The sequence below is a fragment of the Brienomyrus brachyistius genome, chromosome 22 (assembly GCF_023856365.1).
Source record: "Brienomyrus brachyistius isolate T26 chromosome 22, BBRACH_0.4, whole genome shotgun sequence".
Lineage (NCBI taxonomy): Eukaryota > Metazoa > Chordata > Actinopteri > Osteoglossiformes > Mormyridae > Brienomyrus > Brienomyrus brachyistius.
Window position 1 is genome coordinate 14799818 of NC_064554.1, and position 70458 is coordinate 14870275.

The 70458-nt window shown below is 46.5% G+C and overlaps 3 protein-coding genes and 1 long non-coding RNA gene across 7 annotated transcripts; 1 reads left to right on the forward strand and 3 right to left on the reverse strand.

Moving 5' to 3' along the window:
• Window positions 1–3039: 3039 nt before the first annotated feature.
• On the reverse strand, window positions 3040–7432 carry LOC125718522 (uncharacterized). 2 transcript variants are annotated; one of them, XR_007384837.1, is made up of 4 exons: window positions 7285–7432; window positions 6836–6880; window positions 5173–5384; window positions 3040–3563 (listed from the first exon to the last, which is right to left on the reverse strand). It is a non-coding gene; the product is annotated as an uncharacterized LOC125718522 (long non-coding RNA). The 2 variants fall into 2 exon arrangements; XR_007384836.1 differs by lacking the exon at window positions 3040–3563 and having other exon boundaries at window positions 4267–5384.
• A 5729-nt stretch (window positions 7433–13161) lies between these two features.
• On the forward strand, window positions 13162–39358 carry LOC125718249 (myosin light chain kinase, smooth muscle-like). 3 transcript variants are annotated; one of them, XM_048991941.1, is made up of 25 exons: window positions 13162–13685; window positions 13817–13929; window positions 15275–15412; window positions 17131–17341; window positions 17486–17519; window positions 18188–18323; window positions 24128–24293; window positions 24672–24717; window positions 27541–27665; window positions 29559–29705; window positions 31052–31204; window positions 31717–31890; window positions 32198–32233; window positions 32976–33103; window positions 33192–33345; window positions 33891–34202; window positions 34653–34749; window positions 35093–35296; window positions 35568–35785; window positions 35882–36005; window positions 36797–36949; window positions 37039–37168; window positions 37783–37873; window positions 38421–38561; window positions 39056–39358. In XM_048991941.1, the coding sequence occupies exons 3-25, from the start codon at window positions 15281–15283 to the stop codon at window positions 39259–39261; spliced, it is 3318 nt and encodes a 1105-aa protein (XP_048847898.1). In that variant the 5' UTR covers window positions 13162–13685; window positions 13817–13929; window positions 15275–15280; the 3' UTR covers window positions 39262–39358. The 3 variants fall into 3 exon arrangements, with proteins under 3 accessions (XP_048847898.1, XP_048847899.1, XP_048847897.1); XM_048991942.1 differs by having other exon boundaries at window positions 13162–13673; XM_048991940.1 differs by having other exon boundaries at window positions 13162–13929.
• An 866-nt stretch (window positions 39359–40224) lies between these two features.
• si:ch73-141c7.1 (coenzyme Q-binding protein COQ10 homolog, mitochondrial) lies at window positions 40225–43905 on the reverse strand. Its single transcript, XM_048991943.1, has 5 exons — window positions 43745–43905; window positions 42540–42695; window positions 41755–41947; window positions 41455–41556; window positions 40225–40700 (listed from the first exon to the last, which is right to left on the reverse strand). Exons 1-5 carry the CDS (start codon window positions 43882–43884, stop codon window positions 40503–40505), a joined length of 789 nt encoding a protein of 262 aa, XP_048847900.1. The 5' UTR covers window positions 43885–43905; the 3' UTR covers window positions 40225–40502.
• Window positions 43906–47318: 3413 nt separating this feature from the next.
• Window positions 47319–51654, reverse strand: hsd17b1 (hydroxysteroid (17-beta) dehydrogenase 1). The gene is made up of 6 exons (XM_048991415.1): window positions 51493–51654; window positions 50893–51054; window positions 49560–49739; window positions 49377–49470; window positions 48219–48402; window positions 47319–47715 (listed from the first exon to the last, which is right to left on the reverse strand). Exons 1-6 carry the CDS (start codon window positions 51587–51589, stop codon window positions 47551–47553), a joined length of 882 nt encoding a protein of 293 aa, XP_048847372.1. The 5' UTR covers window positions 51590–51654; the 3' UTR covers window positions 47319–47550.
• Between the last annotated feature and the right edge of the window lie 18804 nt (window positions 51655–70458).

Below are 70458 nucleotides of genomic sequence, written 5' to 3' on the forward strand. Positions count from 1 at the left end.
GTGAGGCCTGGAAGACACCGAGTCGACGAATGATCGGCTCCCGTCGATTGTGAAAATCTGCGCTGGAGCACACCGGTGTGACTACCCTAACCTCCGATGAGAAAGCTCAATTTGACCCACAAGCTCCAATGTCGACTGAGCATGCTAAATCGGCCAAATCAGTGCAGACAATGACCAGCTGTGTCCGACCACGCCGTGCGCACTGGCCCGACAGGCAGTCACCGACTCTCCCCGACAGCCGAATGGCTCCTGACTGCCGACAATTGGCTTGGCGTGTCCAGGCTAATAGACACAGGTATCATCTGCGTGAGATTATGGGTTTTGGCAAGGGCATCCAGGCAGTCTGCATGCATCTGCACAGGCCCTAGCCATAACTCCCAGTGATTTGGAGATGTGGGAGTGACAGGGACCAGATGGCCTCCATCATCTTGCTTACTATTGCCCACTTCTGGTCACAGCTTGTTTGGAAGGCTGTTCCCCCCCCCCCCACCCCTCCCCCCCTGCCTGCATGCCATCTTATTGACTATTGACCCAGCTGCTGCTCTTGCATCTACGGTTCGCCATCTACTACCTATCGCCTTCAGGTTTCCTCTGCCTTCTGGTCTGGGTGGCTGGTGCTGCTCGTCCACTGTTATTTTAGCTCCGGTTGTTCCCTTCCAGACTGAAGAGCCCTTCCTCAAGCAAATAGCAGCGGTCGCGTCGCTCAGAGCTGTGGGTCTGGGCACCTTCCCTCCACTCAGCGTTTAAAAGGCCCGAGGCCTGCTTTTATTTGGCTGCATGTGCACTACTTAGTCCCCGGAAGAGTATGACATTCAAAGTGTTTCAGCTTAGCCATTCAAAACAAATCACGCCGGCATTCGCATCAATAGAAAACGACTGGTGTTAACTTGAAATGTAGTATGGATTTCGCGAGGCTTTGCCGCAAAAAGACACGTCGGATGACCGTCGGATAGAACTCGTCAGCTAAGGATTTCAGGATCATTTCTCGGTGGAGAATCAGTTGTTGTACCCTTGACTTGGGGAACTAAAATCTGAACAGGAAACCAAACAGGTCTATGAATGGATACATTTGGAGGTTTCTTTGTCAAAGCAGTACTAGCTAAGCAACTTGGGTAATAAACAGATGAACCATTTCGATGATAAATGAGTTCTTTTCCTGAGGGCTTCACGCTTCAGACTGAGGAGGTGAAGTTAACTGCCACGGCTCCTTTTTTGGGCACTCGGCACTCTCCACCCCCGTTTTTCCTTCTTAATTATTCCTTTAGAGGAATTTACAACTCTGGCCCGAACCATTCCTTCGTGAAATGGGTGGGACGACTGCGATGGCACGGTAGCCCCTCGTGTTAGCATGTTCTAGCTTTGGGAACAGCAGTGGGAATGGTACTGCCCGTAGCAGGGGTGGTGGCAAGGGTATTGGAGATGGTGTGGCGGCAGCAGGATCTTTTTGAAGGGGGAGGGGGGGAAGTTTGGAAGGTTCCTCCCCTGGGCTGTGTAATCACCTCCATCTGGACCTCATGAGAGAATATGAGTGAATAGGCCTCCATGTGGAGGCAAGTGATACAGAAGCAAACCCATCCCCCCCCAGCAGCGATAAAGTAGGTCGACCCTAACTCTCTCAAAAGTTCTTGCTGCTTCTAATTTATTATTCAATAATAGCACACTGATCCAAACTTAATCAAATACTCGACTACAGTCCTCTGATGGATTTAAGTTACGTGAAACATGTGCTACACAGCAAACCATCATTGGTCTGACATGGTATAGTGATTTGGATGGAGTCTCCACCATATTTTCTAGTACTGTGTCAAAAGTCTTGGGGCCAACAGACAGAACCCCCCTGATAATTAGGCACAGCTGCGCGCATGATAGCCTCTGAGACCGGCAATTGAGACATTTCTGTTAGGCACGTGGAACTAATTTAGCCGCAACAATCGTTTCTGCCAGGAAGTCACAGAGGGGACGCGCACCATAGCATTGCGGTTTGAACAGTATCGCTGCCCTCTTCGACAGCTGGGCGGGGAGCTTTAAAGAGTAAAGGACTTCTAATTTTAAAAGTGGAGTCGGCATGGAGCGAGGCTAGTTTTTATTGACCGTGCCGGGCTGCCTGCTCTACTGAATGCTTATTTCTGGTAAGTGACCACATGTCATGTAGTGATATGACCTCTCGTAGGGCATCAGGCATAAATAGAAAACTCAGAGAGGTGAGATTTGGCAGGAAGCTTAGTCGATTGGGGCTTGGAGGGTGAGATCTTGCACTACAAATGCAGGGCTTCCATTACAGTGGAGATACGACAATCTAGAGGTAGCTGAGTAATTTTGTTTTGGGGAAAAAAAGACAAGGCATGAATATACAGAGTAAGGGGCTGTTAAACAGTGGTCAGATACTGCAGATAGTGGACCAACTATCATAAAAGATTAGAAACAGATCCAAATAAATCCATATCCAATAAGTCTACAAATGCATCTCCCTTCAAGTAAACCTCCAATAAAAAGCATACCGGCAGACTTTAGCTTCATGAGTATGATGCCCCCTGCTGGGGAACTAGACTCATTAACTAGCTGACATCATCCCTTAAACGGCAACAGTCGTGTTAATTCAAGAAGTTACAATGAATGCAACGGGTTGCACTACAGAGAGGGATTTTGTCAGACTTCTCTCAAAAGCCAGATAGTTACGTTTCGAACATATGATTGTGATTCTAGGGCCAGAAGTCACAGACCACAATGCTGTCCAGCTGGTTTTAGACGCGAACCTTTCATTTCTGTGGACCTGTTTTGGATAAGGGAGAGGCGTGTAGTGATCGATGCCGAAGATTGATAGGATCTCACACTTCCTGTTGCCTGAACCCCTAATTACAACAAAATGCCGACTTATTTGATATCTGGCTCTAGCCTTCCAGAAACAGGTAATTAAAGACCATATGTCCAGCAGCAGGGCGGCGGTTCTGCAAGACCAGTGACCGATGTTCACAGGCCTCTGACTAAACACCCAGCTAAGTCGTACCAAAAGCCAGACGCATTCCTGCTCCGATGACCCGCTCCAAAAAAAAGCAACATTTTTATTTCCACCAGCTCTAATTATACCTAATCCAAGACTTAAAATCACAAGGTGATTTGCCAAATGGGATATTTAGTTCTACATCAAAGGTAATGAGGGTTTTTGCAGCAGCCCATGCCTGGCGCCATGTCAAGCACAATATGGAAAAAGTTACTACATCATTAAGTCGGTGCGGCATTAGCTCAGACTGAACAGAAATGGTTGGGAAATAGACTTTACCCCTTTGTATTCGCATCAGTTCTGTTCAACCTCTGATATCATACCTGGAAAGTAATGGTAAGGATTTTCTACATGGCGCTGGGCAGTAAGGAGGCTGTTAGGAGATAATGTTCAAGGAGACCAAGCACGGCCCTGGGCAGGCTGATGGAAAGGTTGCTGGAAAACCCTCTTCTTTTCCGAGAGGACCAGGCCCAGCATCTGCCCTGGGCAGGCTGGGATCGGAGCCAGCGATCTGGGAGAGGTTAGAGGTCACCGTCCAGCTGACGTGCTGCATTCGTCCCGGCGCCTAGTCAGAGCAAAGGGGGGAGGGGGGGCAAAGGAAGGTTTGTTTATCTTTTTTTTAAAAAAACAACAACTACACCATAAGGGGACGGGCGACTCCGCATGGCCCGGCCGTCTAGCAACAGCAAGCCCCCCCCCGCAAGCCCCCTGGGGTGAAAAGAAGCAAATGGCTCCAGCAAACAATAGAGAAGTAGCAGCACCAGCATCCCAGTTTAACGCATGGTGGTGGATTTGAAGACCAACTGGGAAATCTGGAGTGTGATAAACAGCACTTAAAAAAAAAACGCGATTAAAGATTTGTGACCGTGTTTAATTAATTATCAACCTCTCGCCTCCTGAAAATACAGGGATTAAATATTGTGGAGAAAGAGTTTACAAGATCAATGGAAAACTCCCTGTAATAAACATAAACATGTGAAAATGCAGAGTGTAAGAAAACCTTGAATGTCCAGGTCATTTCTTTCCTGCTGCGTGTTCTTGAAAATACACCCCCCCAGAACAGCTCCCAGGAGCTGTAGATGGGACTGGGAGATGAGTCTACAGATGGATTTATAAACACCAATCTGGGTTATTATTTATAATGCTGCAACTGTAAATTGTCATAAGTCAAGTATGGGGCAAGGTGGAAACACAGAAGATTGCTTGTATAATTTAGTATAAGATGGCATGAATTTTGGGCGTGTATAAAGATGCCACGTGTATAATCATTTTCCCAGGATCATCAATTTTAATAGTGCTTATGGGACACAAAATTAAACAACATTGTTTTTGCGGAGGATCGTTATAGCATGAGTGACGATGTTTGCGGTGTTCAGAATGCAAATTTGCTACTCCTTGAAATACTAAACATCTCTTTGTTATAACTTTGTTATAAATGTGTAAGGACTAATATACGTGGAAATCACTATTATTCCGTTGATTACATGTGACTTGTGAGTGCTTTTCACGGCATTCATTTGACCAGAGATATTCCTGTTTTAACATTCTGCAAAATCAAAATTTTGTGAATTACAGTGCAGATCACGTCGACAGTTTATTTAACCTCCACCATAATGACATCAATCACATTTCCCAGACTGTTTGGTTTAGTCTAGGGCTATAGAGGCACTGCTGTGTGAGTTCTGCTGTTTTATTTATGTACGACTGCTATATTACCCTAAGGGCATGTTCACGTCCCAACTAAAGAGCTTTTGTCATTGATTAAAGACGTTTGCTTTCGTTAAATTCATGGATATTCATGAGCAGCACAAGCAGGATGTCTTCGGGTTCAGACAGCGTGACTATAAAACCTGTTAAACTGCCCATGAATATTTATAACGATACAGCACTTCTAGGCCAGCCTCTTCCTTCCACCAACACCAGGCTAACGCAGGCGACTCCTATCGCGAGGGAGCTGTCCTGTAAATACATCTTGATTGCAAGCGCAAAGTCCTGCAGAGTCAGCGGAGAATTGGTGGAGTCGCGGTGCTATTTATCAAAGGACAAAGTCTGTCACGTCACATATGGTCCTAGAAGGCATGTCTGTCCACAGAGGGCCACTCTCTGCCACTTAGCAAGCCTAATTATCCTGCTAATTAGCAGTAATTAGCTCCCCTTTCCTGTGCTGGAAGTACCTAATGCCCACCAGGTACAAAAAAACAGGAACTTCGGTGCCAGGGTAGAACTCCAATGCGTGGGTGTCTCTGCAGGAAAGTCTTGCCTTGCAGTAAATACTCCGGGCCGAGGCATCCAGCCCGCAGGCTGAGGGTCGGATCCTGCAGCAGGACTCTGGCACAGTGCTGCTCTTTCCCAGTTTCGTGTAGTTTTCTGCTCCACAGCAGTGGAACTAGAAGACATCACACCAAAGTATACAAACACTCAGCCAAAGTGAGAGAATGTGCAAGACGCTTAGTGGACTTCAAGACTATATTTTAGCATTTCTGCTTGTGCCAAACACACATACAAAACATATTTATAACTGGAATTCACAGTGAAACATTAATTCAATACGGTATCTTATACACATTAAGAAAATAATGCATAAACAGTTATAGAAGATGGATGGAGGAATGAAAATGTAATCATCTAATAGTTCATATTCAAAGGAAATTTAATTGTAGAATTAATACACTGGCTCTATACCTTCTCACCGGTGTTCTTATTAAGCTTTGCACTTTATCGTAACACCTAATATTTTGTTTAAAATTCACTTTCTTATTACCTTCCTCTGAAGTTCATCAGTGGAAGATCTGTCTGTAAAGTTATACTGATTAGTTACTGCTGTGGCCTTCGGGGTTAATTTATGCTCCAACTGACAGAAAACAGGAACACATGTCTGCACAATTAGTCACCTTAAGATGATGTCACCCAGCTATTCACGCTTAGGGGCCACTTTATTAGGTACATGAAGTGAGTACCAGGTAGGACTAGGGTTGCAAAATTCTGTTAATTCCCATGGAAAGTTTCCAAAATTTCCCAGCCCTTTGCAATGTGATGGAGTTGTGTGTTCATGGAAGGCTTTCTCCTCGCTACTGTCAAGCTGAGCTGTTGTTTTTTGCGATTGTGTTCTTCTACTTAGCTTGACTTGCTCTGGGCATTCTCATTAACGAGGAGCTTTCTGTCACCGAAATGCCATTGGCTGGATGTCTTTCGTTTATCACACCATTCCCAGTAAACCTCTAAAGTCGGAGCTGTGACAAAGTGATCTATGAATGTCTTTTGCTACTCAACGTAATGGGTAAACAACTCCAAGAAGAACCTCTTGGAATAGGTGGAGATAGGATGATCAGTCCCCTTCTCAGTAGTCCCCAAAAAGCATGTGGCTCAACAGACTAAGTTTTTGTGGCTGTCATCAGAAGGTTGCTGGTTCAAGTCCAGCCTTAGCACGTCTGTGGGTCCTTGAGCAAGGCCCTTAACCCCCAGCTCCCTGGGTACTGCTGTAGGTGGCTCACCTCCAGAGAGCAAGTTGGGGGAGGCGTAAAGAGAATTTCCCCACCAGGATTAATAAAGTATTTATTATAATTATTAAAAGGACTGCTCCAACCCGTGAATCACTAGCTGTGATGCGAAAATCTCAGGATGGTGGCAGTTTCTGAGATGCTAGAAACACCAATCCATGTTCAGAATTGCTCAGATCAGACGTCTTGCTTAGTTAAACGGTCAGTGAGTCTGCGCACCCTGTCTGCATGCTTCATGCATTCAGCTGCAGCCACATGATTTGCTGTTTTGAGGAATAGGCTGTTTGCCTTAGCAAGCAGGTGTGTTTAGTTTGCTACTGGAGACAGAGAGGAGAATTACCGTTACAGCCTCCACAATGACCAGCAAAATGAGGAATCCTGTGAACTACACAATAAAAGCAAGGTCACGTACCACTCCTTCAAACTGGGAAATGTCAAATGGGACGACTCATACCCTAGTGATCTAAGGGGGTATAACAGCTTAGTGACATAACTTCGTATACCATTCAAAAAAATTAGATAGCTATTTTTACTTTATTTTTTGCAGGAAAGGGTATTGTAGGTCTACAAATCAATATGAGGGTGGTGAGAAGCTGTTTTCCAGCAATTTTCATGAAATTATGGAGCATACATGGCTTATAAAATGTATGATAATCTCACTTGGGGTGGACAGAAGGAGTGACCTTTTACGTTTAATTATTAATACAACTGTAATCGCGCTTGTAATAAACTTCTTACTCTTTAACTAGTTGCAACTAAAGTTCTATCCCTTCGCCCACTTTGACTTACCAGTCCGCGATGCTCCCGTTAAATGCGATCAGGGGGATCGCTGAGACCACCACGGAAAACACGGTGGGAACATGGGAGGTCATCCTCCCAGTCACAGCTTCTGCAGTCTCAGTGGAGGCGGTGTGAAATAGCGCAGCAACTGTGGTAAGTGACAAGCCGGACACCTGCTAGGGTCACATGACACACGAGGTTTCCAGCGATGATGTATCACATGACCAAACACGACACTCAGATATGCATGTTAGCAGCTGCCGTCTTACTCTATAACGAGCCTGGCAAACTGCATGCCTGTTTGTTCTATACTAACCCATAAAATAGCACAGAACATAATAAAAAATCCTTTAATGAAGGCAGTTCTGCCCATCTTCTTGAAACTATTAAATATTTCTCATTTCGTGCATTAATTGTCATTCAAAACATAGCTTTGGTCAAGATCTTTTGTGCATCTGAGTAATTTTTCAGTGCTTTAAGTATTTTCTTTTGTATTTATCATCTATAGCAGGGGTAGGGAACCTGATCCATGGAGAGCCGGTGCGGGTTTTTGGGATGGCCTCTCAATCAGCCAATAACAGTGGATTCCAAGGACTGGAGTTGAGAATTGCTGCTTTATTATTGGCTGACTGAGAGGTCATGCCAAAAACCCGCACCGGCTCTCCATGGATCAGGTTCCCTACCCCTGATCTATAGTATAGCAATTAGCCAGTTTGTTCATCTATATTTCGAAATTGACCATGTTGAGAAATTGCCTAGAAAAGACTGCAAACAACTAAAACTATATGCAGCGATTAGATAATCACAGCTGTAAGGAATAAGGACACGCTGTCACATTTAAAACCCGCACTTCTCCAGTAAGGTTCCGTATCCATCATACTACTCCAAAGACCCCTAATGCAAGGCGAACTCATTTTCAGCATCCTGAATTCTCAATGACAGCTGGTGGCATGTGCAGCTTATAAGCACTGAAACCCAGTTACTGAGAGCTGAAACTACATTAGTAAAATCCGTTAGCTCTGTGTATTGGTTACAGTCGTGTTTAATAAGAAGCCTACACGGTCCAAGGTTATTGGCATCATTTCCATTTAAGATCAGGCGCCCTCTAGAGGTCCTCTGGCGAATTTCAGAGGTCTTCGTAAATGGCAAGTGGGCTATCAAGCTCGTATTACACAAGAGGGCAGTCCTCTGTCGGGTCAGGCCTATCAGCAGAGCTCGGAAGCAGGGGAACTGCAGCTATCAATGCTGATAGGACAGACCAGCAAGGCCGATCCAATCTGAAGGTTAGTGGTACTAGGCAAGCCATGAAGTTGCAGCCAAGAACTGCCCTAATAGTTAGCATGAACACATTGGTATATTGACCACAAATAAACAAAAAAGTCACCGATAAACATTTTAAATCCTCCTTAGAAATGGTGTCTGTAATTCAGAGAATTGTCTGAAATATTTAATAAATGAAAGGTTTCTAAAATATGGCCTGTTTTCTTCCAGGAAACAAACAATTTATGATGTTGTTCTATATTACATGAGATTTATTTTGTGGCTGGTGTCTTGCATAGACTGATTTCCAGATCCCACTCTCAACATCCTGAATGTCAGAAAAACTTCATTGAAATGACTCCTAACTGTATCAGTCCTCTGGGGTCATTGCAAATTCATTAATATTCGTTTATATTTTGAACATCTCTTTACATCTGGAAAATTCTAGCATCTGCAACAGGTTAGCCCCCCGTCTTGGGTTGTTCCCTGCCTTGCACCCATAGCCTCCGGGATAGGCTCCGGACCCCCCGTGACCCTGAATAAGGGAAGTGGTTGCAGGCACCGGCGGGCAGGATAGATGGAATTCTGGCATTTTCTCATAAAACCTTTTCTCATTTGAGTACATTGATGCAGAAAGCAGAAGATTTGCTGTACATACATACAAGGCTAAGGACATTCAGTTAAGGTGAACTGGAGACGTACCAGTCGTCATGCACTGTGCATTTGTCATGTGATTGTCTTGGAATGTGGTCTTCTGAGTGCATGTCAGTGGCCCACAAAGAAGCAGGCTTCTGTCCATGCTGTATCCCAGCAGATGCCAGCTCTGGCTCACCGTAGCCGTGACATGAATAAGCACTTAACGAGAACGACTGGACAAAGGGGTAGCAAAATGAGGCCTAAAGTTGCTTGACGGAAACCATACTGTCACGCTGACGTAAATATGGTGCGACTTCTTGTGTTCTGCTTCTGCGGCCTTCAAGGCTTCCAGCAGGTCACGGAAAACTAGCGGGGTCACATCGGTGCCGATGGTCTGTCATCCGCGATGGATGGGATGGGAATTCAGGTTAGCCCCCACTGGCTTGAGGGGGCCTTAAAGAGGGCAGACTATGATAGTAAGTGATTTATGCAGTGATTTATGCAACAGCAGATAAAACTTTGAGAATCAGCTGAGATAGACAGCTGTCCCTAGAGAAGGGCCTGCTTAACATATTGGGCTGCATCTGGTGTGGGGATCAATGTCACGCAGAGTGACTTTAGATTTTGGAACAAATATTCAAATATCAATATGAAGCAGATTATGTTTGAATGTCTCACTTTTGCTTCAAATTCCTCTGTCTAGGACCAGAACACTGTCTGACAATATTAATGTTTGGTTGTTGTGATGTTTTGATCACTTGGTCTCCACGGAGAACTGAGGTCTTTGTCAGTTGGCCTTAATCGTTAAAACTTCACATTTGGAGGGGACAGATTAGTGAAATTTCAAAACTTCCTGTCAGTCATAACGGACAGCCAGACGTTCTAAAACGGTTTGAAATGTAACTCGGGAAGAACACTATGTGGTCTCCATCAGATTGTGGGAGTTTTACTTACACAAAAATGGTCTGACGGCAGAAGGAAAAATGATTGGTTCAGAGAGATAACCAATCAGGCTGTAAAGGAGGTGGGTCTAAGCAAGTAGAGGAGGCGGGACCAAGACATCTGATTGGTTGGTCTGCCTCCTCTAGTTGCTTGGACCCACCTCTCTCAACTAATCATTTTTCCTTCTGCCTTCAGAACATTTTTGTGTTAGTAAAACTCCCATGAGTTCTCCATCATCACGCCAAAGACACCAAGGAGAAATAGAACTTCATGCAGACAAGTGATGAGAGCTTCTCACTTTAGTGAAAAACCTTTGGATGCTACATATAGAGTTTCCTGTCTCGCTTGTGAGCCCATTGGGGCTTTGATGTACTGGCTGGAAGGTACAGTACCCCAGACACATTATATGCTTTCAGTCTCTGTTTACTCCACCTCTCCTCGGGGGAGAACGATGACCCATCGCGGACTACAGAGGCATTGGGGATGGTTTTCTATAAAGCCTTGATGCATATAATGAATGCGGGATCCCTCTCCAGCCTCACAAAGGGGATGTCATCCAGTACGACCAACTGTTCCTTTGAACTTAGGTTGCTTTGGTGTTTTTAGTTCCACCTTGTCATTCTTGAACCATGTCCAGTTCTATACTATAGCAGGCGTTGCCCAGATGTCCTGTGCTGCTTATATATCATATGCAGAATGGACTCTCCTCCAGTCGATCGCTATAAAAGTGATTTGAAACATTACAGATCCCACAACACGGCACATTTGCTTTGGCAGCAATAGAATTGTGAAATAAAACATCCAAAATCAATAAGTATTTCCATCATTAAGAATCTGTCACCAGCAATATAACTACCCTGGTAAAAGTATTCAACACAAACATGCTGGGTGTGAATGTATTTATATAACGATGGAGAACCAGCCTAATACAATTAGTGTACGACTCAAAAACGACAGTTAGACAAACAATGCAATAGATGGCCGCCCTTTACAATCTGGCTGAATAAGCATAGGCTACCCATGGCTATAAAACAAGAAATAAATACAATGAAACCTAAAGTAATCATTAACTGATCGCATCTGTGTGTTGGTGCGGCCCAGCGTTGCCCAATGCTTCATTCCTCTTACCTTAGATGCTCCCCCTATTGCAAATCAGACCAGTTAACAATATTCACCAGATAGTCCTGCCAGTTTAAACAGCCGGGGTAAACGGTCACTGTGCTGGAATCATGCTGCGGCATTTTGGGGAGGTCTCTCTCTGTGGGGGTAGTCGGAGGGGCACATTGACCACCAGAGGCAGTTCCATGCTCTGACTTATTTATCATGGAATCCAGATTCCATGGAGCACCACTGGAAAATGCCTTTTATTTAGAGAAACAAATTACTACCCTCTGTTCCACCGCATACCCTCTCCCTAGGCGGTTCAGTACTCTGACTCTTCCATGGCGGACAGGTCATGTGCTTCTTAGGTGGTTTTTATACGTATCACGTTACAATAGTACTACCGGAGAAAGACTCCGTGGCTGATCACTGGAACAGCATGGTCAGATGACGTCTGCACATGCTGCAACGAGGAGGCCCGCCTGATTGGGCGGGCAGCAGTCAGCTGATGAAATGCATCAGGGATCTTGGTGAGAGCCTGCCTTTTATGCACATGGGAGTTTCACTTACACAAAAATGTTCTGAGGGCAGAAGGATAAATGATTGGTTCAGGGCGATAACCAATCAGATTGTAGAGGAGGAGGGTCCAAGCAACTGGAGGAGGCAGAACCAAGGCATCTGATTGGTTGGTCCTGCCTCCTGTAATTGCTTGCATCCACCTCCTCTACAATCTGATCCGTCTTTACAGCTGATGAGTTCATGCTAATGTCCCCTTCTCTCATTCAGAGCGATGTGACGGGAACTTGTGCTCAAAGGTCCTTAGCCTGAAACCAACTCCACTGGTCCAGACAAGGTCAGCAAAGTCAAGTCCACAAAGAGCCAGATGACAGTGGAGATTAAAGATCACATCTGACAAGTAATGGGAGACTTGGGTGTCACCTCTGCCTTCCGGCTATCAGTCAAGCACCCCAGAAAAGAAACTGAAGAGATGATCACCCCAGTGAACGTCAAGGAGAAGATCACAAAGACAGAGAAGGATTTACTGCCATATGATGACATTGACCAGATTCACCCGAAGGTATTTTAAGATACTGAAAAACAGATGTTTTGTGCATATTTATATTTTTCGGATAATCCAAACATGTACACTCACTGTTAAAGGTGTGCTTGATAATATTAAAACACTTATCTATAGCAGTGTTTTCCAATCCAGTCCACAGGGACCCACAGACAGCCCTTGGGAGCAAAAATGTGGACTGTCTGGCAGGGAGCTCGGAGGGAGCAAAAATGTGGACTGTCTGGCAGGGAGCTGAGAGGGAGCAAGAACATGGACTGACTGTGGGTCCCTGAGGACCGGATTGGAAAACATTGAATTCCATGAGTTTAGACGTTCTGAGGAATTCTCAGAGCACAATGATGCTCTGGAGGGGATGCAATTGCTCTTGATTATTTTATTTAGGATTTTTTTTGGTCTACCAGAATACACTTGCGGAGCACAAGTAGCATCACTCCTGGGCATCCCTGCAGCCGAAACTGTCCTCCATGGCCGCAAGTACTTCCCCATGATCTTCTCCTCCTTCTACTGGCGGTAGACCAGCTGCTTCTACATGGTGCAGCCCCAGAACCCAGCTGAGTGACCCCCTGCCCTCAGCTGACCTCAGGGTATGACCCGGTCCCTGCTGATGTCAGGAATTGCCCCCTCAGCTGAACCCCCTTTCAATCCTCCCCCTTTCTGGGCTGATGAAGATCTCAGACCAAGTCTGTTACTGTTGAAATGGAAGCGTGTTGTTGCTGAAAGCAAATAATCCATCATTTGTTTCTCATTTTGAACTGCAATCAGTCCAGTTATTTTCCAGTTAGCAGCAAGTGGGACGCGGCAAACAGCAACTGTGAATAGCCCGTATTTAATTTTTAAAAAGTAACCAAGAGATAATAAACTCTGTGTACAAGTTAGCAGAAGAGCTAGCCATAACTGTACAGTGGGTGGACCCACTTGGCTACCTTCCAGCACATGTGAAGAGGTCAACTATGAGGTCACTCTTTTGTAAAATGAGGTCACGCCTTTGATGAGGCGAGAGAGAGGGAGGCCGTCTTCCTGAAACCCAATCGCCGAGGGAGCAACTCCAGACAGCCACCCAGACACACACAAAGCCATAGAATCGGCCATACAAAAGCAGCACACACACCTAGGTATGCACGCGTGTGTGACTGAATTAAGAGGCACTCTCGGTCATGTGCGCGCACAGAAAGCCATTCATGGCCAGAAAACAAGGATGGCAGTCCGATCAGAGCCTCGATTGTATCACAATGCAAACAAAAAAAGGCAGAGACAATAAGGATTGTTTGTGCACCATTATTGATTGTCCGTGCCTTGTGTCATTGTGTGTTCTGGTGTGTGTGTGTGTCCATGTGTATGTGTTCAATGCTGTAGACCTCGCCTATTGCATTCTGAAATGCAGGTGGGTCCCAAGGTAAAGGTTCATCTCGGGTCGGAACTGCCAATTCTATCCTCTACTTGGTCCGGCTGGCCTTTATAGTGCCTCAGCATTGTGACATCTGCTACCCAAGCGACCATTTTTACAACCGCTTCTTCATTCTGAAGGACTGACCGGCGAGGTCGTTACCGGCTCTAAACAGGCTGAAGGTCACGGAACTGGAGTACTGGATGTAGGCATCGCATGTCTCTTATTAACTGAAGAAACAGCATTTAAATCTGTAAGTCTCAAATGAAACACACACATCTGGGCAAACTGTATGTCGTGATTCTGAAATGGCCAAGTAATTTATGTAGCCACTCAAGAGATTATGTCTGAAAACTAAACTAGTGGAACAAATTTAACGCTTATTCTTAGGTTTGGATGTAATTTTAGTTTTTAATTCATAGCTGATTTTCTTTTTTATATAAAGCGTAATATAAATGTAGTTCCGTGATTATGGTAGACATATTTTCTGAGTGTACCTGGCATCATATGAATAACTCCTTTCTTCCTGGTGGCGTTTTTCTGTTTTTCAAAGAAGCAGAGGTTCTGGTTATGCTGATCACTGCGTGTAGCCATGCTTGTGCTGTGCACTGCGTTGTCTCTGTGTTAGTTCATAGACTGTGCCAGTTGATTGATGCTTGTCTGGTTGTGACTCACTGGACACAGGTGCAGCATAACAAAAGTCTAGCATGTACCCACATTGAAACGTATCCCACACAAGAGAAGAATGTGAAGCTCTGCTGTTTGGTGTCAGCTCCACAGTCGTCAAATAGGAAATGTTCATATCTTTTAGATCCTTCTTATATTTCCCTTAGTGATTCAAACTAATTTTATTATTTTACTGCAATTTTCCCATTTACCTTTCTGAAAGAGGTTTCTAGGTATGCATCTTTTTAAATGTTAATTACAGTCTGCACATAATAAAGATTTCATTATTCCACTCTCATGGAGTCCATGAGAAAGTAATTAGCTGGGATAACAAGAGCCTGTCTGAATCCATCATGCCAACTGCACTAACCTTTACTTTTTCTCCCTCCTTGGCTGAAATGGCGTTTGTGACTTGGCTCTAGTCTGCCTCAGATTTTCTGACTGCTCTTTTGTTTATCTAGTCCAGGAGCCCTAAAACCTGATTCCTAGCAGCGTTCGTGTGCACGTGTGTTTGCTCCGACCTCCTTCTATGTAATTACCTCCATATTTTTTTAATAGTTTTTTTTTTCTCAATGGTGAAATATTTTTTGCAGTTTTCATGCCACATGCTTCAGAAAAGGGCTATTTTAATGCCATACTTTGAGGGGAAATCTTTGATATAAATAGCTTCTAATTGCTACAGGGGTAGGTAGGTTAGGAACCAACACAAAAAGTATCTATTAAATAGTCTGCTTCAGTGGGCAATGTTGTGTACTGGGTTTTATCTCCCCAAATCTGCACTTTATACGTCCGGATGCAGAAACTCACTAGTAAAATGTTGCTGTCTGTGCGGTCTAGGCAAGAGCTGAAACATGATAGGCTAGAGAACTTTCCAGAGAAACTTTTGAGAGGATTCCTGTCCGGTACTGGGTAAGCTGCCTCCTCTGGTGCAGGGTCCCATGTTCCTGAAGAAGGTGTCTTGGCCCAGAAGACCCCGGAGTCCCATCGTTGTACCGGAGGTGCCGTATTTTCTGCTCCCGCCCCGCAATGCCGCGGTCCGCCGGGGGGACAAAGCGACCTTCTACATCAAGGTGAGGTGGATTCCAGCCTGTGCGACATTCGGTGTGAGTGTGAATCGCTTCCATCCATCGTTCCCAACATCACTGCCCCAGACTGCAACAGTTAAGGTAACAATAATGAAAATGAATAGTGACTAGAAGCCACATCGCTACGCGCAGTTTCACAGAGCCTCTGTCAAGCAGGAAATTCACGAATACTAACCATAATGGTGTTTCTTTGAATCGGTTATGGAAATGGGAAAGCAGCGTTTGTCTTCCTTAACGTACGGGCCTGACAGCTAACTGAAGTAGGCGTCGTGGCATTAGTCTGAATGCATTTTCCTCACGGGTCAATTGCAGTAGGAGCATGTTAGTTGCCTCAGTCTGATGATCCTAAGATGTTGCTGTGATTCTGTAAGGGGGGGCTTTGAGAAGACAGTGCGGAGGGGAAAGATGAAGATACATTGTCTTTTTTGGGCTGATTGATGTAAGAATGCTTTCATGCTGCGGAAGGTTCCAGACATCGCTTTCAGTCGCAGTGGGTTCCCCTGTCTTAGGCCCTTTTCCAGTCACTCGCAGTATTAAGATTGGTGGCGTCCCATAATGCCTTTCTCATTTTCCATTGCTGGTTTTGGGTGGCCTGTGAGAAAAGGGGAACCGGCTCGTCCGCACGGTCAAGGCTGATTCACCCCGGAAGACGTCCCAGTCACCCCGACCGCAGGGATTAGGCTCACGGATGAGTTGGGGGTCCCGAGGAGGTCGGTGCTGGCCGATCACACCAGGGATGCGGGGTGTTAGCGCTGCCTGCTTCTCGTTAAGCGCATGACGCAGGGAGGGAAAACCGCTGCGATGCAGACAGCTTAACGCGCAGTGGAGGAGCAGCCAACTTAAAACGAGGACCTCATTATACAAATGGAGAAGCAGCCCAGCAGATCAGCCCTGCTCTAAACCAGATGTTTGGCTCATAAGCATTTTTCCTGAGGTGAAACTCTTTGGAGTCGGGACTACATTTTCTGGAAGAAAAAAAAAAGCAGAACAAATGTAATTCTATTTCCAGGTGAGTGCTGCTCCAGTTTGTACTGAAAGAGGTTATTTTAAGATTTACAGCTTGTCTTCACTAGGCCTTTTGATTCTCTTCCTTTAGAACTTGTGCAGCATAGTTGTATCCACTAGGGGGCACATGTGTGTCACTTCCTGTTCAGCTGCAGGGTCTCCAAAGTTCCTTAACCACCAGGCATCCACTGCGACTGTATTTTAGGGCAAAATATGCACGTTAACTCTCAGCTCGATTACTGCATGAGTAAACAAGAAAGATAAGGTTAGCGTTTTTGCCCTTACAAAGTATAAGCCTAATTAAACTGTTGCCAACAATTCCTCATCACTACAACTGGTGTCATTGTATTCTGAACTATGAGATGAGCTCTTTTGGTTGTTTGCTTGATTTTTTTTCCAAAGAAAACCATTGCAAACACGGTTATGAAGCTAATTTGTAGGGGGTCTGATAGTGAATTTCGATGGGCCAATAACACTGAAATCTGAACAGTCATGATTGCTGGTTAACTTATGACATGGAGGTCATGTTTTGAACTGGTGTTTATTCTAACCCTCTCCTAACCCCAATTTATCCAAATTCTTCTCCAAACTGAATTATCCATCATCAACTTTTCAATGCTAATGGACGCATGTTACCAGCCAACCAGCCAGTTAAGTTAGCTATGCTAATGGCTAAGCACATCATTGCCGGGATACAGGTGCAGGGCAACCCGGAACCTTCCGTGAGGTTCTTCCATGATGGGGCGCCGGTGGACTCCGAGGCCCCCCCTTTCAGCCTCTGCCGCCTTGGGTGGGGCGTTCACGTGTTCAATGTCGCCAACGCCAGCCGGACTGTGGCGGGTCGCTATACATGCGAGGTCACCAACTCCGCCGGCGGGGCCAAGATCAGCTTCCGGCTGGAGCTGAAAGGTGAGCGAGGAACCTCTTCTTCCTGTTATTTAAGGTGGATCATTAAGCCTTAACGATGGACATTAACGATGAAGTTAACCATTATGATCACTGGGGCTGGCTTATACCATACCACTGTATTTACGTAGTTCTGGTGTCTTTCAGATCACGTGAATAAGCCTGTAGAATGTTCTTTGAGGTAAGCTGGGATGTAGGGACCGAATTTACTCTGCTTGTTGTTACTTTTATTCCGTTAACATGGCTACTAAAATGGCCGCCGCTAACGGAAAAAAAAATGAACGGCCAATGGTTTTCATTTTTGGTCACACCTTAGACAGGAAGGATTCTGTCTGGTTAAACGAAACATGGATTTTATTATCCTAAACCTAAGCATAACCCTTGGGCGAGGGCCCCCTCCATTATCTTCATTCTCCAAGGAAATCCCCGCCATTAGCAAGAGCAGCCAATCTGTGGATTAGTGACGCTGCCCCTACAGTTAGGTTGGTGGGAACGTGGTGAAGCAGACATATGACGTATAACTGCACGTTTGTGCTCCCATTTTCTAAACTCTATTATCATCATTACATGCTTTCTTTCAAGCTCATGCAAAGGTGAACATTTGTAGCGCACTAGAGGCAGGATGTTTTTGGTCTATGTTTTAAATAGAAATTGCTTCAGATCCTGCCAAAGGAGCAGCGTTGGTTAGTAGTTGGGTCTTGCTGCGTTCCCCTAAACTTCACATCATCTTGTTCTTTTGTGTTCTTTCATCACCTTTTTTCTTCTTCATCCCTGCTTCCTTTCTCTTCTCATACCTACTCTCTCTCTCTCTCTCTCTCTCTCTCTCTTTCTGTGCCATTCTCTCTGTAGGCGGTACCATAGCTGGGGGGAGAGTCACCCCCGTTTTGTGACCAAGCCACGTAGCATGACGGTAAAAGAGGGAGAAAGGGTGGAGTTCAAGGCTCGGATCACTGGGAGGCCCCCTCCATCCGTCAGCTGGCTGAAGGTGTGTCCTCACTTAGCCGAACGTTAATGACGTTGCCACATTTGAAGCATCTGTTTTGAGTCGTGCTTAACGGACCAATCTTACTATTATACACATACAAGTACAAAGCTCTTCCCTTTTCGACATTTCTGCACCAGGGCAAGGAGTAGAAATCAAATCAGTGAAAACAATCAGTAAGTTACAAAAAAATAGTGTAGTTCTCTGTAGTGGTGATTGGTGATGATCAGGCACATAGCCAGGTAGTAAAATTATGTGTTTGAACCCCTGTCTGTCCACTGGAGGGCACCCCTCCCCATCCCAGATCTACTGAGAGTGACCTACACCCACCCTAGCCCCCCCCCCACCCAAGTTGGCAAAATCTACATAGAGAGTAAATCCTCGCACAAAATGTATTTCTGTCTACGGGATGAAGCGGAGATACAGCAGAGAGATGCAGTGAGTTTGTTACTGCTGCAAACATTCATACAAAATGCACTTAAGACATTAATTCATATTCAAAAAATATTTCATTGTTTTCCTGATATTTGCAGATGCACGATATTGTGCAGGAGTGACGGAATCTATGCACAGACATCCCAAATAACGCCAGGTGAAGGTCGCTGAGTTCAGGGTTAACCCATTAGCGTTAGCTACAGAGCAGTGCTCTATATTTATGGCTGAATTCCTCTTAGTAGTACACAGGGGGGGGTAACATTTTACTTAATGGTCTAACATTTCTCATGGGTAGAGTTTGTATCGATGTACATTAATATATCATCACAGTCATTTTCCCTGTGAAGTTTCTTATTTTATGTTCATGCATGGACTGCGCTGGTCAAAACTATAAGCCTCAAGACAAATCAGTCAAACATCTGAGCTGAGTAACTGCATCAGTTTAACTGTTTCAGGCCTCGTTCGGGGGGGGGTCCATCTCCATCTTGGTCCTGCCTCGATGATTAGAGCATATTTGTGACGCCCGCTCCGTCCGCTCCTCGTGTGTGCCACGCCCCCTAATTACCCACGTGTGATTTCCTGATCGTGCCCAGTCGTGTCTTGTTTCCTGCTGCCTTGTTTCATGTATTTAAGTTCCTGATTTGTACTAACCCGTGTCTGTCATTGATGTTAGTCACGTCAGATGTTCCCTGCTACCCGTTCCCCCGATTCCCTTATTAAAACCCCCGTTTGCCCCGTAATTCGCCTGTCTGCCTGCTTCCTGACTGCTCGCCTGCCTGTTCGCCTTACCGGCTTCCAGCGTCCCGTGACAGAATGACAGACCGAACCAAGGAGGCGCGGCAGCAGACCGAGGAGCAGCATCTCGGTCTGCTGCAAGAGACCTATTATTGGTTGAACCAGCCAGAGGTCCAGGAGGATCCTCTGGCTTTGGAGTTCGCCAATCGCGGCGCTGATCTCCTGATGGAGAGGCCTCCACCGGAGAGCGAGCACCTCCTGGAGGAGGTACGTGCTTGCCTCCAGCAGCTAGCCCAGCGTCTCATGGAGCGGAGACTTGGGCTAGCTGTACCACAAGGCACGGAAGCTGGGTCCCCGTCGTCCGTCCTAACGGAGAGGGTGCAGCCTCCTGCCAGCACCAAAACCCGGCGGAAAAAGAAAAGGACGAAGTCGCCAGCGGTCGCCCCGTCTATAAACCTGGGAGCGTGCGCGCTCGTCCCCGCTGCCCTTGCGACCAGGGAACTGGAGGACAGCCCGGTCAATCTTCCCTTCACCGGCGCTGCACCGCTGCTAGCGCAGCCGGCTTTCCCCGTCCGGAGAGAGCAGCCCACCGCTACAGACCTACCCCCGCCTCTCGAGCGGTATTTCTTCCGGCCCGAACGACTGGCCAATAAGGGGGCCAGCGCGGTGCGAGATGTCATCCCGCGAATACCCCGACGATTTAAAGGGGCCACGCTCGTCTTGCCCGCGCAGGACTTGCCAGTCCCGCCACCGCCTCTGACTGAGCAGGCAACCCCTGTGCCTGCAGCCCGTGCTCAGGCCGAGCAGGCAACCCCTGTGCCTGCAGCCCGTGCTCAGGCCGAGCAGGCAACCCCTGTGCCTGCAGCCCGTGCTCGGGCCGAGCAGGCAACCCCTGTGCCTGCAGCCCGTGCTCGGGCCGAGCAGGCAACCCCTGTGCCTGCAGCCCCTGCTCGGGCCGAGCAGGCAACCCCTGTGCCTGCAGCCCCTGCTCGGGCCGAGCAGCCGCCTTCGTTACCGCCATTGCCGGCGGACCCCGCTGCCGTGCAGCCGCCGCCGCCTGCGCAGCCGCCTTCGCTGCCTGCACAGCTCCCTCCGCCTGCTGCAGCTCCCGGGCAGGCGCCCCCACTGCAGCAACCTGCTGCAGCTCCCGGGCAGGCGCCCCCACTGCAGCAAGCTCCTGTTCCTGACCGCGCTCCTGTTCCTGTCCCGGCGCCCCCTTCGCCTGCTGCAGCTCCCGGGCAGGCGCCCCCACTGCAGCAACCTGCAGCTCCCGGGCAGGCGCCCCCACTGCAGCAACCTGCAGCTCCCGGGCAGGCGCCCCCACTGCAGCAACCTGCAGCTCCCGGGCAGGCGCCCCCACTGCAGCAAGCTCCTGTTCCTGCAGAGGCGCCCCCTCTGCAGCCGCCTGCTGCCGCTCCCGGGCAGGCGCCCCCTCTGCAGCCGCCTGCTGCAGCTCCCGGGCAGGCGCCCCCACTGCAGCCGCCTGCTGCAGCTCCCGGGCAGGCGCCCCCACTGCAGCCACCTGCTGCAGCTCCCGGGCAGGCGCCCCCACTGCAGCTAGCTCCTGTTCCTGACCGTGCTCCTGTTCCTGCAGAGGCGCCCCCTCTGCAACCGCCTGCTGCAGCTCCCGGGCAGGCGCCCCCTCTGCAGCCGCCTGCTGCAGCTCCCGGGCAGGCGCCCCCACTGCAGCCGCCTGCTGCAGCTCCCGGGCAGGCGCCCCCACTGCAGCCGCCTGCTGCAGCTCCCGGGCAGGCGTCCCCACTGCAGCCAGCTCCTGTTCCTGACCGTGCTCCTGTTCCTGCAGAGGCGCCCCCTCTGCAGCCGCCTGCTGCAGCTCCCGGGCAGGCGCCCCCACTGCAGCCGCCTGCTGCAGCTCCCGGGCAGGCGCCCCCACTGCAGCTAGCTCCTGTTCCTGACCGTGCTCCTGTTCGTGCAGAGGCGCCCCCTCTGCAGCCGCCTGCTGCAGCTCCCGGGCAGGTGCCCCCACTGCAGCCATCTGCTGCAGCTCCCGGGCAGGCGCCCCCACTGCAGCCAGCTCCTGTTCCTGACCGCGCTGCAGCAGCTCCCGAGGCGCCCCCTGACCGCGCTGCAGCAGCTCCCGAGGCGCCCCCTGACCGCGCTGCAGCAGCTCCCGAGGCGCCCCCTCCGCCTGCTGGCCCCGCTCCTGTCCCTGGCCCCGCTCCTGTCCCTGGCCCCGCTCCTGTCCCTGGCCCCGCTCCTGTCCCTGGCCCCGCTCCTGTGACTCCTTCACCCTCACCCCGGCGACATCGACCCCGACCGGGGGTCGGTATGTCTGTGTCCCGCAGAGGGAGGGGACACAGACGTCGGACTGGGGTCCCTCCCGCCCTGCCCCCTGGCTCGCCCTCCCTCGCCTGCGCTCTGGCTCGGTTGGCGCCTGCAGGTCCTGGCCCTCCGGGTCGGCTGTCGCCTGCGGGTACCCCTCCGATACCTCGTCACCCTGCCTCGCTCCCCCCTCCGGTGCCTGGTCGGTCGCCTGCGGGCTCCCCGACGGCGGCTCCTCGGTTGCCTGCGGGGCCCCTACCTCCGGCCCTCCACCGGACGTCGCCGCCTGCTGCGGCTCCCCCCTCCTCCGGGCCTTCGCCGTGGGCCCCTCCTGCTCCCTCGTCCCCTTCCCCGGTGCTCCCTCCTGCTTCCTCCCTGGCCCCTCCGCGGGTCCCTCGCCCTGCCTCCTCGGCCCCTCCGAGGTCCCCTCCGGCTCCGGCCTCCCGGCCGCCTGCGGCCCCTCCGGCTGCCTCCCGTCGCCCGCAGGGGCTCCCTCGGGCTCCCCTTCCTTCCTCCTCCTTCTCTCCCTTCTTTCCTGTCTCTGTCCCGCCTGTCCTTGTTCCTCCTCCTGCCTTTGTTCTGCCCCACTCTGTTCCTGGTTTCCCGTCGTTCCCTCCCGTCACTCCCGCTCCTTTTGTTCCACCTGTTCCCTCTGTTCCTCCCTTCCTGGTCTGTCTGTCGGCTTTTCCTGTCTTGTGTAGTGTCCTGTCCTGGCTCCTGCCTCTGTGTCAGTTTTGCCTGTCTGTCTTGTTCCCTGTTCCCCATTGATTTTTGCTCTTGTCTTTCAGGTCCTGTTCTCCCTCGTCCCGTCCGTCGCCCCCTTCCTGGGCGCGCCCGGTGTAGCGCGCCTTTGGGGGGGGGTTCTGTGACGCCCGCTCCGTCCGCTCCTCGTGTGTGCCACGCCCCCTAATTACCCACGTGTGATTTCCTGATCGTGCCCAGTCGTGTCTTGTTTCCTGCTGCCTTGTTTCATGTATTTAAGTTCCTGATTTGTACTAACCCGTGTCTGTCATTGATGTTAGTCACGTCAGATGTTCCCTGCTACCCGTTCCCCCGATTCCCTTATTAAAACCCCCGTTTGCCCCGTAATTCGCCTGTCTGCCTGCTTCCTGACTGCTCGCCTGCCTGTTCGCCTTACCGGCTTCCAGCGTCCCGTGACAATATTACAGAAAAAAATCATTTTAATGTTCAATCTCTTTGAAGAAGCAATGCAATAAATATATTTATTGGATTACCCAAACCAGGGGCAGCATGGTGGTGCAGTGGTTAGCACTGTTGCCTCACACCTCTGGGACCCGGGTTTGAGTCTCCGCCTGTGTTACATGTGTGGAGTTTGCATGTTCTCCTCATGTCGTCGTGGGGTTTCCTCTGGTTTTCCCCCACAGTCCAAAAACATGCTGAGGCTAATTGGAGTTACTAAATTGCCCGTAGGTGTGCATGTGTGAGTGACTGGTGTGTGAGTGTGCCCTGCGGGGGCTGGCCTCCCATCCTGGGTTGTTCCCTGCCTCGTGCCCATTGCTTCCGGGATAGGCTCCGGACCCCCCGCGACCCAGTAGGATAGGCGGTTTGGAAAATGGATGGATGGATGGATTACCCAAACTGGCACTTTTAATTAGTTTTCATATAATTGAAAATATCACAGACATGCATTGTTTTTTCCCTCAAAACCAATCTCATATTCTCAACGGTTATTGAAAAAATTTGAGTTGAATTGAGTTGAACATACTAACAAAAACAGCCAGGAATGCCCGTCTGCTGTTCTTGGCAAAAATAAATCTAATCTTGCAAATTTCAGGAACATTCTATTTAAGTCATAGATAACACAGGGTGAAACTATCGCAAACAGTGTAACGTAAGCCCGTAAGACAGCCATTCCTGAAAGTTGTGTAAAACAGACAAGAACAATCATCTACTCTTTAAACACTACTCATTAAAACCCACAACTCATCGTCTTATACATGTTCAGTTCGCAAAGTGGCTCGAGATGTAAAGCAGTCATTCAGCACAGGGGTAATTTGAATAACTTCTAGCTGTAGAGTAAAAATAACATGAACAAGCTAAGATTACTTTGCTGATACTTGCAGAACAGCCCCAGGTATTCTACTGACAGTTATAATCACAAAATTTTTCATGAACACATATATATGAGCATCTAACCTTTCAGCATGTTAAAAAATGTTCTGCTCAAGACATTCTGAGGCATCTGAATGATACCCATAGACATTAGCTGGGGCGCCTTGCTGGAGAAATGCATGCGTAGATGTGAATGTCTGAGAAAATAACATGTTATCCTTCAGCATGCTGGTTCCTCTCTTCTTTCCCTTTCCCTGTCCTCCGATCTCTGTCTCTTCCAGGACTCTTTCATCCTGCACAACAACTCTGAAGTCCACTCGTCCTTCTCTGCTGGCTTCCACCTCCTGGAGCTGGACAAGGTGCGTATGGACGACCAAGGACTGTACACATGCCGGTTGTCCAGCTTGGCCGGGGTTACCAGTGCTTCTGCTCAGTTGACCGTCACGGGTAGGTGCTCCTCAGCCTTGCCAACACATGCATTTGTCCGTCGACCAGTGACAAACCGTTGGCCAGTGCTGTGCAAGGCGCTGGTACTAAATGAGCCAATGAGTACAACAGAAGTCCTGGGGTATCCCCAGGTGTCGGTCTTGTCCAGCCCCAAGTATCTAAATATACACAGGTTGCATCCTCAACAAACGAGAACAATCCCATGATTCATTGCATCCCAAGTCTGTTCTTGGGAGGCAAATTAGCAAGACCATTTTTGCCAAGACCACAAGTACGATCTTTACGTCCGTGTCATTGACACGCACCCCTAGTGTTTGTCAAACTGAATGATCCTTGATCAGCTTTTCTGAAACTACTTTTGTGTCTTTTCTTCTTTAGATGGATGTCCCTGTGTCAGCCCCATCCTTAACTGTGCCAGACAGCAGTAAGTTACCTGAAAGGGAAGCGTCACTGCGATGTTCATAATATATGAACCTGTATAATTTCATGACGTGGCCTATGAAGAGTGTACTGTGGCAAGCCTTTCCCTGTGGTAGGAAGGCCTACGTCGAAGCCCGAGTCCACCTTCCCTCCTGTATCTTGTCGTTATGACTCTGTCTCTCTTATTTTTGGCACATCTTAGCTGCTAAGTGGCATGTGGTGATGCAGGAAATGACCTCGCAGTAACGTAGCATAGCTGGATGCTATTAGCGGTATTGTTTCAATTGCAATATTTAAGGATAGGGCTTTATCGAGAGGCACAAAAAGAACAGGGTGTCGATGAATCAGTCACTCTGGGCTGGTGGGAACACTTGAAGGTTTTGTCACACATAGTTCTTTGTGGTGCTAATATTCAAATAAAGATCTGTGTGACATACGGCATAAACAAGTGCAGTACAGAGTAGGATGTTACATTATTGGGGAATTGCATAAAACCTTACATTACAATTACATAAAACTCTCTCGTTCAGGTTTTCTGTTTGTCATTCGGCGTTATTACGCCAAATTTACCAAAAGTCGAAGCTCCAGAAATTTAAAGCCTCTTGAATCCAACTAGAATCCAGTCTAGATGATTTTGATAACAGGTTAGCAAACAAGTTTTCAGAGTAAGAGCTATTAAAACGATTAGTACTCTTTCAAAAAATACAAAGCAGTAATATATGATTCCCTTCTCTCCAGAGCTATTGGTGACTTTCTCACCCTGTGTTTACTTTTCAAAAGACCATCCTTGACTCAAAACAAATGCAAGCATGCGAGGCCCTAACCTCAGAGGGTCTAGTGGTGAGACATTCAGGTGGGTTAATATTTTGCTCAGCGACGAGGAATTTCAATGACAGGACTGTCCCGGAAATGTAAGTTCAGGTGAATAGGTGGAAGGATAAGCTGTGACGCTTGCGTGTGCTTCCCTTCTGACCTTCATGTCACCATACGTCAACAGAAAGTCTGTTTTAATCAACAAACGTGGGCAGAAGTCTGTCTATAGAACTTTCTGGGTCTCTTGACAGAGAACTGTTTTATAAACCACTCGAGGAATGATGTTTATTGCCCAAACAAACTAGACAATTAGGTTGACGACAGTCATCAAACTCTAGCTGCAGAAGGGTCTGTCTCGGGAGAAACAGGCAGATCAGGAAGAGCTTGCCAAAGTGCTCTGGTGTGTTATTGTTGACTTCACTCCGTGCTGGTTGCTTTTTCTGTAATATAACTCCCCAGTGTCCTGGATACACCCTGCTTTTACTCACAGAATCAGGAAAGTAGGACACCAAATTACATCGTAACATTAGCCTGTGTCGAGAATCTAGGGGTCTATCAGTGCGCCTTGAGAAAAACGCAGAGGCCTACAAACAATAAAGTACAGACACTCTACGCTTAACGACCCGCCTGTCTCATCTCGCATCACCCTTTTCAGTCTCATTCTTGCAGTATTATGTCAATAAATTTCTACTTTATTGTGCACCCCATAGTACATGATGTCGGCGAGAATGAATAAAGACGACTACCTGCTACCTGTAAACATTTATAAATATAGGCCTACTAAAAATTTTATTATTGGTGCAAAGGTGACATTAAAACAATATCTAAATCCACTACCAATGCAGTGAGCTTGAAATATCGGTAAGGGGCACCTCCTCGCTTATCGACCAATTCGCTTAACGACCTAGTAGTAGGAACGGGACATGGTCGTTAAGTGAGGAGTGTCTGTATAAAACTGCAGATTATATAGTTTGCTTCGGGGATCTTCAAATCTGGAACTTGAATCCAAATCCAGGCCTTGCTTTCAGTTCTCCCTGGTTGGTTTAATAATTACGGATTCTGATTGGCCTCTGAGGCTTCATACCCAGCTCACTGGTAAAGAAAGCCTGGAAAATCAGCATTGCTTGGACCTTGAGGACCGTGATTTGAATAGGCCTGGTACTTGGTTAATATTGTAAATCCTCATCACAATGACAGCCTTGTTTCGAATTGGTCCTGTGCGTGTTGAGGCCATTGCCGTTTTGCAAAGCAGCCTCAGCCAACGATATGTGTAATGACACTAAAGTCTGCAAATCCAGACTCACTGCGTCTCTGTGGCATCCAAAGTTCAAACATGCCACTGATAAGTGGACTATGTGAAGCTAAACAAGTAGACGGAACAGAAACCAGTGCAAGGGGCTGTGATCTCCGGCAGATCTGCTTCACACATGAATTCGAGGCGTAGTCAAATGCAGTGGCCAGTAGCTAAAAGTATTTTTATTATGACTAACGTGACAGTTTTCTCCACTCTGGTGGACTCTGACACCCCCCCCCCCACACACACACACATAAACACTGCCCCCCCCCCCCCCCCCCCCCCCGTGACAGTTTGGGCTTGGCCAAAGCATGGGACAAAAATCACCATACTTCCTGCGGGGAGGGTTAGACAGGGCTGAGAGAGCCACTGTTAACCTGTGGTCCGGGAAGAGAGGCTGACAGAGGAAGAGAGAGAGAGAGAGAGAGAGAGAGAGAAGCAGAAGGCATTTCGAGCCAAAGGGAAAGAAGGGAGAAGGAGTGATAGAGATAGACTGAGAGTGAAAGAAGTGAAACAGGAGAGACTGGGTGATAGGTTGGGGTGGGTGCGTGTTAAACAGAAACGTAAACAGTGACATGTTCTCTGAGAGATAAGCGCTGAGGCATTAGCTGGGTTGGGGCTAATGCTCTGCTCTTTGCCCGGGTGCATGCAGCCGCTCACCTTGGCGTCTCCCTGAGCCATGGGTGACGGCGCAAACAAGCGCTTTGTCTCCACCCTTAGGATCCATGTCAAGGCCACCGCACCGGTCCAGGAGAGCCCTTCTGCAGAAAGGATACTGGGGAATGGCCCCATTGTGGCGAATTCCCCCTGTAAGAACCGCACACGTCCAGCCAAAAAGGTCGCAGGTAAGCTTAAACGCTGGGGTATATATAGAACAGTTCCTATTATTCAAATGAGCAGCTCCAGTGCTGAACTGCTGAAATGCTGCAGGTAATGAAGTGGTAGCCTGAAGGTTGCTGGTTTAATTCCCAGGAATGATTTAGCCGCAGTACCGTCATGTAATGAATTTAATCTATCAAGCTCTATAAACAAGCAAAAGTTGTTAATTCCATTGGTTAAATGAACAGTTCTATCAATTGTTTTAACTTTGAAAAAAAAATGAAGGGCATAGATTTGGGTATGGAGGATGGGGTTATGTGCCAGTCAATATTGTGGGACTACGCACAATATTGTGTATTGAGAGGTGGGGGGGGGACGGGATGGTTGGGGTCATTTAGTCCCTACCAATGTTGAAACCAAACCTACACCCTTGATAGAAATGTCATTTAAGCAATTTAATGTACTAAAAAAATTCTGACATGAATGGTGATTAAGTTTAGATTGACATAGACGCTGTGTGTATCGTTGCGTGTTCATGCCGTGGGATTTGGTCGCTGATTGCCCACAGCTCATGAGAGACCGTTTGAGCAAAACAGCCAGAAATTCTCCTTGTCAAATAGAAAGGAATCGCGCTTCGACAGGCTCTCTGAGGGGGTTTGCTTCATATTAAAATGCTTGAGAAGTTTCCAGAGATAAGAATCCATCATCCGTGGTGCTGACGTGAAGCTCAGGCTGAGTGCCGTCCTCACGCATGTCCGAGCTGCAGCGTACAGTGGGCCTCGCCTGCTCCTTTATGCGATACCTTGGGCAGATGAGCCGGGATTCCTGGGGATGCCCATCGAGATACCAGTGCCGTGGCGTGTGAATGGATGGTGAGCATCCACGCTGACAGGCAGGCCGCCCAGGTTGTACCCCGTGGCTCGATAAGCTGTCATTGGTGGACATTTAATAGATTGTACCTGAAATGTGCATCTAGAGGAGCATGCAGTCTCTGTCACCAACACTGAGCATGGGCAAGGTGGTTAAACTGGGTCTGGGTGGGACATTCCAAGGTGACGGTTTGATTTCAACATTGCTAGGGACCAAACCCCCGCCCCCCCCCCCCCCCCCCGAAAACACGGGAATCCCACAATATTGGTGCGGACATGTCACTACCATCCACACCCAAATCTACAGCCTTGGAATGGTCTTATTCTCTTAGGTGGTGATGTGAGGCTCAGTGGATTAGGGTGCTGTGTCTTTGATCAGAAAGTCAGATCCCAGGTTCAGCAGAGTGATTCCACTGTCGAGCCCCGTCCAGTATTTCCCCCCCCCCCCCCTGGGATCTATAAAGTTAATCTTAATCTTATCCCCCAATTGCTGTAGGGACTGGCAGACCCTAATATGTAAAAAAAAATGTACATTGATTTGGTTAAATAAATGTATTATTGATAACTCAAAGGTATAAATACTATTAAAGCATTTTGCTGTTTTTATAAGGGGAGCGTGCATAATTACAAAATGAAATAACACTAATGGAGGTAGTGTAAAGTAGGCCTTACTAGAATATATCTTCAATAGTCTCTAGACATGTTTCATTAACAGTGTCTCAAAGGGATTTATTAAAGTGACTGGTAACTTGGACCTTCCTCTCTGGGAAAATAATCCCCGTTGACATTTTGTACATGGAACTGTTGACAAGCCATAATGTTAAAGACTGCTGGAAGTGATTTCATGAGTAATTAAATTGAAGACTTTTTTTCACGGACAGTTTTTTCTTACTATTTAAAATAATGTCACCAAGTAATTGGATCAAAAAGGGTTAATTTGTGCTTGTTGTGCATGTTGTGAGTGCAGCGTGTTTGACTTGTTTTGAAGAACTCGTAAACAATTAGGTCACTGACCCTCTCCCCTATTCTGTCACCCCCCCATGCATGCAGAGGACTACCCAAGGCCTGGGAGGGAGCCAAAGCCCCCCCAGTTCACGGAGCCGCTGGAGGACTGCACGGTGGACGAGGGCCGCGATATGGTGCTGGGGGGGGTCGTCACGGGCAGTCAGCCAATCAGCATCTCCTGGCTGCACAACGGTGAGTGGCGGGTCATTTCCTTCATCCCTCATTAAACACGCATCGACCGGTTTGAGCCAAAGACGGTCCTGGACCCCCACAATAAATTTTGGAAGAGTATGGGGGTCCGCCGACTGATACATTTTGATGAGGTGGGGGCATGGGGGTGCACATGGTATGCCAGTTGGCCTATCTAACCCTGGCCAAAGAAGCAAAAGATGAATCACAGTCAGTTGGAAAACTGGGGAATGAAGCAACCTTCATTCGACAGATTTTTTCGCAAGATGTTGGTGGTCCATTATAAGAGGCAACTTTATTGCCTCTTCTAAATACTAAAGGGTTTTGATTCACTTGTCTTTTTGGGCCAATGTAGAGGATTAGTGTACAGATATTAAGATGATTGATAAATGTATAGAAACGTTGCATATTTCCACCATAACCAGGGATATTTGGTTATAGACTATAGGAGAGCATGACAACTCCAGTATTGTGGGGACACAATGTACCGTACTTCCTCACTGCGGAAGTTTCTCCACTAAAATATTTATTTCTTTAAAAGGTTAAAATGTACAGGATCTAAATCTGCCATCTAAAAAACGTTGAGATGTACAGTAAAAATCCAGACCAGGGTTATGTTTCAATTGGAATTCCCTGTGACTGTGACTCTTTATAGGTGTAAAGAGTCACAGTCACAGGGAACTCCAATGATCGGTTGAAACAAAATCTTGGACCTGAACCATCCCCGTCTGTGTAATAGAACGAAGAAGGAAAGAAAGAGAAAGGAAAGAAGTGAGGCGGCTCGGTAATATGGGGTTGGGATTCGACGAGATTCTGAAAACAGTTCAGTGCAGATATCAGTGCAGTTGTAAAGAGCATCACTCTTGCTGAAAGAATAATTACAGGTCTGTGATTTGGTTTTGATCTGATTTTCTGTGGAATCTTTTGGAGCGAACCATTGACACACTAGTTGAAAAATTCAGCTCAGTAACTTCATCCGGCTGAACTGGAAGGAAGTGAAAGCTGATCTCAAAACAATGGCGGTTAAGCTAAACGATACTAAAAGTGGCAAAGGGGAACTTCAGCCGTTCGTTATCAAACGCTATGGGGTTTATCCTTGCACGCAACACGCATACATTCTGTTCCTCATCCATTCTTCATCTGGGATGCATTGCAGAACCTCACAAACTGACATTCTACCACTTACACCCTGCCACCATACTCCACCACCATGACGTTTTCTTTCGTGATGCCAGGTTGTAGTGTCACCAGGTCATTGTATCTGTCTGCCCCATTTTAAAGGGTCTTCTCCAACCAGGGATGATTATCCCTCACTGCTTACCCAGCGGTCTTGCCGTTCTCATCCGCAGGTGAGTCCACTCGCTTTGGGATCCCCTCGTTCGACGGCTCCGTGGCGAAGCTGGTGGTGCGGGAATGTCTGCCCGAGGACGCGGGGGCATACACCTGCATGGCTGAGAACAGGGTGGGCAAGACCTCCAGCAGCGCGGCAGTCTGTGTGCGAGGTATGGCCAGAAGGGGGCGCCAGAGGGGGTGACACCTGCTGTTCATTTGCAGGCCATGGGGTTTGCTGATTTACAATCTAGCAACCATTCAAGGAAGAATAACTGATTCAGGGAGGTTTGGAAGACGCATCAATTAATTAGACTGCATTCACTCTTACTTGAAGGACTGCCTGTAATGTGACAGCCTGGATGTGTTGCAGTCAGATCAGGGCCAGCATAAGGTATAAGTTAACTAAGCAGCTGCTGAGGGCCATGTGTCCAGCAGGGGGCTCCACAACTGATCAGCCAATCAGAATTGGAAGCATGATGACAAATGATGACTAGGAATGATCAGTAGGTCTGAGGGCTGTGAATCTGCTGCTATGCAAACCCATCGTGCAACGTGTCCATCTGTCACACAAGCCAAACGTAACGGAAACGTCTCCTGCTGCTGTGGCTCGTCGCCGTTCATGAGGTGCCTTCTTCCCGGGATGTCTCCTCTCACATGCTGCCCCGAAATGAAAACACGGCAGATTTTGAAACCATCTGCGGGATTCGCAATAAGAAGTCAGGCACGTTGCCGGTCTTCAACTGCATCCCGGGAAGCAGGAGCTGGATCTCCCCCGTCGGCATGGAGAACAGCGGCCTTCAAAGGGAGCAGAGGGCAGCGCAGAGCCTCCATACCCATAGTGCAGGGCGCCGGAAAGGTGCGTCTCCGCAAACCGCTGCAGGCTTCAGCAAATGCTAACCCACAAATGCTAACGTTTTTGGCTGTTCTAGACATCATATGTCACCAACTTTCAGTCTGTGCTGAAAATGTTTCTTGTTACTATGTATCTTCTTGAGTTTAACGTTGGTCTAATGTGTTCCTGGAAAACTTCAATAATTTATACTTGAAGCATAAATCGTAATCTTAATTGAAACTGAAAGAGAATCGGTGAACTGTGAACTCCCTCAGGCCAAACCCCAAGCCCCTTCCAGCAAGTGAGCTAACTTCCTAATGAATCTCCGCAGGGCTCCTTCCGAAGGCCAGAGCACGTCCACGAGCAGGTAAGACACAAGTTATATCTTCTGTTCAAATTTCTGATTTTATTTTCCCATATCACTAATTTTCCTTTATAGTCTTTGTAAAGTTTCCTTTATGATCTTTTTAGCTACCGCTCGAATGGTGTTCTTGTGACTGGCCATTTTGCACCGTGAATACAGAACGTCCATGCGCATAAGCCAGAAGGATAAGGGTATTATGGGGTGCTGCTTAAGTAAAGGTCACATGTGAGCGAGCGTCTGCTGTCACTGCGTCGGGTGTCATGGAATAAAATACCACATGGGGGGATTTTTGTCATTTCTAACGACAACTGATTGACCTCCTTTGTGTAATTATTCAAATAACGTTCACGTTAACGTCACTCTGAATTCCCTTCGTGTGTATATTCCGATGATGATTTTCCTAATATGACATTAATGATAAGCATGTAGGGAAGTTAATCACATCGGAAACCAGAGGTGAGGAGCAGGCCAATCACGCGCAGTTATCATAGCAACTGCATTTACAAAAAAAGAAATTAAAAGGAATACAACAAATGCAGAAACAGTTAGCCCTCAGGCTAACACTGGCAGTGATTGAGTTAATAATACACAACTAGGTCCCTAATAGGTAAAAATGACCCTGAAGTTGACTGTAGCTGAATGAAATCAGTGCCCACATAGAATATTGCATTGCTTAACAACAAAAAAAAAGGAGAGGAATTTCTTTGATGCTAATGCTAATTTCCTCTGTCTCTGTGCTAAACAGGGAAGACGGTGCAATTCCATAACCCCCCCAAGGAGCTGGAGGTCCATGTAGGGGAGACAGCACACCTGTCTTGCAGGTTCCACAGTGACTTCCCAGTGGCTGTCTGCTGGACACACAACAGAGAGCAGGTACTGCTTCATGTGTAAAAAGCCCCAACCTCACACTTGCGATGCCGAAATTCCTGGTCGGCGAATAGCTTTCTTCTGCCCCCTGCAGGTGGTGAATGGTCCTCGGGTTTGGGTGGAGAGCAAAGATAAACAGAGTGTGCTGGTGGTCACGGAGGCTCAGTACAGCGACGTGGGAAAATACACTATCGTGGTCCAGGACCGGCAAGGCCCTGCCTATCACACTGCCACCCTCACTGTCATTGGTCCGTACTGCCCAACCCACCATGGGATAAACAACCAATCAGAGATTTTCTTGAGGTTTTAAGCTGTTTTAAAGCAGTACCTCTATTCATATACGGCCAGGTTGCATCACATAACCCCTTGTGAACGGTGAGGAATGTCAGTCTCTATACAGGCCCAATACCTTTTTTTTCGCTTAATAAATGTTACCCCTCCCCTTAAAAGAGATCCATGGGGGTCTGAAATTCCCTGGTGCAGAACCACAGCCCCAAGAACTAGTCATAGAACAGTGGAAGAGCCAGGCAAATAGCCTGCTGCGTTTTCTACGAGCTTTCCAGAGCCAAAACAGCAGTTCAAAATCTTTCCTGAGGAAAGAAACCACAACCAAAATTGCAGCCATCCATTTTCCAACCACTATTATACAAAACTGATTATTCCAAAATGCCTTCAAAGAAGGCAATGCAAGCGCAGCTCAAACGCCGTTCCTGTATAACTACATGTAAGTTTGTTCATCATGGCTGCAACACGAGCCGCCGGTGATTGAGTCTGGCTGCTTTCTGACCCCCAGATCGCCCTCAGCCGCCTGCCTGCTGCCCCGTCGTCTCCCAGCTCTCTGGCAGCTCCCTCGTGCTGTCTTGGTCAGGGCCATGCTACGACGGCGGTAGTGCCATCGTTGGGTACGTGGTGGAAGCGCGCAAGGAAGGCCCTGGGAAGCCCGGGGACTGGAGTGAGGTGACGAGCCGCTGTCGGAGCACATCGTACCGGTTGCGCTCAGGTTTGGAGCCCGAGGGCGAGTACAGATTCCGAGTGAGGGCCTACAACACTGTGGGGCTCAGCAGGCCCAGCCAGGAGACAGAGATCATCAAGATGGATGTGGAGGGTAAGCAGTTAGCGTTCTGATGATTCACCTTTCGACTTTACGATGGGTAAATGTGTTCCACTTTCAGTACTTTATTCAGTAAATTACATGAGAAATTCAACACTTTATTGTAAGATAGGCTTTGTGTTAATGATTTTGCCCAACTGTAGGCTAATGTAAGTGTTCTGAGCATGGATTTAAGGTAGGGTAGACTAGTCTGTTTGTTAGCTTAGGTATACTGAATTAAAATGTATTTTTGCCGTATGATAGGTTTATCGGAACGCAACCCCATCGTAACCTGAGGAGGGGCTGTATTATACAATGAATGTATGCTATAGAATCTGTTCACAGCGCGTCTCTGCATGCGTCTGCATAACAAAAGCATTCTTATTTTTGTCAGTATGTTATTTTCCTCTGCTTTTGTGGTTTCTATGCATGCGATGCTGTTTTCCATTTGCTTGCAATTCCAAGGTCAGCCTCTGGAGGCGCACAAGGCAGACGCAGATATCACCATAGACATGACTAATAAGGTCACGGACCACTACAATGTGATGGAGAAGCTTGGCGTGTGAGTGTCAGTCTGCCTATGAATGTAATGACGGATGGATACACTGCCAATCCATGCGGCGTGAATTACAGTCGAAGTTTAATAGCTAACGCTATCAAGCAATTTCCATTTTTTACCAGTACTGAGGTCTAGTTAGATAAATATCATCAATTCAAATAGCTGTCAGGTGTTATGCAAAGTATATAGGGCACCGACTGCAATCAAGTCATGTATAATTATAAATAATAAATTATAAATAATTCATGGATATTGCACGTCCTCTGCCCTAATTAAGGAGGTCCTAGGGATTTTCTTTCCGCCCGATGTTTACTGGTGCCTTCCTTCCTCTCTTTTCTTTGCACAGAGGAAAGTTTGGGCAGGTGTTCCGGCTGGTCCACAAGGAGACAGGCCAGGTATGCGCCGGAAAGTTCTACAAGGGCCGCCGAGCGAAGGAGAGGGAGGCAGCACGCAGGGAGATTGAGCTGATGAAGAGTCTGCAGCACCCCAAGTTGGTGCAGTGCCTCGGGGCCTATGAAGGTCCCTCAGAGGTCGTCATGGTCATGGAATAGTGAGTGATGGCTCTTCAAACCATAGCGACGCCTGTAGCAATGCGATCGGCGGGAAAGTGTTTGTGTGGGGTGGGATGGACAGTGTCATCTTCGGTGAAGAGGTCAGGCTAATGCAGACTTTTAGAGGCTCCTTTTATGTACTGATGGACACTGTGGGTGGTGAGCTGGAAGGGAGCAAAAACATCTCTGGGACCGCAAGGACCGGGTTGGAAAAAACTACAAAATAAGTGTCCCTGAACACACTGGCAAGCGGAAGCTGTCTGTCTGCAGCGTGGCTGGAGGGGAGCTGTTCGCCCGCATCGTGGACGACAAATTCGAGCACACGGAGCCCGCCAGCATGCTCTACATGAGGCAGATCCTGGAGGGCGTTGGGTACATGCACCAGCAGAGCATCGTGCATCTGGACCTCAAGCCTGAGAACATCGTATGCGTCAACTCTACGGGGACGCTCGTCAAGATCATTGACTTCGGTTTGGCCAGCAAGTTGGGTGAGTCGGAGGTAGTCGATGTGGTGCCGGGACCTCAAATAGCCACACTGATACACGAGAATGTATAATCCTCACTGCCCCCTCTTTGACCCCCAGATCCCAACAAACCCCTGAAAGTAATGCATGGGACCCCTGAGTTCGTGGCTCCGGAAGTGATCAACTTTGAGCCAGTAGGACTGACCACTGACATGTGGAGTGTTGGAGTCATCTGCTACCTTCTGTAAGAACAATGCCCTTGGTGCTGATCAAAGTTAAGACCTTGGTGTATCTACGTATCATTACATGCCATCAGTTTGCAGGGTGAAAAAGGTGCGTTTACTGTGAGTAGCTGGCTGGGATACCAAGAGGAACCCTGCTGTTAAGCAAGGCACTTTTGCTGAATTACTTCCGTGAAATATCCAGCTGTTGTTTTTGATAAATGTTCTGTCAACGTGGCTTGACTAAGGCATTTTTCACTTATGCTTTGCAAGTTCAAATTCAGCCTCAGCTCTGTGTAGGCAGGTATATTGCTGATCAATTTGATAGACTAATATTCCAGCCATGATGCCCCCAACCCTATGTACAGTCTTGAAATGCTACAGGTCACCGATCGTTAATTAGAAACCCAATGTTGACAACAGATGATCGATGTCAGTATTTCTTAACCCTGTCTTCGGGGACCGCCAAACAGTTCGCATTTTCGGTCCTTCCCAGCTCCTAGCATTCAGCGTTTCCGATTGGCCGGAAGCAGTCCCCGAAGACTGGGTTGAAACAGTGATCTATGTGATTCTGTTGCCACCTACTGGTAGCACAATGTCACAGCACCTATGCCATTTTCCGAGACACATTTTGGCTTTAGTTTTCCGTCCTTGTTTGAAGAAAAATACCAAAAACATGATATGTTGGCCATACGGAGTCTCCACACACTAAGTTAGTTACTCAGACCATACAGGTCATGTCATACTCACCCTTTTCGCAGGTCCTTCCCAGTGTCGTTTTCTCTGTTCCCGTCTGTCCCCTGATTATAACCAGGCTTAGCGGGGAATCCCCATTCCAGGGGGAGAGTGACTTGGACACTCTGGCCAGGGTGACAGCAGCGCAGTTGATGTTTAGCCCACAAAGCTTTGAGGAGATCTCTGACCAGGCCAAAGACTTCATCAAGGCCCTCCTCAGGAAGGACAGTCGGTGGGATCACATTCCGTCCCCCGCATTGTGTTTCTTAAGGAAGACTGGCTCCAAATCTGCTCTGACTGGGCCCCTTCTGCCCCACGCAGACGCCGGCTGTCCTGTAGCAAGGCCTTAAGCCACCCCTGGATGGCAGCGTCCGTGCCGACGAACCCACGCTACACCAAAACCCTCTCCAAGGAGAAGATGAAGAAATACTTGGCAAAGCAGAAGTGGAAGGTACTCTTTAAAGAAGAACGTAGCCTACGAGGAATAACAGAAGCAGGGCGCATATCATTAGCAGAAAATCAATTCTCATCAAATATATAGCCTCACAGGAGTGAGAGTTACCTAGTGGTGGCACCCGTGCATAGGAGGTAATGGAAAGTAACTCATTAAGAACCCATAAATAGTGCATACTACAGTGCATACTACAGTGCATACTACAGTGCATACTATAGTGCACTATTTTTCAGCTGGGGGTTGTGGCCCAAAGCTGGGTCATGGGTCCGTTTTCATTGGGTCGCAGAGTGTGTAGTTAAAAAAAAAAAACTATTTAGAATTTTTTTTCAAATGTTGGACTTTCTAATGATTTCTGTTGGATTTTTTTTTGTTATTTAATGGTGTATGATCACATTGTGCTACTGTCACTGTACAATTTATTTTTTATATATAAATTTGGTTCAAAATTGTTTAAAACCAAAAATGTGAATTCGGTAAGAAATTAAGATTAAAATTGGCTAGAGTGTTGGATGGTGATACTGTGGATCTTTTACTCTCCAAGCACTAATCTAAGACTAGCTGACTAGCTCCCCACCAGTTTAATAAAGAAGGATTTAAATAATTTCTTATAGAAAACAGGGAAGGCTGTGTTGGCAGTGAGGAGGCTGGCTGTGCTCTCCAACAAGACAGACGGGCCGAGCTCCTTCCCCAGCCCTGGAGATGGTAAGACCCCCGTTACAACCTCCTCTGGCCCCTCACCCTACATGTACAGGTCGTCCTCAGCTTACAACCTATGCGAATTATGACTGATCCACTTTACGACTGTCCGGAGACCACGGAGACCACCAGCTGTAATGCGGTGAAGCTTGGTAGTCACTCTATGCACATGTCACACATCTGTTGTCTAATAGCTACTTAGATTTTGAAGCTGAGATCGATTTATTTTTCCAAAATAGTAGACAGAGCGTTTCAGTAGACCGGTAAATGGTTACTCTGCCAAACACTAATGTGTGAGGTGAGAAAACTCATGCCTGCAGTATCTGCTATCTGCCGACAGGTAATTCTAGATTTAAACTTTCTCTTTGACTGTATTACATTGCAATTAAAGTAGTAACGAAAAAAATGCCTATCATTTGTGATCCAGGACAATTTTTAAGCATTTGCAGCTTGTAAATCATTTTAAATGGATCCTTTAAAAGGTTTCCTGTGTTTCCTTAGCAACAGCGTTTCTCGGTCACATGACCACCCACCTTTTGCCTGCTTTCCCCAGACCCCAGCCTGTACCCCGAGATGGAGCGGGTGCTGAAGTTCCTGGAGGAACAGCTGCAGTCTAAGCCCTGGTTCTCCCAGGTGTTGACGGACCAGACCCAGCACCGGGGTGCCACAGCTCGCCTCACCTGCCACATCCAGGGTACGATGCATCATTGCCACTGATTGCTGATGTAAACAGAGAAATCATGTAGGATACAACTGACATAATGGTTGTTTTCTACTACTAACGACCCCATTCTGCAAAATGAGGGTGGCTCAGCGAACTAAGCTTCTGTGCCTGTAATCAGAAGGTCATTGGTTCAAGCCCAACCTCAGCAGAATAGTCATATGTCTATGGGGCCTGACCCTCTAGCACGCTGAGGTAGCTGTCCCCTCCCCCCCAAGCTTACTCTCACCTGTATGGAGAACAAGATGTGGCAAAAGGAAAATTTCCCCTTGGAGGTTAATAATGTATCTCTCCTCTACTTTAGATACCTGTTATTACTTTTTATAAAGTAATATGTAGAGGTAGCATGTGGCAGACTTTTATCTGGAAGCTGGGTGGGTTTTGAACCCTGTAATGGATATAGGCCTGTTTTGTGGTGCCTGTAGCATCGCCCAGTTTGTAGGTGACGCTGCCCCTTGTCGAAACAGGGTACCCTGACCCGGAGGTGGTGTGGCTACAGGACGAGGAGCCGCTAGAGGAATCTGCTCGAACCCTGATCGAATATGAAGAGGATGGCCGCTGCGCCCTGATCCTGGGCCAGCTGGAGCCAGCGGACGCGGGACTCTATACCTGCAAAGCCAGCAACAGCCAAGGGGAGGCGCTGTGCTCAGCCAGACTCTGGTTGGAGAGTTAGGTCGCCTGTCCTGCGTCTCTGTCCGGCTTGGAAAATGTGCACATTAGTTTGTAAATTAGGCTCCATGGCAGCACAGGAATACAAACGTTTTTTACAAGCTCTGCCTGCTTTTTCTTTCTTTCTTTCCCTAACTTCATTAAAATGTGCTTTGTTTGTCTCATAGGATTAGGAAAAAGGGATTAAATTCGGGTTTAAATGCCTTATATATTTTATGTAGAAGTTACTGGAACAGATGCAGCTGTGGGCAGTGAAGTATTCACTGTTGTCGGTACGTGCCTTATGGTGTTTTATCCAATATTTAATTTAACAGCATTTTCCCTACAAAATCTGCTTCGGGCAAGTTCTGTTAACCACAAATTGGTGCATTTTCATATATATTTGAAAACAGGCTTTGGAATTATACAGAGTGCATTTAGTTGATATAGTACAGAAATCTACGAGCCAGTTAATAAACTATATTTGTGATATGAAGAGAAAAACCAACGGTGTCTGGGTTTTGACTCTCTTCCTCCATTAGATATTATCTATTTGCCCTTTTTTGTATAAACATATTGGGCAATTGCTCTAGTTTACCCCCCAGCTTAAAATAAGTTCAGATAAACGTCTTATTTTAGGGTTTAATGCGCATCGTATGGTCTAACCCAGCCCATAAGGTGCAATCAGGCGAACTCATTGAGGACCTTCTGCACAGAGCATTAAAGGTCGTTTTATCTTAAGAGATTAAACACCACAGCCTACATAACACGACAGCCACAGTTTGAAAGATTTTAAGGTATTAAATACGTTATTAATATTTTCTGATTTGAGGATAAACAGAATTAACTAATAAACTTAAGTTAAACCACGGGCGGGGCAGGTTTAAAATGAACCGGAGAAATAGTGACATCTAGTGGCGGTTAGGCCGTTTCGAAAGGGACACCATAACCAAAGCGACCGTAATCAAAGGAACGATGAAAGCCAAGGTAAAAATATCACCTTTAATTTTAGTGACTTCTAATACTTGTATTTCATTCTCTCTCTCCTACCCATACATACACATAAACACACACAAAATTCGAAAGGCTACATAGTTTGTTCAAATAATCCTATAAAACATTTTTTTTTATTAAAATATTATCTTAAAATAAATAAATTTAATTCTTGCAGTTAAGGTCCAACAGACGAATGTGGACGAATTAAAAACTGAAGAAGCTGTTTCTTCACAGTAGCACCACAGGTGGAGACAAAAGGGGTCCGTGGACTTAGGAGGACGGAGACATTTCGGGGACGGCAGTGTTTTCACAGCACAGGCTTCTTACTGGCACTTCCTGGATTGGGCCGTGGCGCCCGTATAACTTGAAGGCCTGGCTCTCGAAAGCGCAGATCATCTGCTTCACCACCTCGTTGAAGAACACCATCGACAGCTGACAGTGCAGCAAGGACTTGAACTCAAAGGACACCTGGGGGGGGAGGGGGGGGGGAGAGGACAGCGCTGTGGTTGCATGATCTTTCCAACCCACCAAGAGTCCCATATTGTAGAAATCCCCCCCCCCCCCCCCCAAAACCTCTTGTAGCTTTAAAACTATTGTTGCAGTTTCAATTAACAATTACAACTACAAATTTCAAATTGACAGTAGGGGGGGGCGACATTTCTCCAAATACACAGGCCAAAAAAGGACACCCCCTTCTGGACCATTCTTTGCTACAAGAGGTTTACATCCATCCATCCATTTCCCAAACCGCTTATCCTATTGGGTCGCGGGGGGTCCGGAGCCTATCCCGGAAGCTATGGGCACGAGGCAGGGAACAACCCAGGATGGGGGGCCAGTCCATCGCAGGCCACACTCACACACCATTCACACATGCACACCTACGGGGCAATTTAGCAACTCCAATTAGCCTCAGCATGTCTTTGGACTGTGGGGGGGGGAACCGGAGTACCCGGAGGAAACCCCACGATGACATGGGGAGAACATGCAAACTCCACATACATGCAACCCAGGCGGAGACTCGAACAGAGGTTTACATTTCAAGTAGAAATCCAGGCCAAGACTTTTGGTTGAAATAAAATCTTGGTCCGGATTTTTACTCTCCGGACCTGAAAGAAACACTTATCATGCACTACTACTGATAGACGACCAGGTGCTGAAGCGGCAGATCCTAAGCGGGTCAGGAGGAGAGTTAGCATTAGCACGACGTATCTGCAGCTCTTACGTAAAAATCCACCCTGCATGGACAAGGCTGCTTTGGGGTCCCGGGCCTGAAGCTCCACACCGTCTCAAGGTGGTGGAAGAGGGAGGTGTCCTTGCACACCGCCTGGAACAAAACAGACGCTCCACCCTATTACTAATCACAAATCAAAAACTATTCTGGATCGTTACTTAATACGTTAAAGGGACAATAAACAGAAATGATACAAATGTAAATATATGACAAGAGATCAAATATATCAGATCCTTCACAGAATTCATAACGAGAGTGTTCATAGCACCTTAAGGGGTGGGTGAGTCTCACCCTGATCAGGTGGTTGGGCACCAGCGTGACTTCGGAGGTGTACCGCTCCACCACGGGGGGGAAGCCAATTTCCAGCTGTGCCCGCATACGGCCGTCGCACACCGTCATGACCCTCGATTTTTTGCACCATGGAACGAATTGCTGGTATTGGTCCACACAGGCCACCACATCATACATCTGCTCGGGAGTGTATCTGGAGCAAAGGTCACGCAGGGCAGTGGCCGTTACAACCAGGGCATGCGTGCACATACGTGCATGTACACATGCACACGCAAATGGGGCACCTTGCTAAACATGAACCCGTGCTGTCCCAATTAAATGCTTCAATCGCAGAAATTTGCCAAAACTGTCTAAAATGTTATTAGTATCAAATACCTTATAAGACTAATTTGTTTATTTGATAACAGGGCAAATTACAATTTACACAAGCACACTTTGCAGTAGTAGCAATAATGATTCTCAGGGTTGCCAACTTCCACAAGTGGCTGGAGTGAGATTTTCAATTGGAGATGAGTATGCACACAAATGCACACGCATCTACATGTAACAGTTTTATTACCTTGTAAATAGACTTCAAGTTTTGCAAACAGCAATAATTTTATGTTTATAGTGGAATAATATAAATTTGCCGTAAGATTTATTGCGTGAGAGTCTGAAAGCGTGAGTGTAAAGTCAGATGCGTGAGCTGGCATCCCTGGATTCCTGCATTTATCTTCAATCGGGCCCAAACACACACATTCCACAACTGCGCTTTGATCCCGAGAGGTTTTGCCTCGCGGACTCACCTGAGCGCGCGGCTCTCTGCATACTCCACCTTGCGCGCGACAAGAGGGGCAGCGAGGCTGATAAAGCCACGAGCGGGCACGCTGGGGGGGGCGTCCGGGAAGGCGGGGTGGGGGCCGGTCTGTCGGACGGCCGGGATGCCACAGGACGCCAAGTGTCTGTGGGTAGGGCGGACGGCTTCAGGCGTTGGTAACAGTCACCGTTTACAATGCGGAGTGTGAGAAATGCTTTTTATATGCAGAGAAACGGTCGCCTATATAAAAGCACAAAGGAAGCCTCGCGGATTGTTACGCCCTTTTGTTTTGCATGGCAACGGTGAAAAGTGAAAGTTTCTGCCTGGAACTCCCAGCATCCAAGCTCTGCAGGTTAATATAATACATCAAATATAATGATCCACGTTAATTGTTAAAAAAAGAGTAAAAAAGAATAAAAGAAAATTCGGTTTTACGAAAACAAACTTAAACAAAACTCCCCCCCCCGAACATGGCTGAGCTGGCCATCCGGCATACCGGGACACTTTCCAGTGAGCCGACGTCTATATGGGCCGGCAAAATCACGTTATTACCCCCCATAAAAAGCCTTTCTACGCCCCTGCAGGTTATCACAATTATCTGGGCTCCAGATTTTATCATCATTGTCAACCGCGTTTGCCTGAATTCTCTGTTGTATGAATCTGTTGCTCTAATGCAGCAGAGTAAGAACCCGACCTACGTAACCCGACGACCCACAGCCTCAGTACATCAGGCAGCCAGTCTATTAAAATACATTTTTGCTTGCACTGTTTTACTGCAGCCAATATGTACATCATAAATTGGACACTGGAGTCTAAATATGCACTGAATTCAAGATAAAATATATATATATTAAGAATCTTGTCTAGGTAAATGAAACATGGAGAAAAACCGACAGCTGGGGGACTGATTAAAACATGCTAAAAACTATAGAAATAACTGCGGTAACAGTCAGTTTAAATTAGCTACGTAATTCCAAATAACCCGACTACCGACTGAATGAATGCTGGTCTTTGTTCCGGTTAGCAGAGACAGGAAACAAAAAAAAATAAATACTACAAAACAAAACCTAATGCTTAAAAGCACAATGCGAGTTGTACCATCAAAAAATATGCAATAATCCTATATATATATATAAACAGTCAGAGCACAAAATAATCTTTAATATTTTTAAAGAAGAAGCGTCTCGTTCTTACCTTATACTACTTTTATTTGGATTCCCCTTTAAAACTTTATAAGATTGCCTCTCTGCTGCCGTAAGAAGCGATGGCAATAAAAGAGACGCCGGCCGGATCGCCATTTGTCTGTTTACAGGGTAATGAAACAATCCGACCATGCGCCCGCTTTCTATCCAAGGCGCAGCGCTTCGCTCTGATAAGGGCAGCGGCTCGCGGCGCTTTGTGACGCACTGTTGGGGGTTGGGAGCGCGTGCGGGTGGTCGCGGCAGTACCTGTTTGCTATGGGAACGCTGTCACTTGGAGGTACCGGCGTCACTCATTTGTAATTGCACAAATCTAATTGCATAAATGGTTGCAAAAACCTACCAAAGTACACAAGCTATGTCCCATGATGTAGTCAATTATTTAACTGAAAACTGTTTAATAAGTAGAGCACTTTTCATGAGTGCGCACTGTCGTCAAATTTTAATTTAAACTCGAACTGTAAATGTCAATGGTCAATGGATCGCTATTACAAGCATTATGCTCTGGGGTCGCTTTTCATTTATTTCAAGCAGACATATAGGTCTGTTTTTATTATTTTGATTTAGTCACAACACATGTTTTTGTTTGGTGGAAAGCTGGAGCTGAGATGGGTTTTAAATCTCAGAGATTCCCTCAAGAGTTGGGATCCCCGAGGACCGGATTGAGAAACAGTGATCTAGCTAATGACCAAATCTCACTTTGTGATACAGGCCACAGGAGTTGATGGCTTTCCAGAGTTCAGTGCCTTGAAGGTGGTCATTGCCCTACAGTTAGCAGGTAGGTGACACGTCATAGAGCAATTTATTTCCCAATCGGCACCTCGGAAGAGAGCCAGGGATTTCATTATGGCGGATAATGGAACAGAGTCACTAGTCCCCGCTGACGTGTGGCTGAGTTATCAGTCATGGTTAGGGTAAGTAACCACAGAGAGAGCGAGACCAAGGCACTGGACTGTCAAACCTGAACTGCCAAACGTGGAATGTTCTGGAAATGTCAGGGCAATAGGTATTTTAACTACGCTAAAACATTTCATTTTCTATAACAACTGAGTGTTTGTTCTTCCAGATACATGCAATGTTTTGTTTTGAGAGAAATTATTTGCTTTGTACCAGGAAAGGGGATGAAAGGGTAAAATCTGCATCAAACTGCGTCAGAACACTGCGTTGGAAGATCTCGGGGAAAAAAAACAATGATTACGTTTACTCAGTTCGATCTAGCAAATGCGAGCTAGAGAAGAAAATAATTGTGTCAGGTTTAACTGATGTGTAACAATTAATGCTACCATCCATGCAGAGTTTAAACTTATAAATTATTGTTACAACTGCAACTCGAGGCCGTGGTAAGTTTGGGTGGGTGGGAGAACAAGGCCATCCTGATCCATTAAGTCAGAGTAAATGGGACACAAGAGGGAACTGGCCTTTGTTTATTTGTTTGTTTGTTTGTTTGTTATTTTTGTCTCACTCTTTGTTTCATGGGCCAAACGTATCCGAATTACCATGGAGCACAATATCGCCTATTCAGCAGAGCCCACCTGGTCAGTCCCCCTTTATAACATTCCCAGAATTCTTTGTTACACTAAGAGTACAAAAGAAGATCACAGCCAAATGCGGGCTGAGTCTCCCCAGGCATTTACACATAGATACAGAGTCCTGACCGTCAGGTAATTATCCTGTCAAAACTAAACATGGCAATGAGACGATCAGATCTAATTTGTCTGTGGGAGGAAACCGGGAACCGGCTGTAGCAGGTACAATATGTATAAAGTTAGTCAAGGCCGAACCCAGCAATTTGTGCATGTTTAGACTAGTGTGAACTTGGAGGTCACTCTGTGATCTCCACGGCTGTGAAAAATGCTTTGAAAGTATAAAAGCACAGCTGGCCATTCTGAGGAGATGCCTAGTGTGGCTGGGACCGCCGATAAACAACGGACATGTGTGAACAGTCCACACAGGGCTGTCAAAGGCAAGTCGGTATGAAGGAAAGGCTTCTTCCTTACGAATGTCTCAGGCTTTGCAGAGCGGGGAAGGAAGACAGTGTGGGGACTGCAAACTCATTGGGGTTTTTACATTTTATTATAGTTTTTTTGTATGTTTTGCAGAGGTATAATTTTTTATTTGAACTGAATGAGTCACATAAGCAGTAAATTGTCGATCTATTTGAAAGAGACAAGAAATTTTACCGGTGATTTCAGCAGCTGGAGCCCTGTTACGAATCACACTCCCCCGTGTCCTGAACCGCTATCACTGTATTTTGATTGGCTGTATTACTAATCATTATTAATTAAGAGACTTTCTGTATTTAAAATCAGCTTGCACATATTTACTAAGGAGCAGTTTATAGACTGGTACTGCTCTCAGTATATTGCAGTGCACATCCCTACGGGGTTGGGCGAGCCTACCCACTAACTCCCTTCCCATAATCCTGTGCATGTGCCCATTGCCCATGTGAAAAGTGTCCCGTAGAGAGCAAGACCGTGAAAGGTGTGAATTCTCCATTGTCTTTTTAACAGCTGTGTTGTATCGAGCGATGTCTCAGACAACAGTATCCGACCACACCATCTTCTGCTGTATATTTTAATTTATCACATCATTTTATTTCTTCCATGTGCTACATGTTGTTCATGGTCTATCAAACCTTTACGGTGCCATAAATTGTTAGATTTGCAATTGTTTTATAATCAATAAAAGTTCTCTCAGAAGTTAATCGAACGTAGCCGGGAGTTTTGCAGTCACGACTTGCTGTTGTTTTGGGAGTACTCTCTCCATCCTTGAGGAGGTCAAAGGAATTAAAACAAGCCTGTAATGCTCGCGTAATTCCCAGGAAAGGTGTATTACTGCTATTAATAAAGGTGTATTAGCTACATTCCCTGTTGGAGGACATCTCCCACCCCTTACAGGACACACTATCAGTACTGAGCAGCTCCATCAGCGACAGACTGGTGCATCCAAAGTGTGCGACAGAGAGATACCGCAGGTCTTTTCTTCCATCTGCCATCAGACTTCACAACAAACACTAAGGCACATACCATCTTGTATTGTATTGTATTGTATTGTATTGTATATATTGTATTGTATTTTATTTATATTTCTTATTTCTATTGTTTGATACTTGATTTTTTTCTGCATTCTGCTTATTTCTGCTGCACTGTCCACTTTGCTGCTGTAAAACGCAAATTTCCCACCCGTGGGACTAATAATAGGCAATCTTATCTTATCTTATCTTATCTTATCTTATCTTATCTTATCTTATCTTATCTTATCTTATTACGTTTGCAACATTATTGTTAGCACTTCGGAAGCAGCGATCTTTCACTGGATTCCAGTGGAAGGCTACATGTGTCTGTCTGGATCACTTAGCCATTCAGCTCGGAGATGGCAGAAAGGCCTCACACCAGGAATTTCACTGCGATACCCTCACTGGGTCACGCCTCATGTCTTACTGACCGCTGCTCACCGTGTCCTCAGCCTCCCGCGTGACGTCGTGGAAGACGACACTGTGGTTTTTTGACGGTACTACGGGTTCATATACCTCACAATGCAGGACTTGCAGTACATCACAACACTTAACATACAAATGAACAATCAACACTTTATTTTCAGAGCTTCCGAAGTCACTTCAGCTAATTTCCGGAAGAATCTACAGAAACAACGAACACCCTTCAACTGAGCTTTTAAATAACACTGTATGTTATTTCTTTTTTTTACTCACACGTTACTTCATTTGTCACGCAGCACAGGGACGCTGCAGCAACTGCCCAGTAACTGACAAGTTAAGCTGATTGCTGTCTGCTGTGCGGACGCTCAGCAGTCTCCCGCCTTGTCGATGGAGAATATGAACTTGTTCATGGCCTTGACGTACTGCGAGCCGTCCCGCGCAGCCAGCTTCAGCGTGGTCAGGGGCAGCAGGGCGCTGTTGGTATAGTAACGTAGGGCGGGGCTCTGGGCCTTGATGGCTTCCAGGAAAACCTGTGTGGACACACCTGTCACATGGTCTGTCCTCGTTTAAATAAGGTTCATGAATATATTCAGATTAACCAGAAATGAACAGCTGATGTGTTGTACAGGTCCAGACCAAGATATTGTTTCAATCAACAAGTTGAGTATAAAGAGTCACAGTCACAGAGGATTCAACTGGCTGGTCTAAATTTGTTCTCCCTAGACCTGAAATCTCCACCTCTGTATGTAACCCTGGGCTGTATAAGTAGCTATGGATGGATGGATGGATGGGTATAATAGTTTTTATGTAAATAGTAATACTGTGTGTGTGTGTGTGTGTGTGTGTGTGTATGTGTGTGTGAGAGTGTCGCATATAGGATTGCAAAATTCTAGGAATTTTTCCATTAATTCCAATATATTCCTGTTATTTCCCATGGAAAGTTTCCAACTTGGAATATTTTCAAAATTCCCCACCTTACTTTCCCATGGAATGGAAAACTTCCGGAAATTTCCCTTCCCTTTGCAACGCGCACCTGCACGATGTCCCCGGCCTCCTGCGCTGCATCCTGGAAGATGGTGTCACAGTGCTGGAGGTACGTCTCGTACAGGGCGTGGGTGCGAGCGTCCACCTGCGAGAGTGAGGGGTCCCCTGGCTCGGTCCGCTGCAGGTTGGCCAGGAAGTCCGTGTTGACCGGGCCGCACTCAATCAGGCTGACACTGCGGACGGCACCGAGCACAGCGGCTGTCTGCACTGAAGCGTCGCCTTAGAAACACTGCACTGTGGGCCATGACCTGAGGATGTTTCCCACTCCAGTCCTCAGGGACCCCCAGTCTGTCCACATTTTTGCTCCCTCCAAGCTCCCTGCCAGACAGTCCACATTTTTGCTCCCTCCAAGCTCCCTGCCAGACAGTCCACATTTTTGCTCCCTCCAAGCTCCCTGCCAGACAGTCCACATTTTTGCTCCCTCCAAGCTCCCTGCCAGACAGTCCACATTCTTGCAAAAACGTGGACTGTCTGTGAGTCCCCAAGGACTGGGAAACACTGCTTTATATAACCCTCCAGCAGAAACCCACGAAAACAGACGCGTGTCAATTAACAGGAAACAATGTAAAACATCCGTACTGAACTGCAAAATTCCGAGCCGAATCAACTTTGGTTTTGAAATTAAATATATAATCCAAATAATGAAATTTGCATTTCGGTTAGAGTGCATAAGAGGGGAGAATTTGGTACTTAAGTGTCTTTTTACGTGTGTCTTGCCTATAATGAAATATATTTATTTAAATATGGATGTGTCTGGGAAAAGGAAGTGTAGAATCGACATGTACTTCAAATCTAGCGATGTAGGAAGGAGGGCAGGGGAGGGCAGGGGAGGGCACCCCCCAATACTTAATTTGGCTTCATTGCCCCTCCCCCCCCCAAAAACAATCGACCTTTGCATTTAAATTAAGTTGTGTCCCTTCCCCCTGCCCCCTCACCGGCCCCCAGTATCACACTCTCTCATATACCCTCACCCTATGTATCAGTGGTAGTATGTAATAATGTAGAATTATATACTAATAGGTGCTGATTTCGTAAACTATAGAACCAGATGTGAGGGTTGTGGTGTCTCTGACGGGAGATGCAGCCCAGCTGTGAAGCAGGATGCAGGTCGACATCCGTGCCTTAACGGCCCCGTCTGCAGACTCACTGGATGTTGAAGTGCTGCAGGAGGATGGCCAAACTCTCACAGACGCCCTCCACGGCAAACTTGCTGGCACAGTAGATCTCGTTGAATGGGAGACCTGAAAGACGAAACCCCAGGGGTCCGTGTCACCTCCTTATGACCCACCTCCCGTCTGCAGCCGAGCCATCCGAACAGACGCCCCCTCACCCTGCAGCCCCCCGATGCTGCCGGTCACTAGAACACGGCCCGATCCTCGCGCCTTCATCCCGGGCAGGAAGGTCTGGATGGTCCGGATGGTGCCCAGGACATTCACCTCCAGGATCTGCCTCATCATCTCCATGGACTGGGTCTCCAGGGGGCCTACCAGCCCCACCCCAGCGTTACACACTGTCAGCAAGCACATTTTCTAGTTACGAACGTAGTGGCATAAAGCTTATATCAAAAATTTGGGACAAATACAGGGGTTCGTAAAAACGAACGAACGCACGCGTTACTTTGTGTGCTCGTGAAAACATCGCGCGGTTCATCAGATCGAGGTGTAGTACAGTGCGGTATGTACTTATTATTATTATTATTATGTACTGTATTATTACTGATTCGATTTACCTACACATTCGACTTAAAGACAGACTTAGGGAACGGATCGCGTTCGTAATCATGGCACTGCCTGTACAGCGCAAGGCTCTTTTTCTGATTTAGGGTTTTTGCAGCCTTATGTAAATATTATTTATCTTGCTTCCAGTAAAGGTTCCAGGTGGTGCAGCGATTATCACTATCGCATTTTTTTCTCCGTGTCGTCACGGGGGATTTCCGCTGGTTTCCCCCACAGTGCAGATTGCGCGTGCGAGCTCGCCCCGTTCGGGGTTACCCTGCCCTGCTTCCGGTATAGGTTAGGTCAAGCAAGTATAGAAAACGGGTGGATTTATTGAAGTACCACCAGAATAATCTAGTAGTCTCAGCTTTTTTGATCTATTATCTACAAATGATCCTTGGGAATATGGACACTGAAATGTCGATTGACAGTTATTTCTCAGTTGTTTGAAACACTCGTTTAGTTTACATAAATCATTAATTGACTATATTACGTTTCAGCCTTATGGATGATGACATAGACGGGTGGATTGAAATTAACTATATAAAATTGTTAACTGGTTATCTGGAGTGTAACATAACGTACCACAAATACTCTGATTACTGTAATTGGGTAGTTTTTTTTCCCAGAACTTGCATTATAATACAAAAAGGCCCCTGTATTAAAGGCAGTCAAAATCAGTTGCTTATTTTATGTACTTTCTGTTTGAAAATTGTTATTGTATTAATTGTCAGTTATCAGAATTTTTTTTTCTTTCTGAAAAACTGAAGGTAAGGTTAATGATCTACATTTCTACATTACAGTGTTAGAACTTATATTCAGTGGGGTCTTTAAGTACTCTTACCTATAGTGATTATAATGTATGTAGCCATAAACTTTCCCCATACTTAGGCACCATTAAATAAATCTGCAGTCTGTCCCATTGGCTTTGTGACGGACTGCCTTTACCCAGAATATCGACGCGTTTTTCTTTGATGCCTTCCCTGACGTTCAGGATGGACTGGTGGTCGGTGATGTCCATCTGGAGCACGTCCATTGTGTCCTTGTGGGAGTCCTTGACGCAGTCCATCAAGCGCTTCTTCTTGGCAAGATCTCGCATGGTGGCGTAAACTAAAGAGGCACAAATGCGTTCACGCCGCTGTCCGTGCCCAGTCACACACCATTACTGCCCTGCTTAGCTAAGTCAAACTGCTATAAAGGTACTAGACATTTCAAGAATGATCACATCTTTAATAATGCTTTCAAAATCATTTCTAGAACAACAACAATGATATAAACATCCTTATTATTATTATTATTATTATTATTATTATAACAATGGTTCAAGATTTCAAGTTCCCTTAAAAATGTAATTAATTGCAACTATATTGCAAAACCTTTGTTGTCATTTTCTAGGTTCTTTTAAAGAAAAACATTGCCGAACAAAATGAGAAAGAATTTTTGGGATGACACAGTTAATCATGTCCGCGAGGAAGACATATATCGCAAGGTGACATTCCATTTCAGCCATTGTGTCAGCTCTGGGAAGACTTACTGCGATTCACTCACCTTTGTAGATCTTGGAGGGGTCAGAAGCCAGCCGCACGGCCAGACTGAGCCCGATGCCAGAGGAACAGCCAGTAATCAACACCACGGTCTGGTCCATTGGCGAGCCCCAGTCACCTGCGTCTCAGGAGAAGATGTTGATCCACGGGTGAGAAGACGAGAATGGTCATGGTGAGAACGGCGTATCTGCTGTTTTTGTAGACGTTCTCCACTCCCTTGACTTCCACAAGGTCTTGCTTTGTAAATACCCCATCGTTTCCCACTTGACAGAACTGTGTGTTCTGAGGGGGGTTAAAAACCCAGCCCCCATAGCAAAGTATAAAAATGCAAGAAAACCAGTAACACTGGAAATGACAATGAAAGGAGTGAGAATACGTGATTTTATAAAAGTTACTGTTATTAAAGCTCACCCTTCCAGATAACTATTGTTTTTTTGTAGAAACTAATAAGAAGTCAGTAGAGTGGACAGACCTGCAGACGTGCTCCGTGTGTCCTGTGAGGGACTGGCATGCTGTCCAGGCTGTCCTCTGCCTCGTACCCTGTGAGGGACTGGCATGCTGTCCAGGCTGTCCTCTGCCTCGTACCCTGTGAGGGACTGGCATGCTGTCCAGGCTGTCCTCTGCCTCGTACCCTGTGAGGGACTGGCATGCTGTCCAGGGTGTCCTCTGCCTCGTACCCTGTGAGAGACTGGCATGCTGTCCAGGGTGTCCTCTGCCTCATACCTGAAAAGTGGTCAGAAGAGGGATGGATGGATGGTTGGATGGATGCATGCATGGACGGACGGATGGATGGATGGACAGACAGACGGACGCATGGAGAAGATGAGCAGCTGAAACAACTGAGTAACTGAACGCTGCCCCCCCCCCCCCCCCACACACACACACACACACACACACACACACACACACACGCATAAATAAATAAATAAATAAATAAATAAAGGAGTAAAACAAATCTAACTTAATAATGGTCCTTGTGGTCTGTAATTACTATGTACTTACAGACCATGCAGAACAACAGTGCAGTTCATCAGTGGCACTTTCAGTGGTGGGGGGGGGGCATAATTACATGGAGGATAGTTATAGGTTCCCACAAAAAACGTTTGTTTAGGACCTTTGTGAGCCTTTCTCATGGAACAAATAACAGCTGTTTAATGCTCCCATCTCATTTTTGTCCACTGAAAATGATTTGGTTCACTATCCGTGTTTCACAATTCCACTTTACTGAGCAAATTCAGGATTCTGAATAAAACTCTGAGATGGACGTCTTATGTACGAATAACTCAACAAATTGGAAAATGAAACTCCATCACATGGCCAGCAGATGGCAGTTTGTTTGTTTTTTAATTCCTGGAGGCGAATAAGATACTTTTACCACTGGGAATCCTGGGATTTTATGATAAATGGGTAACAAAAGCATTTAATAAAATGAGGGGTTCGACTGATTCCGAAAGGCTTCACATATTAACCGAAGCAATTTCCCATCGACATGATGATTATGATTATTGGTGGCTCCACTGCATCTGTGCACCTGCCCATCCAGGGTCCGAGTGCCAGATTCATCCATCTACTCATAGTTTGAGGCTGATTTTTGCTGGGATGATCTTCTCCAAACCCAGGGATTCTTTATGTAGCAGCTGCTTCTAACCCGTTATATGATGTTTCTCACGCATTTTTCGAAAGCGGTGAATCCACACTGCTGAGTTTCTTATTACAGACACAGCATTCCAACCTGCTGAACCACACGTCCCCCCCCCCCCGCCAACAAAAGAGCCCCTTCTGATATGAGGAGGTCCCTACAGCGGCCTGACATTCCAACAGCTGGCTTGACCTGAGCTGCTCGCTTGTCAGCAAGGCAGTTTTCTGTAGACTAACATGTTGAAACAGGCAAAAGCCGAAGCTAAGCTACAAAGGTCAGTCCGCTCGATGCTTTACTGAAGCACGTGGTGCAGTGCTTCAGCAATGCTTTATATGGTGAAGGAACCACTGCAATAACAACAATGGGATCCACTATAGTCATTCTTCCCTGTCAAGACGTTTCTAGAACAAAAACCAATCAATTGACAATATAAAGAGCTGTCTGCATGCATGCAGCAAAAATGGCAGCCAGGACAGCATGGAGATGACGGCTAGATAAGGGAGGCTGTTTACTGAACTCGGTGTCGTCAGGCAGCGACATGTTTTGAAAGCTGGCAAAGAAGCACCACGCCTGATTCTGGGGGGGGGGGGTCGGGGGGGGGGGGGAGGGTAAAGTAAGTAAATGTTCTAAGCTAACCTAGAAAGGCACTAAGAGATTTTCGCAAGTGTGCTATCACCTTTCACTTGGTTGCCCGGTTTCGTCCCTCCGCTGGTTCCCCCGAATTGGTGGCGCGGGAAAATGCCCAAACGATCACTCATTAAATATGGAATTCGAGTCAACTGCTTCCTGCCCAGTAATAATAAAGCACACTATTCAACGCAAATAAACCCCAGGTTCAATTAATCATGCAAGTATTTGCTCAGCGTTGACCTCATCTGCCAGGCGTCTCCCAAAGCTTTTCCTCAAGTCATCCTGAGAAGAAGGGGAGCTGGCCAAGAAGGCGTGCCCCCCCCCGGCTTCCTCAGATACCGATCGTTTCCTTTCGCACAGCTCATTCCGCGAAGCACCCACCAAGCAAGCCCCTCCCCTCCCACCGCCTGCCCCAGCCATAGCCATGGCAAGTGGAGCCCTCTCCATGAAAGGCTAATCATTCAATGCTCAAACATACGCTGATCAAATCTCTGCACGTGCTCATCAATCAGAAAAAATAGACATTTATTAAGTGAAGCGAAGGATTTAGTTTTCCAACTCGAACAATGGGCCGAATGGGAAGGCACCTGTGGGCGCTGACAATGGAGTTCATGTGCATCGGGGGGGCACATACTTTTGCAAAACTCCCAAAACACTGCTGGGCTCAGACTCTTTATGCCCCTAAGTTGGCATCACGTTCCCCCTGTGATCCAGTTGCATTTACATGTACAGTTATTAAGTCAGGAGATACCAGTACAGGAGGCACGAATCCTTTGGAGGTCCAAGGAGCAATACAGTCCCAGTGATCTAATGACAGTAAAGAAGGAGTAATTAGGAACAGATTTGGTCAGGCAACTGGGTAAGCAGGACTGAATCCTTCAGATAATTTTGAATCACTAAATCCCCATCTTATTTTTCAACTATTTAACCATAAAATGTCAAATTTATGTTGCAGGGCCCAGATCAAGCATTCGAAACCCATATGCAATTCCACTAACGACCACAGAGTGGCAGTAAAACCCCATTAGATAAAGGACATGTAGCGAGAAGAAACAACGTGTTCCAGCGTTTTCCATCTCTATCTAGTTTGGACTTTTTCCGCCGTTACTTTTATCACGTGCTCGTATTTTCAGTCGCTGCAGTTCTTGCGGGTTCCAGATCCAACCAGCTTATGTGCTGAACTTGTGTCTTTGTGTAACGTTTGGACGGTCTGATTGTGAAAGTCACTTGGTTGGTGAAACACCTCTGTGGAGGCCAGCTATAATGGAATTTCCTGTCATTTTGCTGTGTTCCTCTCCTTCACTTTGTTTATTCCCAGTAGACACTGAAGCTGAGACTGATAAAAGCAGTTGGAATTATATCAGTTCCAGGAATGTATTTGTAATAAGTATCCAGGAATCTGGGTTTAGTGATGGAATTGCTGTACTAATAGTCGCCTTCCCGCTTTCGCATTAGCCAGGAATGCAAAAAGTGACAAAAGAAAATTAAAGCGATTGAAAAATTACTTTTCCGATCTTCGTGTGAAAGAGAGAGGTAGAAAAATCAGAGGGAGGAGAGGAATGGAAAGAAAGTATTTGTGAGTGAGGAAGGAGGCGAGAGGAGATCTGCTGTAATCGTTACATGGCATCTCTGGGCGATGTGCGTGGAATGTTGCCTATGTTTGCAAAGCCACATTCTGCCCCAGACGGACCAGGCTTCAAGCTGCACCCAGGCCCCGCCATCGAGGGTCAGCCGCCCCCCCCCCCCCCCAAGCTGTTAATTTACGGAGAACATGTCAAGGAGCATCAGATCTGGAAAAGCTCTCAGGCATTTTTTTGCCTCCTTCGCCAGATTCCACTGGGGGTGGGGAGTATATGGGGAGGGGGTGTCCTGGAGGATCCCGGGCCCCCACGCCTTCTCGCATATGTGAGAAAGGGCAGTGCTTGTTGGACTCTGGCTGGAAGCAGGCCGGTCCCATGTTCCGTCAATGGGCTGTGTTGGCTCAGCTAGTTGGATGTCCAGGATTCAGCCAACATCTGTTATTCTGGCCCTGAAGGACTGTCAGCTTTTGGGATTCAGTGGAGATGTTTCAGAGGCCAGACTTTTCTGTGATCTAGTATAATCCTCGCCAGCACAGATACAGCCACTAAAAGTAAAACTGATTCTTACAAATATTCCAGCATAAATTAAATGCTGAGACCTTTTAAACACTTGCATAACAGAGACGGTCAAAATGTATAAAAAAAAGACCATTTTCTATATAGTTAAGATTGGGTTCTGCAGTCTCTTGAATGGCTGACATGTAAGTAGGTTAGTGGTATTTCTAGTGACAGCTAATCTCTTTTTTCTCTGTAAGGAAAGTCCGTTACTGAGAAAAGTTTGATGCAGAGATGAGTAAGAACTTCCCCGGGACGTCCAAGTCGACAGCGGGATTAGAAAAACTGAAATGTCAGCGCACTTCCTGTGCGTGGCTGAAGCGAGCCCAGCGTTACGACTCAATACCGCCGGGTACCTCCTCTCGCCTCCTCTCGCCTCCTCTGCACGGCATCTGCAGCCTCACGACTTTTCGTAGAAGCTGACCGACTTAACAGATCGTTAACGGATGGAGCAACTTTACCAACAGATTTGCTTCCCCTGCTTGCTCTATAAATACAAATCATCTTCATTTGCTTTTTCAAAATCCTTCCCTTGTTTCCCAATACAGCTGTAATCCTCTGGGTGGCGGGGTGGGGTGGGGGGGGAGGCCATCACGGCACGCCCCACGCCATATCAAACTACGGTGTGCAGACCAGCCAAACGCCATGTGTAGGGCAAATGGTATCAATTTCAGCCCCCCCCCCCCCATACTTGCCTGCATCTCTCCCCTCGCTACTAGAAATTCCACAATGAAAGGCCTACCTGCCTTACAGGTCATGTGACCCAGGCACGTGACATCTGCCGATCAAGTCTACGTTACTTCTGTGTGCCGTGACTAACTGACGTGGGGCTGTGGACGAGCTTTGGGCCTAGACACCACTGCAATACATGTTGTGTAGCAAAGGGTAGGCCTGGGTTTTTTGGGGTCGGGCTGAGCTGTGGAGACAGGCAATACCTAATTTTATTAAAAGTCCAAATCAAATCAGCTGCATATGTTAGAGAAATGAGTGAGAGATGGTCTGGCCCTCAGTATCATAGATCTGCTCGTCAAAGTTTGAGACGATAGCGATTCGTTTGCACATTGTCCAGCTTGTCTTCCTTATGCATCCCAGGGGTGCCAATAAAATCGCTTCATCCCACCTACTGCTCCCCATGCCCTGTGGCTCTGTGTGACTCCCAGAAGACCATGCCTTTCCACATCTGTTTGACACTAAACACTATCCTTCATTAGAACCCTTTCACCTCATTTCCGTTGAGCGAGATCACAGTAAGACGGTGAGGTTAATTAACCACAGTATAAAATCCGCCTTCTCTTAAACTCAATTACCCATTCAATTGATTTTACCGCGGACGAGTGTACCTTGTACGCATCGAGGACACAACCTTTCTGTGCTCTCTTGACCAAGGCAAAGGAAATCTAAGCAAGGGTACAAACCCGGCGTCCTTCTCAGGACATCATGGTACGCGGTGGCGGTAATTTGCACCCCCTTATGGGACGAGCAGGGTCTCGTTTACTGTTACAGAAACTTCCATCAGCTTCGGTGCAGATCTCAGCATGGGCGAGTGATTTCATGCGCATTCCTCGTCTGGCCCGGGATAGATTTGTCTTAGGTTACCGTGCGTGATTCTCGCCGCACTTGGCTTTGAAAAGCGGACTGCTGGGACACCCTGGCTCTGGTAGCAAATATGAACCATCTGGCAGGGTGTCTGCTCTGCCCCCGGTAGCCGAGGGCGTCCACAACGTTCCTATGCTTTATTTCAGCTGGCTGCAGTCTCTCTTGTAACTATGATGTGACTGAATGTGCTATAGAACATCCACGAGATATACATAACTTTCTGACCTCTAAGCAGTCGTACAATTTTAAAGCCACGTATTTATCGAGCTCAACTAGACCTGACAATTTTACAGCTAAACGGCTACAGCAATCCTTCAGTGAGATTCCAAAATCTTGTCTTTGTTGTATAGTACGATTTGTCAAGCTAAATTATCTGTATTGCAGCATTTGTGTGGATTTTTCTAATATATACAAGCAATGTTTTTTTTTCCTGTTGCTGATATACCCGCATCAGTAATAGACCGTGTCCAATATACATTGACTGCATAATAAAATATATTATGCAGTATGTCTGGCAATGGAACACAAAATTAAGACGGGGGGGTAACTGTAAAATGACAGAGAAGCTGGGGGTTTGGGGGTAGTCGATGAAAACGCAGATAGAAATATTTTCCGTATTCTGTGAAATGCATTAATGAACAAGTGGGAGCAGAGCGAGAAATTAAAGGCATTTTCTGTAGCGATTTCCATCTGGAACAGTACAAAAACTGGGCCGGCATGCTCTGTCCGTGCATGTATTTATAAACTGCAGACAGATGTGAGATGCGGAAACGAAAGACTCCAACAGGGGAACGGGTCGACCCCGAAAGTCGGCAGAGCCGGCCGAAGCTCTGGAGGGCCGGGATCTCAGGAGGGGGGGCGTGTCGATGGAAAGTGACCGGAAAGAAACCCAAAAAAGGGTCCGAGATCAGGGTGTAAACAGAAGCAGATCTGCAATTCCAGGAATTCCATCAGATAAAGACCAGGGTTTTGTTTTGCTTCCTGTTGGTTTCAAACGAAAAATTTGTAAGGCAATAAAAAAAAAAAAGTTTATTAGTAGCAGGGAAAAAGCATATCCTTGCATGCATTTTCCAGGATCCAGTTTGCTGTGGAGGCACTGGGAAATGGACCTGGATGCCAGTTCATCGCCAGTGAGTCAAATTGCGAAAATTGCCACAAATGTGCTTTAGTTCAAGTACTTATACTCTAAAATAGATTTTGAGATTTGCAACTTCTGTAAGTTTTTAAGAGGTATCAGAAGTGTATCTGCATCCTTTAGTTGCTCATTTCTCTCTGGGAACACTGTTGGATCCCTTAACCAGGGGTCAAAGGTCACCGCAGGCCTGCCACTGTGCTAGAGAGGACTTTTTTTTTTTTTTCCCAGAAGCCCCCTTCTGAGTCCGATGTACGGACAGTTCCCTATAAGGGCCTGCAGGGAGGCATTTGCGTCAGCGGCTACGCTGGAGCCCTGACACGGACCAAAGGGCGGCAGGATCCGCCAATCGGATTTGTAAACAGAGCCGGGGTGCACAGGAAACGCAGGGATGGTGCCGTGAGAATCGGGGCCGTTCTCGCGCGTCCTGCGCATGTGCCCTTCGCAGTTAAACATTCGGACCCGCAATTGGGTATAACTTTATAGGACCGATCTACATGACACTTAATCATCTGCTTGCTGTGTGTAACCCAGTGGGAATACTTGTAAAAAAAAATGGGATATTGTGATGATCCCGATAGAGAAATTACATAATAATGTTTTTTTATTTAAAAATCCTTGATAAATCTAAAATAAAAGTGCGACAGAATATTTCTGGGCAAAACAGATTCTGTAAATAAAGTTCTGTGTTTATCTCTACGCCCGGGGGAGTAAACAGGATGTATTTCCAATGAGGCATCATTCCTTTTTACATAATTGCATGGGGGGGCAGTGGCTAGCACTGTTGCATCAGACCTCTGGGACCCAGGTTCGAGTCTCCAGCGGAGGTTCTGTGTCTGCTTGTTCTCTCTGCATTGTTGTCCTAATTGGAATTACCAACCTGCCTATAGGTGTGAATGGTGCGTGAGTGTGTCCTGTGATGAGTTGGCACCCCACCACGGGTCGTTGCCACCCCCACAACCCTGAATATGAAATGCAGGTATAGAAAATGGATGGATGTTTATTCCATACAGGCCTTTCAAGCCTAGTGCAGGGAATAGCATGGTGGGTCACCCTGGACAGGATATCAGTCCATCACAAGGGCACAGCAGTTTACAGCGACTGACTGTCATTAGAGTGTGGGAGGAACCTGTAAGGAACTCCAGACACAAACAGCGAGGGGGAGGCGAACCCCATGCAGGAGTGAGATTATAGTGTCAGACAGTTGCTATAATTAAAAAAAAAAGTATGCATAGTTTAAACAGGACTGGTGTGACTCCAAATGAGGTGGTGATTACATATCTGAAATATCCTTTGAGCATTGGTGGTAATATTTATCCTCTTTCTTTATTATTACCAGGCAGGGGCCCCACTAGACACTTTGGGCCCCATGAATACACATCATACTGGGCCCCCAGCACAGAACAATCAGTGTTTCAGATTTTTTAGGTACCTGTCACTCAGGGGTCCTTGCAATTGTTCTGTCTTCCCTCCTTTCTTACGGTGTCCCAGTCTCCTGGTAAGAACCGCGCATCAGATGCAGGCCAGCAGACATACGGACAGGGACACGCGCCCCCCCCCCTCCTCTGCAGGCTCTGCAGCTAATAGGTTAAAAGCGAAACTAAAGAGTCTCTCGCTGGGAGGGGGTGGGGGGCGGCTCGCTGTAGTGGTCGCCTTCACCTGTTCCCCCCAGCCGCCGATCCCCAGACCTCCCCAAGGTCACACGAGCACTTATCACTGCTGATTGGCTCTGCAAGTGTTTATGGAAACGACGACCAGGTGCCGATCTCGGTGGACCATAGCGTCTGGCCAGATGACCTAGAGGTACCCGTCACACCAGTTCTGTTTATTGGTTCCCATGAAGCCGTGCTCTCATGGGCTTCTTGCACCTGCATCTTCCACACCCCCCCCCCCATGCCCCCGCCCCCACCAGGATAACTCCCCTTCCCTCGTGAGAAAAGGCTCACGTCCTGCTCAAGAAGCCGGATACCTGTGTGAAAATGAGCCCCCTATCGGGAATTGTTAACGTGACACTAGCTGCTCACCGAAACTGCGATCTTTAAAGAATTATGCTGCTAGTAAATCTTGTCCATGGCTGTATGGAGGTCATCAGTAGATCCATACAAGGAATTGGTACATAACTGAACTCTTAAGAGGAATAGCTGAAATATCAGTATAGGTTTCCTCAAATGAGACAAGTGAGTAAGCCTGCTAAGCAATTTGTACCTTTTCGGTCACTGGGGCTGCACCATCAAGGATGAATGTACCTTTTAAGGTACATAAATTGACTCTGAGGTACATTTTTGTACCATTGCGGGTACATTAATGCTGTTTGTGCATTGGGGATGTTCATTTCTGTACCTTAAAAGGCATAATCAGCTACAGCTACAATTGACAGACTCTTGAGGGTGCAGCCCCAGTGACAAGCAAAGATGGAAATTGGTGCTTCTGTTTCTGACAGTGTAGGATCCTCGGGGATTGACTTGACTTTTGATGCATCTGCTTGTGTAATGTTCTGGATGTCAGATAGATTGGAACATACAGCGATACGCTGTGCTATCTGTGCCGCTCCCTGCGGTCGTGTGCTATACACATGCGGTGGCCACTTGATGATGTCATCTAGCTGGGACCTGTCTCTCCCTCCAGAGCCGATTCATAGCTAGATGAGTTCAGAGAAACTGCTCTGTTCATCGCTGTCATGTCACATTTATTTTTGCTTGTAGGTTTCCTGTTAGCTTTAATGACCGCAGTCATTCTCCTCTGACCTAATCGCATTAATAAGGAGTTTTCAGACACATAAATGCCACTGAGGGTTTGTTTCCCTTCACCGCTGTTAGCTCCTGTACCCACGGCGTCATCTCCAGGCAACCCTTGACTTTATTTGATCTCCAGTGCAGCATTAAGGCAACTATCAAACAGTCCTATTTTTGCATACCTGTCACACTCTGTACTTTACTTCGACTCCCATGCTACCTCCCCCCAATTTACTTTTTCATTTTTTAAATGCCCCAGGGCCAGGTCCTCTGGTGACCCTGTCGTGCCAGGGCTGAGTCTTGGCAGATACCAAAAGTCAAACCGAGAAGTAAGACGTGCCTTGGTACATACACAAAGTCCTGCCAGAATTGTGGCCGCATGATTGACACGTTTACATTTCGCTCATCACTCTGGATATCATGCGTGTCTCTCTTTGTTTGCCGTCGTGGTTTTTCTGTTCTCACTTGTGTTCTGCACTGACGTGGGTAAGCCATGGTATCTTCTGAAAACCTGGAGGTGTTATTGTCTTCTGAGCATCAGCAGGTCTCGAGAATGTTCTGAAACCTTTCAGTATGTTATCTTTTATGCTTCCTGCAGTGTATCTGCACAGGGCATAAGACCTGACGGAGCATTTGATACTTTACCATCCTGTCATTCAGGTTCTTACCCTTTTTTTATGCAGGCAGCGTAGTCTTTGATTGTGGGATTCTCTCTAACAAAAAGAAACACATGACTTAAAGCAGAAATATACAATACTATACAAATCCTCCCACTGTTTTTTCCCTGATAACTTAAATATTTCAGAGTAGGAATAGTCCATCCTATTATCGAATGACTTCCATTTGGCCCAGATTAATGTTTTTTGTTTTGTTTAAGCATCGTGCAGGCCATTGCAGTCCTTCTACACTTCTGCCCCGTCATGTTCCTCAGCATAGAACACTGCAGAAGCACCAAATCATGGGAAGCGCACAGGCAGTGTTAGCCTTCGGCAAGATCACCGTGGAGACCATGTGAAATCGCAGTGTCAACAAGCCACATCCTCTGCACTGCTGCGCTGCGTATTCCTGCACCTCGCAGCGTGATGCCCAGTGTCTCAGCATGTCAGCACAGCTGAAAGAGGCTGAAATGGAAGGTTGCCCTTAGAGAGAGTGTTTCATGGGGGCTTTGCTGCCATGCTGATAAGGCAGACCCTGTGCAAATCACTTCGGTCCACTTTGCAAGAGATTAACAATAAGCAAACAAATTTCTCTTATCAACAGGGACAGTATTCCTGTCCCAGGTGTTGGGAGTTTGACAATTATTGCTATACTATTATTACTGATTACAAAACTACACCCATTCAGCAAAAAAACATCCCACCATATTTTATACACATTAAATTGGTAACTTTATTTAATATCATATTTTTAGTAATTTATAAACGCATTCATAATGCATAATAATGCATTCATAAAATTTTATAAACATAAGCTTTAGATAGAAGCTCTCATCTATAATGTACTATAGATACCTTCACAAAGCAGCCTTATACCGACCATTATATTGCATTATAAAAGGATCTATAGTGCACTATAGATGAGAGCATTCATAATGCATGGCTATAATGTGTTATACCTTTAGATGAGTATTTAAAGCTATGTTTATCATGCTTTATGAGTGCATTATTATTTGTTATGAATGTGTTTATAAATTACTAAAAATATGGCCTTATGTAGTGTCACCATTAAATCTTTAGGCGAAGACTGAAAACAAGTTTCAAGTTGGTGTTTAACCTGATTTTGTCTGTTACTGTCTATCCCGTTAAGGACTTAGTTGATTTGTCTAATTAACTAATTAACATGCTTTAATTATAGCGCCCCCTGGTTTTTTGGTGTCCTAATGCTCGCATTTCGAGTTTCATTTTAATCCTCCTCCTGCTTCCCCTCCGCGGCTCCACACTCCCTTCCAAACCCCGGATTGCGTCGGCTTACAGGAACCGCTCACATGTCGCTACGTTGCGTAATGCACTTCAGTATATTGACAGTATAACACAAACACCCTGGAATGTGTACACCAGCACATTTCCGTAGAAAAAAACCCCACACAAAAACACAGTAGCTCTAATAGCAGCACGAGGAGTTTCAGTGATACATTCTTTGTTTTGTTTTTTGATGTCAAGAACACAAAGGGGAACCGGTTTGCCTCGCAGGCCTTGTGGGTTAGAATGTGCTTGTTTGGGCTGAGACTTGCTCGGTGTCACATATCAAAACAGTGGTGTATGTTCCAAACCGGCCATCCCACTGGGACGGGTCAAAAGCTAACATCACACTTTGGTCTGCTGTGAACTTTCATCGGCTTCTTCGGCTATGGGCCCACACTATACCCTAACGGGAGGATCCCTGAATACCCGTTTACTAAGAGCACAGAGCCCCTGTAACACCGCTTATAGCTCTCTGAACATTAAACAACGTCAGCAAGCCTGATTAAATCTGTTTACTCTATGCTTAATGCACCAGTGTAATATGAGAATACCATGCGACGTATTGAATCCAGTCAGCCGTTTGACTCAAATTATGAACACAGAATAAGTGTACTGGACTCAACGTCAACAAGAAATATCGATTATGGTGTAATTAAAAAAATTAAGCATTATCTAAACTAAGAGTTATTCTTCTTTTTCACTTTAAACAATGAGTTTCAGATTAAGATTTATTTGCGATTCCTGTCCTGGCTGAAAAAACAGCAAAGCATTAATTCAGATTCTTGAAAATACAAAAGTAAACTTGGGGGTAAATAGTTTCGGTCTTATTTCAGGTTTCGTCAAAAGTAATTTTTAAGTGTTTACGTGCCCTGGCCTTTTGCAATACTTCTTTTGCATGCATGTATTTTCTTGTGTTTATCTGCTTACCATGAATACAGTGCCCTTTTTTATACCTTTGCGTGATTCAAAACAATTTTAGTCATGCAGCACTATGTTAAATGGAATTCGAAGCACTGGTAAAAAATGGAACAAGTCCGGTGTTGATATTTCTGGTTTTGTATTTTATTCCTTGTACTGACAGCAGGCACCTCTGGTTAGACAGTCTGCAGGTCAGCAGGAGGTATTAAATGCCAAGGTTAAATGCAAACTGACTGCAAACAACAGCATTCCTGATCTAGTGTGAGAACAGGCAGATCAGAGTCGATTCACGAAACGCCGTCTACCAGCTTCTGACTGGCGTCTGGCCACTTCGCCAACGGCGTCTGGTCACATGGGCTCCAGCGATCTGAGTCACGCCTGGGCTCAAGAAACCAGCTGGGATCCCTTCAGGACAAAAGGGATTCCTCTTGGTCTTCGTTTGCGCCATGGTCATTCTTTCCAGCAGGAACGTCCGTCGTTGCGAGGATCACATACCAAGCGACCAAGCACCCACGGAGGGAAACTTCCCCGTGAAAGGAATGCGCGTGAAAGGCGGCTCTGCCGATAAGACGTCTGCGCTCCGTAGTGACAACTGCCCACCTTCTGCTACTACAGCCAAGATGATATTTTTCTCAAAGGGCCGCACAATGGCTGAATTCATCCTACCCGGAGCTGAGCAGGGCAACAAACACATTCTTTCAAGAGTCACGTTAAAAAAAAAAAAAAAAAAATCGCAAATCTTTGACTGTCATTGCGTCAACAAAAGGACTCTCGCTGAATGCCGCATTCCGGAAAGCAGAGCACCGGGGACTTGCTCACGTCTTATGACTCTGCGTAGGTCACATTGCTTTCATCATCATGAGTGTGAAAACACCTTTTGTTCGAGGGCTGCACATTTGTTCCCTTTTAAAAAACGCGTCCACTGTTTTTAACTCAGGACACCGGGGAGGGGGGAGGGGATCCCGGGCACTGAGAGTCCCAACATGGTGGAGCCTTGACCGGTCATTGTGGGACCAGAAGTGTAAAGTCACTGCCGGACTAGTTTTATGACCATCTCTTTTAACGGCCCCTGATAAGCCCCGCCCCTGATAAGCCCCGCCCCTGGGCAGCAGAGTAGGCCTGCCCAGGAGAATCTGAGCCTCCCCAGCCAGACTCCCCCACCTCATGTATCGCTTTACACAGAGCTGCCATCTGGGTTTGTTTTACCGCGCAAGAATCGGGTGTCTCTCTTCTGGGAGTCGCGCTTGACTTCTTAACAATGGGCCGGCCTTGTCTGCTTTCTGAATCATCAAAATCACTTTGAATTGTGCGTCCAGGCTTGTAAATCACCTCTCATATAAATCCTCACCGAAAGGCAGCGTGATAAAGGGGGCGGCTAGACTGCATGGTGACCCAGCGTGAACCACAAGGCATAATGGAAGAATGCAGATCTACTAAGAAACTCTGGACTGGTTGACAACTCATGCGCTCCACCAGTCAAAACGTTTAGCAGACTCTGAGATTTTCTACGTTTGCATCTTACTCACTTAACATTTACTAAAAGTACACTAATTATTCTTTGTTAACAAATACATTTACAGTATGTTCACCATCTGAGTACCTTTATTAACAAGAAAGTGTCACAAACAGTACTGTGCAAAAGTCTTAGGCAGCCAAGAAATATATATGTTTAAATAACTGCCATGTTGGTGTAAAACTATGCTGTTACGCCTATCAAAGTGTGTCAACTTAGCCATTTCAAAACCTCTGCTAAAATCACCCTATTATTTCCAGCAACCATACATTACACCCGTGTATTTTTTTACCTGACCACTAGCCCACCTCATATATCTATTCAATATCTCGTTCACTTTTTTAACTAATTAAGTTAATTAATTAAGCGAGCTGGTGGTGAAATTTAATAAATACATAGAATGGTTCGAGTGCCACTGAGGAGAAGTTTGGGAACTGAAGTGGTGTTCATCTAGCCATCCAAGTAGAACTGTCCATCAGTAACGTTTTGGAGAACAGAGGACGTTTTTACTCGTTTTTATTGTGTTACTCGTAATTTTCATATGTTCTTATGTTAAATTATATTTTTTGTTCTAAGAAAATGTGCACTTACTACCCAGATAAATAGTGTTAAACATTTCTTTTGAGTGCCTAAGACATTTGCACAGTGCTGTATAATGTTCATCATAGTAACCTCCTCTAGCAGTGACAACAGCAGAGAAAATTCAAGGCATTCCTTCTATAAGGGACATTAAATACTGCTCTGTGTCATGGGATGAATCAGTTACCTAGTGCATTTAAAGTTAAATCACAGCCTAGAATGTGACTCTGCCATCACCTCGCAAACAGTTAACAGGATGTCAGACACGCACTGTTACATACATCTTTCCATGTTACAAAGCAAATTTGTTTTATTTGACATATTTTCATTTCTAGTTGTTCACTCAACTTTCCAATGCTTAACAAGAATAAAAAAAATCTGCATTTTATGAAATAAATGAAAAAGTGGTAAAAACCTGTGGTTTACAAAACCTTTTTGACTGGTAGTGTAGTCATTGAGGTTTGGATTCGCCCCTTTGGATTTATAACAGAATGAAACAGAGACCCTGGGATGTTTTGCTATCAGCAGGCTGGGCCAATGGAATGGCTCTCCCAGATGGTTCCATACTCCCGGCCTTAGAAATGGCAAAGCATCATGGGAAGACTGCCTTGAGTGTATAGGCCATCCTTACCTCGGGTAAGCACATGTGCGGGGACCATGTGATTCACCTGCTTTTGGGGCAACTGTACAGACTTGTTGGGAGCCCACATGCTGTGTGCTGCAGTCCCCACTGTGCTGGTTATTTGTCTGTGTACGTGTCTGAGTGTGTCCTTGCGTTTGCATGTTCCTGGGTATGTTGACTTCCATACCTGCATGAAGGCCGATCGTCAAATTATCTGGTCTATCTCCTAATATTCAGCCTCCTCCTAGCTTGATTTGCTGAACAAAGATGTGCTTACATTTCTAGCATTCCACGATTATAATCTCCATCTGTCCTAACGTGACTTTTCGCTTTCTGCTCAAATGTAATGTAATGACCTACAATAGGGGCACCGTTTGCCAGCGCTTGAGTGGAAATGATTGCATACACAGAGTTTTCTGGGTGGGTTCTATCCAGGAGAAGTGGAAGGAGCACTCGTGCATGCCAGAACAGTCACTGAATGACGTGTGTATTTTTAAAAATGTTATTAAAAAATGCATTTTTAATTGATAAATCGCTAGAACACATCTGAGTGCATAGCGTGCTCGATGGTGTATTTATATACGAAGGGAGAAGGAGGCGACAGGAATTTCTTCCCAGTCGATGTGGGAGGCGTGGTCTGATGCTCAGGATGCTGGGATCCATCAAGCTGCAGTCAAGACTCCCCATGAAAAGCGGAGAAAGACCACAGCGAGGTTAGGGGACCCGACGGTCCTCCTTTTAAGTTGCTTAGCTGTTGCTTTTACACAGATTTTAGCAGCCAGCCCCCATCACATTGGCTGCCTGAGCCCTTTACAGCTATTTAGCTCATATGTGTTGGGAAATCGTACCGAGAAGAAGCCAGACCGGAAAAGGCCAAGATACCCAAGAACAGCATCTTACTCATTATTCCCCTCAGTCTGCTCATCCATACTTAACTGTCTTGAAGGAACTGTGCCCCCCCAACTCCCCCCGTGGTCAGTGGTATTTGGCCGGTTTCTCAATGGTGCCCACATACATTTCTGGAATCGGCTACTCACGGGTGGGAGACTCAAATCCTCTTTATTTTGTTACCAATGGGCAGACCGAAGCCAACACTTGTCTTCATTTTACTCTCCCTGGGCCTGTGTAAGATGATGCATGATATGGAGGAGATGGTCATGGAAAAGCCCAGATGGGATTTTCAGAAACAGAAGACGGCACTGTTGCTTTCTTTAGGATTTTACGGGCCCAGCGCTTTTATTTCGATACCGTCAGCTGGACCGGTGTGCTGCAAAAAGGCCGGAATCCTTAGCAGCCATGGCTAAGACAGGATCGCATCCTTGCATTTATGAATAAAACAAAGAAGTGAGGCAGAATATGGGGTGGGGGGCATCAAATCACCTCTCCACAGAAAATACTTAAAAGCTTTTAAAAGGCATCAGTTACCAAATAAGATCTAAGGGATGGTCTGGTTGGAGGAAGAGGAGCTAGTCCAGTCTGTGACCAACGCTTGATCTGAATGGCTTTCCATAAAAACTGAACTCGTTAGAGATGAAAAGAACGAGGAAGGCGAATCGGTATAACTGTACGCTACGCGAGGCACCTGTCTCCATGGCAGCCGATGCAAGTGCGTCTGCAGCCCTTTCAAGCCAGCAGACCGTGTCGAACACTGTGTAAAATTCCACGGCTACTAGTGAAGCCTGAGGTGCATCGCCAGGTCGTGAGATAACAAAGCTTCCAGTATAAACGGAACGGGTATGAAACTGGAGGACGTGCTGTTGATAGACTAGGGCGAGCTTTGATTGATACTCCTCTGGAAAGGGCCAACAAGAAGGGCCTAGAATGGCCGCCTCCCCCCCAGTAGCTGTTCCATAACAGAAAAGTGCCTCCCAGTTCCTGTTGAACTGTCCGACTCTGTTGCTAAAAACGGCCAAATAACCAAATTTGGGGAAACGGACAAAATGAAAGTGCTAACGTTACAGACAAGGCTGATGATAAACTTTCCCAGTGTGAATGTCGCAGGCTATCGTGCAGGGAATGCTGGGAAACTTAGCCAGAGGGCAGGAATCTTCTTGGACCTAGATGGGGGGTAGAGCCACTAACTGAAGTGAGCTATGAACGGTTCGGGACGTGCGCGTACAGTACGTGAAGATTTTACTGACCCCCCCCCTTTTTGATCTCCTGTCATGCCATAAAGCCTGGGTGAGTTATAGGCTGGGCTGTCCGCCTCCACCACCTCATCAGAATTCATGGCCTCCAGAACCTTCCACCCCCATAGCCTCTGAGGTACAACTGGCAACAGCAAATAACATTTCCACTCACTGCTGTCAGGCATTGAAATAAGCCAGATAATTGGTGTATAGACAATACGTGAAATTGTACTGAGCATTGTGATATGCTATTCTGATAAAATACTGAAAAACAGTAATCCGAGCGTAATGGTTTCGAAATCCTGCCATGTATTAGAGAAATAAGGAGCAGTTTGCCCCAAAATCTCCTAAGTAGTTCCTAGTCTTATTTAACATCGGTCTCATTCAGTTATGCATGTTACTCTTTGTGTGTGTGTGTTTGTGTGTGTATACACACAAACATGTAACATTTAAACTGCTTGAGCAGCCCAGAAAAGCACCCCCCACCCCACCACACACAACATAAGTAATGCCCTCCCGCCATGCGCAGTGTTCGCCTAGCTTTTCGAGGTGTCGAAGAAGATTCTTGCTGCCGCCGTAACACATCAGCGGGCAACATTGGACCTTTATCCACGCTTCTCCTGTTGTACCAGTATGAGTACAGACACTTATTCCACCTCACTCTCCCATGGGACAGGTGGGAGTGAAGCCTGGGGTCAGAGCGCAGGGTCTGACCAATTGTTTCAGGGTTTTGGAGTCATATTTAGGATTACAGGCCTTGGTCAAGAGCCCAACAGTGATACAATCACACTGCCAGCCACAGGGAGGGGTTTAACTTACACCGCTGTCATAGAAACTGGCCGCTGATGCAATACAGCGATAACAAAAATAGTCCCATCTTGTACGATACCTTGAAAAGCTAAGCAAACAGTGCGCATGGGGGTGAGATTATGTTTATGTTGTGTGTGTGTGTGGGGGGGGGGGGGGCTGCAGTTCTAGGCTATTCTGCGTGCTGCTCATGTTGTTTAGTGTTTCTTGTGTCATCATGGGTACCCAAACCAACACGGAAGCCAGAAAACAGAGCACCTGGGCTCTTATGGCACTTTTCCACTGGCATACAGGAACCGGGCCCCAGTAGCAGTAACGGGTTTTCCACTGCAGAAGTGTCAGCTCGGTAAAGCTTCGGATTTGTAGAGCGACAGTGACTTTAAACTGAAGAGACACCGATTTACTGTTCACACGGTGTACATTGTAATTTACTATGTGCTAATTTTCGCTAGCACAGCCTGTGAGATCCGTGTTACGTTAGCATCAAACAACAGCAGAATTTATTCACTTATTATATATCCGTGCATTTCAACCAATCAGATAGTGGTGAAGAAACCAGCTCAGCTTGCTCATGCTT

What these genes read in the sequence shown, in the direction of transcription:
- hsd17b1 (XM_048991415.1), bottom strand. Translation starts at nt 51,589, where the DNA reads ATGGACCAGACCGTGGTGTTGATTACTGGCTGTTCCTCTGGCATCGGG. An exon ending in CCCCTCCAAGATCTACAAAG is followed by an intron (nt 51,055 to 51,492) that starts GTGAGTGAATCG and finishes GTGCCTCTTTAG; the next exon opens with TTTACGCCACCATGCGAGAT. An exon ending in CAGCATCGGGGGGCTGCAGG is followed by an intron (nt 49,471 to 49,559) that starts GTGAGGGGGCGT and finishes TTCGTCTTTCAG; the next exon opens with GTCTCCCATTCAACGAGATC.
- LOC125718249 (XM_048991940.1), top strand. Translation starts at nt 15,281, where the DNA reads ATGTTCCTGAAGAAGGTGTCTTGGCCCAGAAGACCCCGGAGTCCCATC. An exon ending in CCTGTAGAATGTTCTTTGAG is followed by an intron (nt 17,520 to 18,187) that starts GTAAGCTGGGAT and finishes TTCTCTCTGTAG; the next exon opens with GCGGTACCATAGCTGGGGGG. An exon ending in GGACACACAACAGAGAGCAG is followed by an intron (nt 33,104 to 33,191) that starts GTACTGCTTCAT and finishes TGCCCCCTGCAG; the next exon opens with GTGGTGAATGGTCCTCGGGT.
- si:ch73-141c7.1 (XM_048991943.1), bottom strand. Translation starts at nt 43,884, where the DNA reads ATGGTCGGATTGTTTCATTACCCTGTAAACAGACAAATGGCGATCCGG. An exon ending in CCAAATAAAAGTAGTATAAG is followed by an intron (nt 42,696 to 43,744) that starts GTAAGAACGAGA and finishes CCCTACCCACAG; the next exon opens with ACACTTGGCGTCCTGTGGCA. An exon ending in CATGCAGGGTGGATTTTTAC is followed by an intron (nt 40,701 to 41,454) that starts GTAAGAGCTGCA and finishes CTCCCCCCCCAG; the next exon opens with GTGTCCTTTGAGTTCAAGTC.